The sequence below is a fragment of the Bombina bombina genome, chromosome 5 (genome assembly GCF_027579735.1).
Source record: "Bombina bombina isolate aBomBom1 chromosome 5, aBomBom1.pri, whole genome shotgun sequence".
Lineage (NCBI taxonomy): Eukaryota > Metazoa > Chordata > Amphibia > Anura > Bombinatoridae > Bombina > Bombina bombina.
In genome coordinates this window covers 286,168,945-286,241,033 of record NC_069503.1, presented here as the reverse complement: position 1 = coordinate 286,241,033, position 72,089 = coordinate 286,168,945, and positions in this window count along the sequence as shown.

The window sequence follows — 72,089 nt, the reverse complement described above, 5'->3', positions numbered from 1 at the left end:
TGATGTGCATCTCTGTAATGAGAAGGGGTGTGGTCTAATGACATCAACACCCTATATCAGGTGTGCATAATTATTAGGCAACTTCCTTTCCTTTGGCAAAATGGGTCAAAAGAAGGACTTGACAGGCTCAGAAAAGTAAAAAATAGTGAGATATCTTGCAGAGGGATGCAGCACTCTTAAAATTGCAAAGCTTCTGAAGCGTGATCATCGAACAATCAAGCTTTTCATTCAAAATAGTCAACAGGGTCGCAAGAAGCGTGTGGAAAAACCAAGGCGCAAAATAACTGCCCATGAACTGAGAAAAGTCAAGCGTGCAGCTGCCAAGATGCCACTTGCCACCAGTTTGGCCATATTTCAGAGCTGCAACATCACTGGAGTGCCCAAAAGCACAAGGTGTGCAATACTCAGAGACATGGCCAAGGTAAGAAAGGCTGAAAGACAACCACAACTGAACAAGACACACAAGCTGAAACGTCAAGACTGGGTTAAGAAATATCTCAAGACTGATTTTTCTAAGGTTTTATGGACTGATGAAATGAGAGTGAGTCTTGATGGGCCAGATGGATGGGCCCGTGGCTGGATTGGTAAAGGGCAGAGAGCTCCAGTCCGACTCAGACGCCAGCAAGGTGGAGATGGAGTACTGGTTTGGGCTGGTATCATCAAAGATGAGCTTGTGGGGCCTTTTCGGGTTGAGGATGGAGTCAAGCTCAACTCCCAGTCCTACTGCCAGTTTCTGGAAGACACCTTCTTCAAGCAGTGGTACAGGAAGAAGTCTGCATCCTTCAAGAAAAACATGATTTTCATGCAGGACAATGCTCCATCACATGCGTCCAAGTACTCCACAGCGTGGCTGGCAAGAAAGGGTATAAAAGAAGAAAATCTAATGACATGGCCTCCTTGTTCACCTGATCTGAACCCCATTGAGAACCTGTGGTCCATCATCAAATGTGAGATTTACAAGGAGGGAAAACAGTACACCTCTCTGAACAGTGTCTGGGAGGCTGTGGTTGCTGCTGCACGCAATGTTGATGGTGAACAGATCAAAACACTGACAGAATCCATGGATGGCAGGCTTTTGAGTGTCCTTGCAAAGAAAGGTGGCTATATTGGTCACTGATTTGTTTTTGTTTTGTTTTTGAATGTCAGAAATGTATATTTGTGAATGTTGAGATGTTATATTGGTTTCACTGGTAAAAATAAATAATTGAAATGGGTATATATTTGTTTTTTGTTAAGTTGTCTAATAATTATGCACAGTAATAGTCACCTGCACACACAGATATCCCCCTAAAATAGCTATAACTAAAAACAAACTAAAAACTACTTCCAAAACTATTCAGCTTTGATATTAATGAGTTTTTTGGGTTCATTGAGAACATGGTTGTTGTTCAATAATAAAATGAATCCTCAAAAATACAACTTGCCTAATAATTCTGCACTCCCTGTATAGTGCTGGGTGTTATTATACTGATGCAGATACCACTCCTATAACCAGCCCTCCTCTGGCTATACCCATGTGCCAGTGTCACTACTGTGTCATTATATAGCGCTGGGTGTTATTATACTGCTGCAAATACCACTGACCCTATAACCAGCCCTCCTCTGGCTATACCCATGAGCCAGTGTCACTACTGTGTCATTATATAGTGCTGGGTGTTATTATACTGATGCAGATACCACTCCTATAACCAGCCCTCCTCTGGCTATACCCATGTGCCAGTGTCACTAATGTGTCATTATATAGTGTTGTGTGTTATTATACTGATGCAGATACCACTGGACCTATAACCAGCCCTCCTCTGGCTATACCCATGTGCCAGTGTCACTACTGTGTCATTATATAGCGCTGGGTGTTATTATACTGATGCAGATACCACTGACCCTATAACCAGACCTTGTCTGGCTATACCCATGTGCCAGTGTCACTACTGTGTCATTATATAGTGCTGGGTGTTATTAAACTGATGCAAATACCACTCCTATAACCAGCCCTCCTCTGGCTATACCCATGTGCCAGTGTCACTAATGTGTCATTATATAGTGCTGGGTGTTATTTTACTGATGCAGATACCACTGATCCTATAACCAGCCCTCCTCTTGCAATACCCATGTGCCAGTGTCACTACTGTGTCATTATATAGTGCTGGGTGTTATTCTGATGCAGATACCACTGATCTTATAACCAGCCCTTGTCTGGTTATACGCATGTGCCAGTGTCACTACTGTGTCTTTGTATAGAGCTGGCTGTTATTATACAGATGCAGATACACATCCAGTAGTTCACTCATGATTTATTTATTCCATAACTTATCACCCAATATCGCTAGTAGTCTCTTGACAAGCCATTAACTTTATTCACACTACATATTTTTTTTTATTCCTATAATTTAATCATAAAGAAAAGACATACTAAGGTTGTGACACTGCAAGGGCTAGTCAAGGACACCAGTGTCCGTGTACGGACACCTTGCCTATCCCTGCTTGCAGACCTGTCACTTTTCTTCCCTTTAACATTCTATGATTTCTTACCTCTCATTAGACATAATTCTAACATGTCACTCTCAGGTCTCTCCTCAGAGCTAACTCCTATGTCGCTCACTCTCTTTCCAGCATTTTCTCACCCGTTTCTGTCTCCTCCTCAGACTTTACTCACATTTCTCTACCTCTCTTCTTAATAATCTCTATCTCCTTCCATCTCGTCAGACATATTTCTCATGGTTAACCCCTTCTCCTCCCTCCATCTTGTCAGACATATTTCTCATGGTTAACCCCTTCTCCTCCCTCCATCTTGTCAGACATATTTCTCATGGTTAACACCTTCTCCTCCCTCCATCTCGTCAGACATATTTCTCATGGTTAACACATTCTCCTCCCTCCATCTCGTCAGACATATTTCTCATGGTTAACACCTTCTCCTCCCTCCATCTCGTCAGACATATTTCTCATGGTTAACACATTCTCCTCCCTCCATCTCGTCAGACATATTTCTCATGGTTAACTCCTCCTCCCTCCATCTCATCAGACATATTTCTCATGGTTAACCCCTTCACCTAAACATTCTCACATTCTTTTACTTTTTCTCCTTTTCTTAGGGGCCCATTTATCAAGCTCCGAACGGACTCGCCAGAAACACCAGTTATGAAACAGCGGTCTAAAGACCGCTGCTCCATAACCCTGTCCGCCTGCTCTGATGAGGCGGACAGGAATCGCCGAAAATCAACCCAATCAAGTACGATCGGGTTGATTGACACCTCCATGCTGGCCGCGAGTCAGCAGGGGGCGGCGTTGCACCAGCAGCTCTTGTGAGCTGCTGGTGCAATGTTAAATGCAGAGAGCGTATTGCTCTCCGCATTCAGCGAGGTCTTGCGGACCTGATCCGCACTGTCGGATCAGGTCCGCAAGACCTTTGATAAATAGGCCCCTTTAACTTAACTCTTTTATCTCTACACAGTGTCATTTCACATCAGAATTCACAGCTTATAACAAATTTTTCAGTTAATAATCATGAAGAAAAAGTTTCTCTCTTTCATCCCTTGACCTCAAACACATGATTTTCCATGATGTTCAAGAACACAAATAACTGGCTTCTTTTGTCATGAATTATTTCACTAAAAATGTTATGGCTTAGCTACAGTGTAAGAAGGTATAGAATAATTTGAGGATATCAATTTATATCTCATTTGTTAGTGTTAGGGCTATTATTAGGTTTTTTAATTATAGGTAAAGGATTAATACTACTTAAACTGCTACAAGGTACAAGTATTTAACACATTATTCTTATTATTTATTTTACAGTAATGTTACAGCCATTGTACAATTCAAAATGATCTCAAATACTTATCTTTATCAATAACTATATCAAATTAAAAAATAGTTTTCTCTTGTGGCAAAAAAGCCCTTTGTATAAATCTTTGGATGCTAATATAAGGCTTTTTCAATATGAATTTTCTTCCTTTTCAAAGAAAACTGTTCTATGTGTCTAAGCTCATATATCATATATCAGTATCTTACAGGAGAACATGTTTTGCTTCTGTAAAAACACATTTGAAGTATTGGTCTTTTTTTCTGTTTGTCCTAAATGTAAGCCCTATGTCAAAATAAAAGGTTCCAATTGTACAGCCAGATCCACCCATAGGTTAAGTTTAAAGTTTCCAGCTTAACAGAACATGGTGCTCTGAACATCAATCTGTCTGGGCAATTCTGGTGAGAACACAACTCCAGCTCTTTTGATAGGTGGATGTGGACTTGAATACGGAGCACTGGGTCTTTGATGGCTTATATAAATTATGCAATCTGAAGTTAAATAATAAGTTTCACAGTTTATTTGTCCTACATCTTCATTTTTTTGTATTAAAAAAAGGTGGAGAGGACTAATTTTCATTCAGAACTGTTACTCAGAATCAGTGTCTTATGCACACGTTGTCTGATAAGTTCACTAAAGTTACACAATAGCAATACCTTCACTATACTGTACATAAACTTTAAAAATGCCCAATTTTTAAATGCCCTAGAATTAGTATGGGAGATTAGTACAGGTACATATTCTTAAACCCAGAATTCTAAAATCCAAACTTATTCCAGAATCCAAACTTATTCCAAAATCCAACCTTTTTAATTAATATTAAAAAAAAATACACATCAGAAATGACTATTTTCCCTGCCCGTAAGTCACAAAAGTATTAAACATAATATAAAACTACCTTTTGTTACATGTATAAGCTGTATTACAACATTTAAACATTGCCTAAATGGCATAAGATATTGTTGTGTACATTCTGTTCCATGCCCTCTCCCAACTGTCCAATTTTAAAGATGCAAATATTCCAAAATCCAAACTTCTCTGAAATCCAAACCTTTACTGGTTCCAATTAGTTTGGATAAAGGGTTTTCTACCTGTACTTCCAGTTCCAATGACACATTTCTGGTATGACATACACACTTTGCATTTTTTTTTTAAAGTTCTTTTCACCCAATTAGCTGATAGCTACCTTCTAATGCTCATTGGCTGATAGGCACTGCATAATAATACTTATGTTAATGTATTTCCCTTTCATATAGATTAAACAATCTTGAGCACAGTAATTATTTAAACAGTGTGTGAGCAAATCCCTTTGCTGTTTGTTATTTACTTTTTAAGTATAGCAATGTGAGATTTATTTAGCCTTGGCACATAATTTGTGGGGAAAATAGACATAAACATGCATAGTCTCCCATAAAGTGGTAACATATTAAACTGAATGTGCATTGACTCTAGTTTGTGGAGACTCACTGTTAGTAACTAATTTTTCACTTTTCTAAAATACTATTGCGATGTATAGGTTTCAAAATATAGCCAAACTTCAAAAAATGTCTAAACAGGTACAAGAAGAAACAGTTATTATATAGGAATTACCACAATCAGATCACACAAATATCAGTCTACAATAAAGGGACACTTATGTCAAAATAAATGTTTATGATTCAGAAAGAGCATGCAGTTTTAAGACACTTTCTAATTTACTTCCATTATATAATTTTGCACATTTTTTTATATTTACACTGTCTGGGGAACAAGATCCTACTGAGGATGTACAAAAGCTCACATGGTATACATGTACTAGTCTGTGATTGGCTGATGTCTGTCACATGATACAGGGGGCCATAAAATGGTAGAAAACATAAATTTATGAGAAAAATATCTACTGCTTATTTGAAATTCAGAGTGGGTGTTGGATCATTGCCTTTTTATTCTGCACTTGTTAAATATGCAATTCTACTGCATTGAGTGGTCTTTTCAAATAGTGTAGTAAATGTGGTAGCACAATTTACAATATACAGTGAAAACACTCGTGGTATGGTAACTATCATAGGGACCAATCACAATCTTTATCTACTGATTTGTCTACCAAATTCACCGTCAAGATCTCTGGGGATTTTTGTACATAAGTCATTGGATAAGCTTTTCTAAAGGATTGCAATCAATCCCACTGGACAAATGCACTCATGTTGCTTTTAAAAGTATCTTCTAAAATATGAAAACAATGAAGCTCAAAGAAATTAATGAATTAAGGTCATATATTTCCATGTGCTTTACAATCCCTGAAACAGTAAATTCCATTTTTAGGATAGTAGAAGTTCATACAATACATGAAAGTTATTGCAAGAAAAATTGGCATCACAGTTCTTGTATCCTCAATTAAAGAAGGGCAGTGTGACTAGGTTCTTCATACTGTTTCTATGGAGGATAAACACTAGTTTAATTTACTAAGATAAATTCTTTAACCATGTTTTTATTTTTCCAACAGTGCTACCAAGGGCTATCTGAAGGAAAAACTCTCTACCAGGAATGAACAGCTCAGTAGCTTGTTTTATGGCAAGTTACCACCTAGGAACATCTTCTTTTTGCCCAATTTTGCTTTTCTCATAGGAGAATTTTCCTGTAATATACCAGTCTGATCCTGCTGAAGGTTAGTCCAGCCCCAAAATACCAGGAATTCCTCCTCTGAACAATGAACATGGCAACCCTAGACAATTGTCTCGGCCATCATTGGGCCTCTTCAGTGAGGTACAGCCATATTCCTCTAAGCACTTTGGTCAAAGAGACAATATAAGGTTCCCCCATCACCCTTAGGGAGACTTACCCAGGCTCATATTGCAAATACATACAGAAAGAGAAGCATTTTTACGGGAACAAACAATATCTCTATAGCTTGTTCTATGGTGAGTTACCACCTAGGAGCAGGCTCTTTTAGTCAAATTGCTCTTTTCACAAAGGAGAACTTTGCTGTAGTATATCAGTCTGATCACAGCTAACAAGGTTTGTCTATTCTCGAAATACCTGCAAACCTTTGATGTGGCGTAGAAGTTAGGAAGCCATAATGTTTTTTTATTATTATTTTTTTTAGGACATACAGAAAGAGGAGGTCATTCAGGTATACAGAAATTAATCAATAAAACAAAAATAACAAGGAGACCCTGAACAGCTGAAAAATACATAAAGATAATATGACCATTTTCATCCCTATAGGCAACGAGTAAGACCAGTCTTGAGTCTGTTAAAGCAAAGTAAAATGGGAGTGTTTAAAGTTAGGGTTACTCATGAACCCATTGTAAAAATATTAAAAATTACTACTAAAGAAATCTTTGAACGGTATTAAATAATACGTGTAGTTGATAGAATGAAAAAAACAAGAAATATGAGAGCCAGTACCAGACTATTTACTATTGTTTTAAACTACAAGGAACCACCCCATGTAGATATGTCTTTATGAGAAGAGTGGTGTGGATTTGTTTTTTGGCAATATCAAATGGTAAAGGTAAACAAGCTTGACATTTTATATGTCATGTAGTGTCTGAAATGTAAACATGGTCATCCAGTGGTTAAAATGGTTAATTAAGCTATTATGGATATATATATATATATATATATATATATATATATATACACAGTATATATATATATATATATATATATATATATATATATATATATATATATATATATATATATATATATATATATCTTGCCTTTAAATAACTGAAAATGATTAAGAGGATTAATATATCTGGCATTAATTGTAATGCAAAAATGGATAAGTCTGTTAATTATAAAGTAAGCAGCCTTCTATACAATGTAATATAATGGTTTACTCTCAGTCATGGCCTTGGCCGCCGGCGCCGGCCATGAGACAAGCAGTATTAGTATGGCTGTATTTACTTTATACTATAGTGCTGATAGAGCTATGAAAAAAAAACTGGGGGAACCCTATGTACAATTAATTCCAGAGGGATTGATATAATAACAGGATAATATTTTCCTGAATGCTGCTGATCATAGTTCAAAATTGCCTACCTGAGAGTTCTTCAGTATATATTTTAACACTAACACTTAAAGAAAACAAAAGCAGAGCATAAGTAAAACTTATCAGCCTTTAGAGTCTCACAACAACTACCATGTAGGAATGTAGACCGATCATCAAGCATGGTAAATCTTGACAGCTTGAGTTATGATCATAGTGCAAGTTTTGATGTTTTTGTGAGTGCCATACTTGCATGCCATAATTCTTAAGTTGGATCAGCCAGCTGATTCCAATCCGCAACTGGCACAGTTGAATTTATGGGACTCTGACTTGCTATAGTCATTAAGAGCTCAGAGGAAATGTTTAGGAAAGGCAGGCCCTTCTGTGTGTTCTTAGTAGATATAGGAGGACATCGATTGTATATCAGATCGCTACTTACAATGAGAGACGTTTTACCTGAATCCAAGCTCTCTGAAGTCTTCTGCGACACATAAGTGAAGACAGTCTCTCCCTGATCTGTGACCGTAGTCCCAGGATCTTGTGAGGTAGTTTGGGAAGCATTGATTCTGAATTCAGATTGGATCGCTTGTGTAGTAACATACTGTAGGTAATTTTTAAATGCTAAAGTCTCCCTCGCTGACTGTGAGACACAGCTGAAATTGTATCTACACCATCAGTAATTGGGGGTATTGTGTCAATAGATACAATAATTATGTTAGGCATTGTACATTTAGTGGTATAGAGGCTTAGTAGATTATCCAAATGAGCTCTTTTAAGCAGAGATTGCATAAGTTTCTCAAGCTTCTCAAGATGCTGATCGAAGTGCTTTAACAAGCTCATTTCCCATGTGCTTACCATTTTAGACATGTTATTGTAAAATCTAACGGCCAGATTACGAGTTTTGCAGTAAGAGGGGTGCGGTGCTAACTTGCACGTTATTCTCACCGCTCACTTACCTACAGCGCTGGTATTACAGGTTTTTCTAAACCCGGCGTTATCAGGCAAAAAGTGCGCATAGAGCAAAATTGTGCTCCATACCGCAGTCCAATACCAGCGCTGCTTAAGTCAGCGGTGAGCTGGTTGTATGTGCTCGTGCACGATTTCCCCATAGACATCAATGGGGAGAGCCGGTTGAGAAAAAGTCTAACACCTGCAATAAAGCAGCGTAAAGCTCCGTAACGCAGCCCCATTGATTCCTATGGGGAAACAAATTTTATGTTTACACCTAACACCCTAACATGAACCCCGAGTCTAAACACCCCTAATCTTACACTTATTAACCCCTAATCTGCCGCCCCCGACATCGCCGACACCTACATTATAATTATTAACCCCTAATCTGCCGCTCCGGACATCGCTGACACCTACATTATACTTATTAACCCCTAAACTGCTGCCCCCAACATTGCCGACACCTACATTATATTTATTAACCCCTAATCTGCTGCCCACAACATTGCCAACACCTACATAATGTTATTAACCCCTAATCTGCCGCCCCCAATGTCGCCGCCACTATAATAAACATATCAACCCCTAAACCGCCGTACTCCCGGATCGCAAGCACTAGTTAAATATTATTAACCCCTAATCTGCCGACCCTAACATCGACGCCACTATACTAAATTTAACCCCTAAACCTAAGTCTAACCCTAACCCTAACACCCCCTAACAAATATAATTAAAATAAATATAAATAAAACCTACTATCATTACCTAAATTATTCCTATTTAAAACTAAATACTTACCTGTAAAATAAACCCTAAGCTAGCTACAATATAACAAATAGTTACATTGTAGCTATTTTAGGTTTTATTTTTATTTTACAGGCAAGTTTGCATTTATTTTAACTAGGTAGAATAGTTACTAAATAGTTATTAACTATTTAATAACTACCTAGCTAAAATAAATACAAATTGACCTGTAAAATAAAACCTAACCTAAGTTACACCAACACCTAACCTTACACTACAATTAAATACATTACCTAAATTAAATACAATTAACTAAATTAAATACAATTAGCTAAATTACAAAAAACAAACAAACACTAAATTACAGAAAATAAAAAACAAATTACAAGATCTTTAAACTAATTACACCTAATCTAGCCCTATAAAAATAACCCCCCCCCAAAAAAATAAAAAAAACCCTAGCCTAAACTAAACTACCAATAGCCATTAAATGGGCCTTTTGCGGGGCATTGCCCCAAAGAAATCAGATCTTTTACCTGAAAAAAAAATACAAATAACCCCCCCAACAGTAAAACCCACCACCCACACAACCAACCCCCCAAATAAAACCCTAGCTAAAAAAAACCTAACCTCCCCATTCTCCTGAAAAGGGAATTTGGATGGGCATTGCCCTTAAAAGGGCATTTAGCTCTATTGCGGCCCAAAGCCCTAACCTAAAAATAAACCCCCCCAATACACCCTTAAAAATCCTAACACTAACCCCTGAAGATCCACTTACAGTTTTGAAGATCCGACATGCATCCTCAACGAAGCCAGGAGAAGTCCTCAACGAAGCCGGGAGTAGTCTTTATCCAAGCCGGGAGAAGTGGTCCTCTAGACAGGCAGAAGTCTTCATCCAAACGGCATCTTCTATCTTCATCCATCCGGCACATAGCGGGTCCATCTTCAAGACATCCGGCGTGGAGCATCCTACTACCCGACGAATGAAGGTACCTTTAAGTGACATCATCCAAGATGGCGTCCCTTAGATTCTGATTGGCTGATAGAATTCTATCAGCCAATCAGAATTAAGGTGGAAAAAATCCTATTGGCTGATTGGATCAGCCAATAGGATTGAACTTCAATCCTATTGGCTGATCCAATCAGCCAATAGGATTGAGCTTGAATTCTATTGGCTGATTGGAACAGCCAATAGAATGCGAGCTCAATCCTATTGGCTGATTGGATCAGCCAATAGGATTGAAGTTCAATCCTATTGGCTGATTGCATCAGCCAATAGTATTTTTTCTACCTTAATTCCGATTGGCTGATAGAATTCTATCAGCCAATCGGAATCTAAGGGACCCCATCTTGGATGACATCACTTAAAGGTACCTTCATTCGTCGGGTAGTCGTCGTTGGAAGAGGATGCTCCGTGCCGGATGTCTTGAAGATGGACCCGCTCCGCGCCAAATGGATGAAGATTTCTGCCCGTCTGGAGGACCACTTCGCCCGGCTTGGATGAAGACTTCTCCCGGCTTCGTTGAGGATTTCTTCTGGCTTCATTGAGGACTTCTCCCGGCTTTGTTGAGGATGGATGTCGGATCTTCTAAACTGTAAGTGGATTTTCAGGCTCGTAATACCGGCGCTATGTAAGTCCCATAGAAAAAAGACTATACGCAATTTGCGTAAGTTGATTTGCGGTAAGGCCAAAATAGTGTGCGGTGCCCTTAAATCTGCAAGACTCGTAATACCAGTGGTAGTAAAAAAGCAGCGTTATGAGGCTTAACGCTGCTTTTTTACTCATAACGCGGGACTCATAATCTAGCCGCAAGATTTGTAAAGCAGGATTGGTAGGGTTAACAGTTTTGTCCAGTTAAAGCTGAGTACTTCGGAACCTCGTGGGGAAGCAATACCTATTGTGAGCCACCCATCTAGGCCTTTTTTTGTCCGATCCTGGGATCCAAAAAACACGACACAAATTTTTGCAGTTGACTCCCCACAATTTAAGGCAGCAAAATTACATATAGATTAAGTGATCTTGTTGTAGGATGCCTCTAATAATCAGCTGATTATCAGTGATTCAGCTAGAGCTCATGAAAATGCGACTGCTCAGGATCGCTGTACGGACATGCCCCAGTAAGCCATGGTTTTATGACTGCTGATTCTTACTTGAGGTTACAGGCTTGTATGAGTGAGCCTACACCACAAGGGCTCTAAATCAGCCTCCGATGCGTGTTAATGGAGCTCTTTATTACTATATGTTTTTTTATGAAAGTGGAAAGTGCGCTCCTCAAAGTGTCCTGAATAAAATAACTTAAAGGAGGGTATCCATTTTCAGAATTTCATACGTGGACACACACACATACATATCTCAATTACAAAAAAACAATGCCAAGTTCCCATTCAAACATTTAACAAAAAAAAGAAAGAAAGAAATAATAGTTTAAAACCTGTTTATAACCTCTGAGGATGGGAAGATAAATCAGGCCCTGATCTTGCGTGGTAACAGAGGGTAATTCTCTACAAACAGTTACTTGTGCAATATATAGTGAATAGTTTAATTTTATAATTAACTTTAACTTTTGCTTATGCTCTGGTTCTATTTAAAGGTAAGGTTAGTCTGTTTTGGGGTAACCTTAGGGGATGTTAGGTTAGGAGGTTTAGATGTTAGTGGGTTACTTTGCAATGGGGTTTGTGGGAATTTTGGGGTTAATTGTTTAGTGGGTTACTTTGCAATGGAGGTTGTGGAGGTTTAGGGCTTAATAGTGTAGTGGGTTACTTTGTGATGGGGTGTGTGGGGGTTTAGGGGTTAATGGTGTAGTGGGTTACTTTGCAATGGTGGTGTGGTGGTTTAGGGGTTAATAGTCTAGTACATTACTTTGCAATGAGCTAGGTGGTTGCTTAGGGTTTATTAGAGTAGGGGGCTTATGGTGCTTCAGGTAAGCGTGCGAGTATGGGTGTTAGTTTTTTTTACACTTTCTCTCTCCATTGAAGTAAATGGGAGAGTATGTTAATGCAGTCGGGATAGTCTAAATTCTGCACACATCGGTTTACTGTACAAGCAGTAAATATTTACTTTTAACTTGTAATGCACGTGCTACATGACTCGCACATAGAGCAGAAGTTGAATGGAGTTAGCGTGCTAGTGGGAGCAGTAATTACCGCTCCACTCGTAATCTAGCCCTTAATTAACTGTCATGTTTTACTTTTACATTAATGACTGTGTTGGTGAGCAGAAACCCCTCAATTCGATTAATTGATTTCTGGCGATGTCTTTCCGCCGCCTCGCCTCAGAGCAGGCGGACAGGTTATGGAGCAGCGGTCTTTACATAAGTGTTAAGACAGGGACCAACCCTTTAACATACCCAGCACCACCAAGTAAATGCAATAAAAACCGTTTTACGCCCCCTGTTTCCAGGACAATTACTGTATAGGTCGTGTCAGGTGCCAGGGGTGAAGAGCATGGGTAAAGTACAATAAACAAATGCGTTTCGGCCTTAACGCAGGCCAATTCTCAATGTTACAATTATTAATCCGAAGCCTCTGTAAAAAATTCCTTTTTAATACTCTAGTTATCCTTACTGGGGTTGTGCGGTTAGTCTACTACAATCATTGGTCCAACCGTTCTGTGAGTCATTGAAGTGGGTAGGAATTCAAATACACTGTTATCAATTTATCAATGTATTTATCAATTTATCAATGTGAAGGGGAGTGGCCTGTGTGTCTGACATTTCCAGCGAGCGTTATCCTGCTTATTGCATCATAGTTATACTTACAGACCACCCTTCCCATATTATCAGCTGAACTGCATTTCATTCACTGCGGTCTTACTGCTATGCTATTCACATCTAAAAAATATGTATCACAGCCACTGCATGTCCATATCCCATTCAGTATAAGGCCAGCCTGTCAATTCCTGGGACATCTACAGATAAACTGTGACTATTGTTATGCTGGTACCGGTATAGTCCCATCACATTGATATACATGTACGATCCCAATAGTTATATTCATTCATGCCATTTAGCATGAGAGAATTTAATCTAAAAATCCACTTAATTTCCTTTTGTAGTAAAACAGACTCACCTTCCCCTCCTCTTATTCCTGGTCTCAATTTTTCAAAACACGAACATTAAAAGGCTTTTGTATCTCCTCTGTGATATTGCAAAAAATGTCTTCCCACACTAGTAATCTTCTTGCCTTTATCCAGATCTTTTTGGGCATTTTGTATATTACTAAGGTGTTCTGTCATTCGTTTGCCTAGACTCCTAGTTGTCATCCCAATGTAAAATAAGTTGTAATTACATGATATGAAATATACTATATTTGCACTCTTGCAATTAACATGATTGTTTATGGTCCATTTTTATTAAATATATCAATCATAACCTGCTTTTTAAGCATGTGTTGGCATAACTTGCAACTCCCACATAGAATGGAGCCCTTATATAGTGGGGGTTTCTTAGCATTTCTATCAAAGTGACTCTTATTAAGTTAGTCATTCAAATTTTTAGCTCTCATGAATATGAACATAGGTCTTTTTTGTAATACTGAATTTAACTGTTCATCTGCCCTCAGGATATGCCTTTTTAATATATCTAGAATCAGTTCACTTCGAGGGGAATAAATCGAAATTAATCTGATTAGGTTTGCGTTTGTATGCTCTTTTGGTTTTAACAACTCCCTTCTGTTTTTTGTCATTGCTATATGGTATGCCCTAGCCAATGATTTTGGTCAGTAACCTCACTGCAGAAGTCTCTTCCTTAATTCTAATGCAGCTATTGCAAAGGACTCAAAGTTGTATAATACCTTTTAATTCTTAGGTAATCCCCAACTGGTAGAACCCTAATTGTTGATGGGTGGTGATGACATGTTACTATTTGTTACCATAGATTTTATGTAGATATCTGTTTCCATTCTTTTGTTAACCCTTTGGATTATTAAATTTAAAAACACCACATGTTTCTTATTAGCAGTATACAGTAGGTAAGATAAAGGCCTTGGGGGTTATCATTTAGTACCTTTATATATTTGTGCAACAGTTTCCCTGGTCCATTCCAGATGAAAAAAAAATGTAATCTATATATCTGGACCAATGAGATATATATTGAGTGAAATTCTTTAATGATTCATGGTACACCACCATCTCCACCCACCATCCAAGATAAATATTAGCATAAATAGGTATACATGATGTGCCTTTTGTGGTACCACAGGCTTGTAAATAGAACCTATCATAAAACACAAAGTAGTTATGATTTAATACACAATCTAATAGCCTGACAATTAATTCCTTAGTCTCATTCATCATATTGATGTCAATCTGTAAAAAGTGAGATACCACTGTACATACCAACTGCGTTTGGTTACTTGTGTATATAGAGGGGCCTATCTATCAAGCCCCGAATGGAGCTTGACGGCCCGTGTTTCTGGCAAGTCTTCAAAGTCTTCTGCTCCAAAATCTGTCCGCCTGCTCTGAGCAGGCGGACAGAAATCGCCGGAAATAAACCCGATCGATTACGATTGAGTTGATTGACACCCCCCTGCTGGCGGCCAATTAGCCGCAAGTCTGCAGGGGCGGCGTTGCACCAGCAGCTCTTGTGAGCTGCTGGTGCAATGCTGAATACGGAGAGCATATTGCTCTCTGTATTAAGCGAGGTCTGGCGGACCTGATCCGCACTGTCGGATCAGGTCCGCCAGACTTTGATAAATAGGGGCCACTGTCTCCACATCACAAGTAACTAAAATAGAATCTGGTGTGACATTCAGATTTTGTTTAATATATGCATGGAATCTCTAGTGTGGGAAGGGAGAGAATCCACTATATTATATATATATATATATATAAATATATATATATATATATACGTTGATTGGAGTAGCCGTGCTAGTCCAGAGATTTAGATATCAAAATAACAAGAGTATTGCATTGAGCAATGATACTTTTTTTATTGGACTAACTATACATTTATAAGTTGACAAGCTTTTAGAAGAGTTCCTTCCTTTATCAAGTCTAAAGCAATACTGACCAATTCAATGGAATTTACAGATTATGGGGCATATTTATCAAGGTCCGCCAGACCTCGCTGAATACGGCGAGCAATACGCTCGCAGTATTCCGCATTGCACCAGCAGCTCACAAGAGCTGCTGGTGCAACGCCGCCGCCAGCAGGGGGGTGTCAATCAACCCGATCGTACTCGATCGGGTTGATTTCCGGCGATGTCTGTCCGCCTACTCAGAGCAGGCGGACAGGTTATGGAGCAGCGGTCTTTGTGAGGCTCGCCAGAAACACGGGGCATCATACATATGCCCCAATATCTTAAAACACAGAATAGCTAAGAAGTGCAGGGAGAGGAGGAGGTGTCGTAAAAATGATGAGGGGGGCTTAGGTAACAGGCAGACAGTGTCCAGTGTAGGAGAACAGACAGGGGAAATATATAGCTTTAAATAGAGCATATACTGACATAAAGTTATATATCAACATTGAATCAATATCTATAAAGATGTGAAATAGTATATACAGGGGAATACAAAAGTTAAAAATAGACAAAAAGTGTGGACATAGGCTTACCTGTGTACCTATGTATAAAGAATGTGGAATATACAATGTAATTGACTAAATGAAAGTACATTACAAAAAATTTTGATAATGTGTTAAGAATCCAGAGTCCACATTTAGTCCAGAATTAAACAGGTTGAAGTGCATTATCATTTTCATTTCAAAGGTTTTTCTTTCCAAGGTGTTTTTGAAGTTGCCTCTGAGAATTTTGATTTTGAGGTTTTGGATGGAGTGGTCAGGTTGGGTTAAATGGTGACCAACAGGGGTGCAGTATTTTGTTTCACAGTGGTTTTTGATTGAGTGACTGGCTTGTTTCTCCAATATAGCATCCCATTTCACATGCAGTGCAATGTATCATGTATACCACATTTGCAGATATACATGAATATGCCCCATTACTGTTATAAGATTTATTATTGTGATTTGCTGTGCTGCTTTCACAAACATGTTGACACAGTTTGCAGAGAGCTTTATAGCAGCACTTGGTTCCATTCTGAGTGTTCTTTTTCTCAAGGGGTAGCTTCCTATGTACCAGTTTCTGCTTTAGGTTAGGTGCTTGTCTGTATGCCAGGATTGGGGGTTTTGGAAAGATTTTTTTGAGTGTGGGATCCTCTAAGAGTAGTGGCTGTAAGTCTTTTATGATTTTTCGTATCCCTTCCACAGCAGGGTTGTATTTGACTACTAGAGGGATACGTGATATGTTTTTCTTCTCCCTGTATTGTAGTAAGTGTTCACGTAGAGTATTGAGGGCAGAGTTAATTTTTTTATTTATAATCCTTGTTTTGTAACCTTTTTCTCTGAATGATTGGGACAGTATGATGAGGTGTTTGTCACGGTCCTTGGTATCTGAGCAAATTCTGTGGTATCTTGTAGCCTGACTGTAGATTATGGATTTTTTAATGTGATTGGGGTGGGAGCTGGAGCTGTGGAGGTAGCTGCATCTATCTGTTGGTTTCCTGTATACAGATGAGTGCAGTTTGCCATTTGTGATGGATATTGTTGTATCCAGGAAGCTGACACAGTCTCTAGAAAAGTTCATTTTAAGCTTGATTGATGCATGAAATAGATTAAATGATTTATGAAAATGTTCAAGGTTTTTTTCTCCTTCTGTCCATATGATGAAAATATCATCGATATAGTGAAAGTATTTGAAGGGTTTGTGAGGGTGAGTGGCTACGAATCTCTGTTCTAAGTCAGCCATGAAGAGGTTTGCGTACTGTGGTGCCATTTTGGTGCCCATGGCTGTTTCCATGGATTCTTAAAACATTATCAAAATCTTTTGTAATGTACTTTCATTTAGTCAATTACATTGTATATTCCACATTCTTTATACATAGGTACACAGGTAAGCCTATGTCCACACTTTTGTCTTTTTTTAACTTTTGTATTCCCCCTGTATATACAATTTCACATCTTTATAGATATTGATTCAATGTTGATATATAACTTTATGTCAGTATATGCTCTATGTATAGCTATATATTTCCCGTCTGTTCTCCTACACTGGACACTGTCTGCCTGGCTGTTGCCTAAGCCCCCTCATGATTTTTACTACACCTCCTCCTCTCCCTGCACTGTCTTCTTAGCTATTCTGTGTTTTAAGACATAATCTGTAAATTCCATTGAATTGGTCAGTATTGCTTTAGACTTGATAAAGGAAGGAACTCTTCCGAAAGCTTGTCAACTTATAAATGTATAGTTAGTCCAATAAAAAAAGTAGCATTGCTCAATGCAATACTCTTGTTATTTTGAGATATATATATATAGAATTGCAGAAAGAAAAAGCCGGCACTTCTCCCAGGATGAATGATAAAAACAATCTTTATTTCATATACATTAAAATAAGTAAGAATGCAAAGCTAGAAAGTATGCCTTACATGTTTCAGCTAGTGCAGCCTTAATCATAAGCATACTCCCAGGTAAAAATGGCTAAAATAAATAGTGCTTGCCCTTCACTTATTGGTTGAATCAAACATGTGACTAAAGTTACCAGGATGTATCTGTAGGTAGACATTTAAGGTGGAATTAATTCAATGTTAGATGACTGACCAATGACTATCATGTCAGATTAAATAACAGCAAAAAAATGGAAGTGCATTTAATAGGTAGTTGCACTTTCTTATCAGGTAGGGAAAACTTATTAAAGAAAAGAGAGGCTTTTTGGATCTTTAAGTTGGGGACTTTGCTGCCAAAAGGGATGAATAGAGATCTAGATTGGACCCTTTTTTTTAATTAAAAAAACCTCTTAGGATTTTCCAGATTCTGTTTATTAAAAAAACCTCTTAGGATTTTCCAGATTCAACCAATAAGTGAAGGGCAAGCACTATTTATTTTAGCCATTTTTACCTGGGAGTATGCTTATGATTAAGGCTGCACTAGCCGAAACATGTAAGGCATACTTTCTAGCTTTGCATTCTTTTTACTTATTTTAATGTATATGAAATAAAGATCGTTTTTATCATTCATCCTGGGAGAAGTGCCGGCTTTTTCTTTCTGCAATTCAAGCTATCTACTTTCCCTAACCGGCTTCTGGGCACCTCTCAGCTGTGTTGTGCTGTGGATCAGTTCACTCTATAGTGACGCTTTGGGAGACGGATCACTGGAACGCTATTGGAGGATTGCAACACGTGATACCCGGAAGTGCATTGGAGCCCGGGTCTGGAGCGCATACTGAAGACTAACGCCGGCTGTTTTGTGCACGATCCTGCTTGTCAGACTGTCCCTTCTACCTGGGGTGGTGAGTAACCGTCCTTTGGTATTGTTATGGTCTCTCTGTGATTTCAGGCTGCACTACATTTATGGCTCAGTTCATGGAACATTGTAACTTATAGCGTTTTAGTGACAGTGTATGCGCTCCATCTCTTTTATTCACTAACTTGCATCTCCTACATTATAACTGTGGATTGGAGCTGGTTGTGTAACATTTTTCTTTTTTTCTCTGCAAATATATATATATAAATATTTGCTTGCCTGTGCAGTCAGGGAATCAATACCTGATACAATCGGTCTCCCTGGAGGACATAATAGATTTTATGTATTTTGGACAGCAAATAAGAGGTAGCTACCTTTGGATTTTTCACTTCCAGGATGCATAATTAATCAATGTATTAAATTGCGCCAAAAACATTTCTGTTGGATTTCCCAACAGACGTTTCAGTTTCTTTGTATTTGTTAGCTGTTTGTAAGCCTCTTCAATATACATAACTGTGGGCCAAATCATTATGTTCCCTCCCTTGTCACTTTTTTTAATCTGTACATCCGTCCTCTTTGTCATTTCTGTTAAAGATTTCCATCTCTTGTTTAGAAAGATTTCCACCTATCGTGCTATAAGAATCTTTCATAGAGAGTATATCATTACAGACTAAATTTAAAAAAAGGTTAGTGTATGATGTGAAACATTATTTGGAGGAACAAAGGGAAACTTTGTAAATCTATCAACAAGAAGCAATAAAATGGTCTCTTTAAATAACTTATTTATGACTCATGCACTGTAGAGTATCCTTTTGTGCAAATAGGGTTTTCTGTTAAAAGTAATTTCTTCATGATTCTTTACAGATCTGAACTCTAACCACCTTGTGTTATATGTGTTTGCAATATAAATCTAATCAAGAAACCTTACACATGGTATGCCAATACATTAAATAGTACTTTTCATATCAATTTAGAAAATTTTTTGCGTATTTATTTCAGCAGTCTTGCCCTCTTAAGGGAAAAGTAACCAATTTGAGAAACAAATACCGAAAACAAGGTCTTATTGCTTTCAAAACATTTTCAAACTTACCACTCTGTTAGTTTAATGCAACTACAAGGCATTTACTGCCTATTTAAATACCCATTTGGCCTATTTCTCACAGCATATCTTGTGCATTTGCATCTCTTTTGTGCATGAACTAACACCACGCATATTACTAAGTGTAGGGCTGAGCATTTATGGTATAGTATAGGACTGCTTCCTTTTCTAGTGTTGTGGTCTATATTTGGTAAATGAAAAACAAAAATTACAGTGTTGACGAAGACACAGGATATAAGGATTAGTAAGAATCCGATAAAGAAGCACTTTTATATGAACTATTTCTATCAAATAAAGCTTGTGGAGTTGAAAAAAAGAAACTTTATGTAGCTATTGCTTATGCTTCCTTACATATATTTTCTGAAGTTTAAAGTTTATATTTTTTTTATATATAAATAATATTATTTATTTAATAAACCATATAAAGGTTAAAAAATGTTTTCAGTATACAACACTCATTAATTTTGAAAGCAAGTCATTGTTATCTTCTTACTTCCCAGCATTTTAATTTTGTTAACTGGGATTGGGAATAAGAGGGTGTAGCCTGTATGGCCAGGTACAGAATCAGAACACTTGGAAAGGTTGAGGATGGGGAAATGGTCTGGGTATTTATGGGAAGGGGGCAAGTTTCTGGCATATAGATTGGAAGTAATTAGAGAAAAGAGGAAAAATTGGACAGTTTAGATCAATCCGGCAAATTGTAACATGACATGACTATAGTCCCTTTTACTCCCATATATACACTATTGGATCCTCAGTCCTTTGTAATTAAGGCCACTGGCAGACAACTGGCACTGCCCAAGAGCAAACTTGCGGCTAGATTACGAGTTTTGCGTTAAGGTAAAAAAGCAGCGTTATCATGTCCTAACGCTGCTTTTTACGCCCACTGGTATTACGAGTCTTGCAGGTTTAGGGGCACTGCACACTTTTTTGGCCTGAACGCAAAGCAGCTTCCGTAAATTTCGTAAAGGCTTTTTTCAATGGGACTTGCATAGCGCCGTTATTACGAGTCTGCCTGGGAGGCCAAAAAGTGAGCGGTACACCCTCTACCGCTAAAATTCCTAAAACATTTTAAAGTCAGTAGTTATGAGTTTTACGTTACAAAGCTGTAGCATAAAACTCATAACTAAAGTGCTAAAAAGTACCCATAAACTACCTATTAACCCCTAAACCGAGGCCCTCCCGCATCGCAAACACTAAAATAAAATTATTAACCCCAAATCTGCCGCTCTGGACATCGCCGCCACTATAATAAACATATTAAACCCTGAACTGCCGCACTCCCGCCTCGCAAACACTAGTTAAATATTATTAACCCCTAATCTGCTGCCCCTAACATCGCCGACACCTACAATATACCTATTAACGCCTAATCTGCTGCCCCAAACATCGCCGCCACCTACATTTATTAATCCCTAATCTGCTGTCCCCAACGTCGCCGCCACTACTCTAAATTTATTAACCCTTTAAACCTAAGTCTAACCCTAACCCTAACACCCCCTAACATAAATATAATTTAAATAAATCTAAATAAAATTACTATCATTAACTAAATTATTCCTATTTAAAACTAAATACTTACCTTTAAAATAAACCCTAAGATAGCTACAATATAACTAATAGTTACATTGTAGCTAGCTTAGGGTTTATTTTTCTTTTACAGGCAAGTTTGAATTTATTTTAACTAGGTAGAATAGTTAATAAATAGTTATTAACTATTTACTAACTACCTAGCTAAGATAAATAAACATTTACCTGTAAAATAAAACCTAACCTAAGTTAAACTAACACATAACACTACACTACAATTAAATAACTTACCTAAATTAAATACAATTAAATAAATTAAATACAATTAGCTAAATTACAAAAACAAACACTAAATTACAGAAAATAAAAACAAATTACAAGATATTTAAACTAATTAACCTAATCTAAGAGCCCTATCAAAATAAAAAGCCCCCCCCCCAAAATAAAAAAAACCCTAGCCTAAACTAAACTATCAATCAGCTCATTTACCTGAAAAAGAAATACAAACAATCCCCCCAACAGTAAAACCCACCACCCACACAACCAACCACAAAATAAAACCCTAACTAAAAAAACCTAAGCTCTCCATTGCCCTGAAAAGGACATTTGGATAGGCATTGCCCTTAAAAGGGCATTTAGCTCTATTGCTACCCAAAGCCCTAACCTAAAAATAAAACCCACCCAATACACCCTTAAAAAATCCTAACACTAACCCCCAAATATTCACTTACCGGGAGAAGACTTCAAGCGGCAAGATGTCCTCAACAAAGCCGGCAGAAGTGGTCCTCCAGACAGGCAGAAGTGGTCCTCCAGATGGGCAGAAGTCTTCATCCAGACGGCATCTTCTATCTTCATCCTTCCGACGCTGAGCGGGTCCATCTTCAAGACATCCGGCGCAGAGCATCCTCTTTAATCACGTCTTCTTGCTGAATGAAGGTACCTTTAAATGACGTCATCCAAGATGGCGTCCCTTAGATTCCGATTGGCTGATCGAATTCTATCAGCTAATCGGAATTAAGGTTGAAAAAATCATATTGGCTGATCCAATCAGCCAATAGGATTGAGCTTGCATTCTATTGGCTGATTGGAACAGCCCATAGAATGCAAGATCAATCCTATTGGCTGATTGGATCAGCCAATAGGATTGAAGTTCAATCCTATTGGCTAATTGCATCAGCCAATAGGATTTTTTCAACCTAGAATTCTATCAGCCAATCCGAATCTAAGGGACGCCATCTTAGATGACGTCATTTAAAGGTACCTGCAGGACCACTTCTGCCCGTCTGGAGGACCACTTCTGCCGGCTTTGTTGAGGACATCTTGCCGCTTGGATGAAGACTTCTCCCGGTAAGTGAATCTTCGGGGGTTAGTGTTAGGATTTTTTAAGGGTGTATTGGATGGGTTTTATTTTTAGGTTAGGGCTTTGGGCAGCAATAGAGCTAAATGCCCTTTTAAGGGCAATGCCCATCCAAATGCTCTTTTCAGGGCAATGGGGAGCTTAGGTTTTTTTTAGTTAGGGTTTTATTTGGGGGTTTGTTGTGTGGGTGGTGGGTTTTACTGTTGGGGGGGTTGTTTTTATTTCTTTTTCAGGTAAAAGAGCTGATTTCTTTGGGGCAATGCCCCTCAAAAGGCCCTTTTAAGGGCTATTGATTGTTTAGTTTAGGCAAGATGTCCTCAACGAAGACGGCAGAAGTGGTCCTCCAGACATGCAGAAGTGGTCCTCCAGACGGGCAGAAGTCTTCATCCAGACGGCATCTTTTATCTTCATCCTTCCGACGCGGAGCGGGTCCATCTTCAAGACATCCGGCGTGGAGCATCCTCTTTAATCAACGTCTTCTTGCTGAATGAAGGTACCTTTAAATGAAGTCATCAAAGATGGCGTCCCTTAGATTCCGATTGGCTGTTAGAATTCTATCAGCTAATCAGAATTAAGGTTGAAAAAATCATATTGGCTGATCCAATCAGCCAATAGGATTGAGCTTGCATTCTATTGGCTGATTGGAACAGCCCATAGAATGCAAGCTCAATCCTATTGGCTGATTGGATCAGCCAATAGGATTGAAGTTCAATCCTATTGGCTAATTGCATCAGCCAATAGGATTTTTTCAACCTAGAATTCTATCAGCCAATCGGAATCTAAGGGACGCCATCTCGGATGACGTCATTTAAAGGTACCTTCATTCAGCAAGAAGACATCGATTGAAGAGGATGCTCCGCACCGTATGTCTTGAAGATGGACCCGCTCCGCGTCTGCAGGACCACTTCTGCCCGTCTGGAGGACCACTTCTGCCGGCTTCGTTGAGGACATCTTGCCGCTTGGATGAAGACTTCTCCCGGTAAGTGAATCTTCGGGGGTTAGTGTTAAGATTTTTTAAGGGTGTATTGGGTGGGTTTTATTTTTAGGTTAGGGCTTTGGGCAGCAATATAGCTAAATGCCCTTTTAAGGGCAATGCCCATCCAAATGCTCTTTTCAGGGCAATGGGGAGCTTAGTTTTTTTTAGTTAGGGTTTTATTTGGGGGGTTGTTGTGTGGGTGGTGGGTTTTACTGTTGGGTGGGTTGTTTGTATTTCTTTTTCAGGGAAAAGAGCTGATTTCTTTGGGGCAATGCCCCTCAAAATGCCCTTTTAAGGGCTATTGATAGTTTAGTTTAGGCTAGGGTTTTTTTTTATTTTGGGGGGGCTTTATTTATTTTGATAGGGCTCTTAGATTAGGTGTAATTAGTTCTTGTAATTTGTTTTTTTTTTTCTGTAATTTAGTGGGTTTTCTTTTTGTAATTTAGCTAATTGTATTTAATTTATTTAATTGTATTTAATTTAGGTAAATTATTTAATTGTAGAGTTAGGTTAGGTGTTAGTGTAATTTAGGTTAGGTTTTGTTTTACAGGTAAATTTGTATTTATTTTAGCTAGGTAGTTAGTAAATAGTTAATAACTATTTAGTAACCAGTCTACCTAGTTAAAATAAATACAAACTTGCCTGTAAAATAAAAATAAACCCTAAGCTAGCTACAATGTAACTATTAGTTATATTGTAGCTAGCTTAGGGTTTATTTTATAGGTATTTCGTTTTAAATAGGAATAATTTAGGTAATGATAGCAATTTTATTAAGAGTTATTTAAATAATATTTAAGTTAGGGGATGTTAGGGTTAGGGATAGACTTAGGTTTAGGGGTTAATAAATTTAGAATAGTGGCGGCGACGTTGGGGACGGCAGATTAGGGGTTAATAAATATAATGTAGGTGTCGGCGATGTTGGGGGCAGCAGATTAGGGGTTAATAAGTATAATGTAGGTGGCGGCAATGTCCGAAGCGGCAGAATAGGGGTTAATAAGTATAATGTAGGTGGCGGCGATGCTGGGGGCGGCAGATTAGGGGTTAATAAGTATAAGATTAGGGGTGTTTAGACTCGGGATTCATGTTAGGGTGTTAGGTGTAAACATAAAATGTGTTTCCCCATAGGAATCAATGGGGCTGCGTTACTGAGTTTAACGCTGCTTTTTTGCAGGTGTAAGACTTTTTCTCAGCCGGCTCTCCCCATTGATGTCTATGGGAAAATCGTGCACGAGCACGTACAACCAGCTCACCGCTGACTTAAGCAGCGCTGGTATTGGAGTGCGGTATGGAGCTCAACTTTCCTCTACGCTCACTTCTTGCCTGTTAACGCCGGGTTGATAAAAACCTGTAATACCAGCGCTGCAGGTAAGTGAGCAGTGAGAATAAACTGCAAGTTAGCTGCGCACCCCTCATAACGCAAAACTTGTAATCTAGCCGATAGTAACATAGTAACATAGTAGATGAGGTTAATAAAAGACAGAAATACATCGAGTTCAACCTATACAAATCTTTTCTTTTTTTGTTTTTCAACATTTTTTTATTGAGGTTTCCAAAAGATACAAGAAGTTATAAGACTTTAACATTCCAAAAGAACAATTGCTGTTAGACCCTCCACGGGAGTTGCACTTCCATTAACATATAAATTGTGAGCATTTAAAACTTTATAAAATACATGGAAAATCAAATGTTTTTCGTAGTGCTATGGTGAGACCAACTAGTGGAGTGTGCTACATGAGCAGATTTTAATAAAGATACAATGGAGAATGGTCCCAAATAATGCTAAGTCTGTGTAAATGGGACCTCATTTTCTATAATATGCAATGCGTTATGGGGACTATATAATATTATATAGTATTAAGTAGTAGGTATAAAGTTGGGGGAGATCAGCAGACAAGAGCTTCTTTAAGTTGGGCAGGGGGAGGGCGGGCGTTCTATTTGGTGATATAAATAATAAGTAAATAGGCGGATAGTATTGAGCTCCTAATGAGAGGGACGTAACTGTAGGCTAAGTGCAGATAACTATAGTAGGCAAGGTATGATCATAAGTAAAATATAAGATAAAACTGGGAAAAATTCAGTAAATCATTCTTAGGCCTTTTGTTTGACCCAAAGTGTGTGGGCCAAAATGAGATATATAATGCCCAATAGATGGAGATTAGGCAACATATTATAAGGAAGCTGGCTACTTATTTGGGTATTCAGGAGAGTTTCTAGGGGACTATGGTAGGCTGATACCCTTTAAGACAAATACGTGAAAAGTAGCTCCAAAACCCCCACTGTGTGTTGTCAAGTAAACCTTAAAAAGGAGGTTATTCTAGGCCATTGCGAATTAGCTTACTATACAATATATATATTAAGGATAGTTATACGACCCCATTAGCTGTTTTAAAGCTGTTTTCAGCTGAGTAAATTTGACTATAACAAGATCTAACTTAGTGAGCAAGATGTTATACCATTCTATGGATTAGTAGGAGATAGTTAATCGTACGTACATTAGCCAGAACCAGTATGTTCATATAATTATAGTAGGTAAGGTATTATATTAACATGAGGACGAAATGAGATAGGATTGAGAGAAATTAGGCAGGTCAATCTTAGGTCTTTTGTTTAACCTAGAGTATGTGGGCCATAATGATGTATAATGTCTAATAGATAGGTATGAGACGGCGTAGCATGGGGTAGCTGCTTACTAGTTTGAGTGTCGAACAGAGTTTCTAAGGCACTAATGAAAGCTGGCACCCAGTAGGACAGATATGAGAAACCCTACTGCATATTGGCAACTGAACATTTAAAAGGAGGCTATAATGGGCTATTATACGTTAGCTCCCTATATGACCTATATGGTTAAGACAGTCATAATACCTTATTAGTCATTTTTAACAGGTCAAATTTGACTGTAGCAAGATCTAACTTAGTGAGCAAGGGGTTATTTCACTGTATAGATTGACTAGAAATAACTGATTGTACACACAGTATTACATGACCAATGTAGTCCTTACAGTTAACAAAATAGAACCTCTTATTTTAAACTATAAGCAAATGAAATAGTACAACACAGTATGAGGAAACCAACCACTTATTAGAGTGTCCAAAAGAGTCTCTAGGGGACTACTGCTAACTAACACCTTGTAAGACACAAACAAGAAAAGTGGCTACAACAACCCCACTATGTATTATCAGCTAAGCATTGTAGAAGAGATTATAATGGGCTACCGTGAGGTAGCTCCTTATGTGACATATATAGTAGGGACATTTATAAAACCTTATTAGCTGTTTTAAACAAATCAAAGTTGACTTTAACAGAATCTGACTTAGTGAGCAAGAGGCTATTCCACTGTGTGGATTAGTAAGAAATAGTTAGTTGTGCTTGCGTTATATATGACTTGTTCATAGTCAGAAATATGAAAGAACAAATGAAGAGGATTGTTAGCTGAGCCTAAAAGTGGACCTGCATTTCTTTCTGTCCCACTAACATAAACAGATATATAATTATAATGTATATCTTAAATTTCATGTAACATGTGTGTGGAGATTTACTAAACTATTAACAATAAGGATTGTGAAAACATTCAAAAAACTAGTTATAACAGTCACAAGGGATTTTAGAATTTATTAATATCAGCTGAGTCCGTTGTCCTGCGGTATATCCCTCTTCTAAGAGGGCATTGTTAAGGGCTAAGGAAAAGTCTGGTAGTTACTGGTGTATGTGTCAGGGTTTTTTCCCTGTTGTGTTTGCCATGTGCTGCAGGCAGCCATTTTACTCACCTCTCTTCCTGACTATGGTGCATTGTGGGGGATGCTGCTCATTTCCTGCACTTCCTTTTATGGCCAGACTGGTGTGCATCATCCATGTGAGACAGGATGCAGTCTCAGAATTGTGATGTCATCACTTTTTATTTAAAGGGCCTCTGTTCAGTATGCTTTGCCTTTGCGTTGTCTCAGACCTGTTTGTGAGAGTTCCTGTGTATTACCTGCTGCCTGACGTCCTTCCTGGTTCCTGATCCCTGGCTTGTTCCTGACTCTGCTGTTTTCCTTGTTCCTGATTCCGGCTCGTCTGACTATTCACTTTGGCTTCTGACTACCAGCTCTGGTTTTGACTCCTGGCTTGTTATTTGACTTGTGGACTTTTTATTATTTTTTGCTATTAATAAAGGTGTGATTTATTTTGCACTTCTCGTCTCAGTCGGATTCCTGGCACCCTGACATTACGCAAAGGCCATGAATCCTGCTGCTGCTAATTATCCACCTTTACCTGCCATCATTTCCAGGATGGATGTACAGGATCACCGCTTGGATCAATTTGCACTAGCCCTGCAAACCCTTCTGACTCGCACTGCACATTTGGACCAAAGTGTCCTGCAAGTTATGGCTGCTCCTGTTTCTGCTGCTGCACCTATGCCTACCAGGAGCATGTCCGGTTCTGCACCTCTACCTCAGCGATATGGAGGTGTTCCTATTCAGTGCAGAGGGTTTTTGAACCAGGGGGGCATTTACTTTGAGATGTTACCTCAGGCGTTTCCCTCTGACAGAGTTAAGGTGGGATTTCTCATCTCGTTACTCTCTGACACAGCTCTTGCCTGGGCTAATCCCTTGTGGGAGACTAATAAACCTGTGATTTCAAATTATTCTGAATTTGTGGCCTCCTTTCAAAGGGTATTTGATGTTCCGGCTCGCAAGGTACAAGATCTGTTGCTCAGTATGCTATTGAGTTCCATACGTTTGCCGCAGAGGTAGGTTGGAACAATCAAGCCCTTGTTGCCGCCTTCTTTCATGGGCTCTCTGATGCGATTAAAGACGAAGTTGCTGCCAGAGATTTACCAGAGGATCTCGAGGCATTGGTGTCTTTTTTGATCCTATTTGACATCAGACTCAGAGAGAGGCCCTCTTTTAATGAACGCTTGCGGAAGCCTCCTGTCCCATTGTCTCCTACGTGTTCGTTCCCACCCATGCCTCCCTCTCCTCCCATACCTCCTGGTCCCGAGTCACCAGGTACTGCTGAGCCGATGCAGTTGGGATTCACGTGTCTCTCCGCTGTGGAGAGGGCCTTTAGGAGGAGGGAGGGGCTATGCCTCTATTGTGGGTTACAGGGCCACCTTTTGAAGTCTTGTCCTACATGGCCGGGAAACGCTCACACCTAAGGTCCTGTCGGGGGCAGACCATGGGTGGTTTATCCTCGTCCCCGGAACCGCTTAAGGAGAAACCTTTGGTCAAGGTTGTCCTTTCCTGGGTGGACTCCTCCATAGTCACTCAGGCTCTTGTTGACTCCGGTGCTGCGGGCTATTTCATTGACAGTGCTTTTATATCAAAGCACTCCATTCCTGTTTTGCCTGTTTTGCCTTGGTCCGTTCTGCTTGCTATTGAGGCCATTGATGGCAGGCCCCTTCAGCCCGCACTCGTTACTCACAAAACTGCTCCGTTGTCCATTGCTGTTGGGGCTATCCATTTTGAAACCCTCCAGTTCCAGGTGATACACTCTCCACATTTTCCAGTTGTTCTGGGTTATCCCTGGCTCCAAAAGCACAATCCCAGTCTCGACTTGTGCAGGTCCGAAATTTTGTCGTGGTCCCACAATGTATTTCCACTTGTCTTCAGAAACCAGTTAAAGTCTTGTGCACTTCTTCAGTATCTCAATTGCCAGAGGAGTACCAAGAGTTCCTAGACGTGTTTGACAAGGTGCGTGCCAGTACGTTGCCTCCTCACCGGTCTTACGACTGTGCCATAGACCTGCAACCCGGAGCCATTCCTCCTCGGGGCCGGGCCGAATTGTGCTATGGAGGAGTATGTTGCTGATGCGCAAATCCTGCTCTCCTGCAGGGGCTGGCTTCTTCTTTGTGAAGAAAAAGGGTGGCGAGTTAAGACCGTGTATCGATTATAGGGGTCTTAATCGTCTTACCATTAAGAATGATTACCCTATTCCGCTCATTATGGAACTCTTTGACTGCCTCAAGGGAGCTACGGTCTTTACTAAACTTGATTTGTGAGGAGCGTACATTCTTGTTAGGATTAAGGAGGGCCACAAATGGAAAACAGCATTTAACACCAGGAGCGGGCATTATGAGTATCTTGTAATGCCCTTTGGCCTATGTAATGCTCCTGCTGTTTTTCAGGAATTTATTAATGATGTCCTACGAGATATGTTGCAACAGTGTGTTGTGGTGTACTTAGACAACATCCTCATACACTCACCCACACTTGAGGCTCATCGTTCTGATGTTACACAGGTTCTTTAGAGACTACGTGAGAACGGCCTGTTTTGTAAACTCGAGAAATGTGAGTTCCATCAGACTCAAGTAACCTTCCTAGGTTATGTTATCTCTGTTGCAGGGTTCTCCATGGACCCTGACAAGTTATCTGCAGTTCTGCAGTGGCCTCGCCCAGTTGGTCTTTGGTCTATTCAACGTTTTTTGGGTTTAGCCAATTACTATAGAAAGTTTATCAAAAAGTTTTCTTCCTTGGTCAAACCTATCACACACATGACCCGTAAAGAGAATGATCAACTGCATTGGTCACCTACTGCCATTAAGGCCTTTGATAGTCTTAAGACTGCCTTTGCTGCTGCTCCAGTTTTGGCTCATCCTAACCCTGTCAAGCCTTTCGTTCTTGAGGTCGATGCGTCTGAGACTGGAGTAGGTGCCCTCTTGTCTCAACGTCCTACGCCTGACTGTTCCTTGCATCCGTGTGGTTTCTTCTCTAAGAAATTGTCTCCAGCGGAGTGCAATTATGAAATTGGTGACAGGGAATTACTTGCCATAATTTTGGCACTCAAAGAATGGAGGCATCTTCTCGAGGGTACTAGCGTGCCAGTGCTCATTCTTACTTACCACAAGAATTTAACTTATCTATCTGAAGCAAAACATTTGTCGCCCCGACAGGCCAGATGGGCTCTAATTTTGTCTCGGTTTAATTATGTGGTCTCCTACCTGCCTGGTGTAAGAATGTTAGGGCTGATGCCCTCTCTCGACAATTTTCACCTCTGTCCAAGGAGGAGTCTGTACCTACTCCTGTTATACCTCCTGACCATATTTTGGCTACCATAGGTATTAATTTGACTTCTCCCTTGGGGGAGGAGATCCTGGCTGCACAAAACAATGCACCTCCTGAGAAACCTAGTGGTAAGTGTTTTCTTCCTGAGAATCTTTGAACTAAACTTTTGCACACTTACCACTATCCTAAAGCCGCAGGTCACCCAGGCAAGAACCAAATGATTTGGTCTGTCACTCGACAATTCTGGTGGCCAGGTCTTCATTCTGATGTTGCTGCGTATGTTGCCTCCTGCTCAGTTTGTGCATAGAATAAGACTCCTCGACGTCTTCCTGTGGATCTTCTTCAACCTATTGCTAATGGTGAGCGTCCTTGGACACATCTTTCCATGGACTTCATTGTCGAGCTCCCTGTTTCCAATGGCAATACTGTTATCCTTATGCTGGTTGACCGTTTTTCTAAAATATCACATTGCATTCCCTTGATGAAACTGCCTACCGCTCAGGAGCTTGCTTAAATTTTTGCCCGGGAGGTCTTCCGTTTACATGGGTTACCCAAGGAGATAGTGTCGGACCGGGGTAGGTAGTTTTTCTCCAGATTTTGGCGTTCCTTTTGTGCTTAAATGGGGATCCAGCTTTCCTTCTCCTCGACATATCACCCTCAATAAAATGGGGCTGCGGAACGGTCTAATCACGCTCTGGAACAGTTCCTCCGTTGCTATGTCTCAGATCACCACAATAATTGGTCTGAACTGTTACCTTGGGCAGAGTTTGCTCGTAATAGTGCTATTAATGCTTCCTCCAAGTTATCCCCGTTCATGGCGAATTATGGGTTTCCACCATCCTTGTTGCCCGATTCATTCATGTCTCAGGGTATTCCGGCTATGGAGGAGCATCTCCGGCAACTCCGTTCCACGTGGGTGTAGATTCAGGATTGCCTTCATCTGTCTATGCAGTGCCAAAAGTTCCAGGCTGATCGTAGGCGTCTGCCCGCACCTTCCTACCAGGTTGGTGAGAGCGTTTGGCTGTCCTCTCGCAACTTGAACCTTCGTGTGCCTTCCAATAAATTGGCTCCCAGTTATGTTGGTCCTTTTCGAATATTCCGACAGGTTAATCCTGTGGCCTACGCTCTTGACCTTCCTCCTGCTATGCGCATCTCCAATGTTTTTCATGTCTCCCTCTTGAAACCATTGTTTTGTAATCAGTTTACCACTGTGTTGCCTCATCCCCGTCCTATCTTTGTTGACAACCATGAGGAGTATGAGGTCAGCAGCATTATTGACTCTCGTATGTCCAGGGGCTGTGTACAGTATATGGTTCACTGGAGGGGCTATGGTCTGGAGGAGCGTTCTTGGGTTCCCTCCTCTGATGTTCATGCTCCCGCCCTCCTCCGTGCCTTCCATGCCCGTTTCCCCAATAAGCCTTTTGTCCTCCCGCGGGGGAGGGGTCATAGAGGGGAGGGTACTGTCAGGGTTTTTTCCCTGTTGTGTTTGCCATGTGCTGCAGGCAGCCATTTTACTCACCTCTCTTCCTGACTATGGTGCATTGTGGGGGATGCTGCTCATTTCCTGCACTTCCTTTTATGGCCAGACTGGTGTGCATCATCCATGTGAGACAGGATGCAGTCTTAGAATTGTGATGTCATCAATTTTTATTTAAAGGGCCTCTGTTCAGTATGCTTTGCCTTTGCGTTGTCTCAGACCTGTTTGTGAGAGTTCCTGTGTATTACCTGGCTGCCTGACATCCTTCCTGGTTCCTGATCCCTGGCTTGTTCCTGACTCTGCTGTTTTCCTTGTTCCTGATTCCGGCTCATCTGACTATACGCTCTGGCTCCTGACTCGGCTTGTCTGACTACCAGCTCTGGTTCTGACTCCTGGCTTGTTATTTGACTTGTGGACTTTTTATTATTTTTTGCTATTAATAAAGGTCTGATTATTTTTGCACTTCTCGTCTCTGATTCCTGGCACCCTTACAGTATGTCACTGGATCTACTATAAGATCTTTCCATGGCATGCTTACAAGGTCCCATATTAACCAACTCCACACTTATCAAGGTTGTATTGTGGTAGCGCAAGTTCCACTATGCCCCTGGCGCTCTGTAAGTCCTCTGCGAGGTACTGATTGTTGGCTTCCTCTAGGGAATAACTCACCTGGGCCAGAGAGACTTTTAAGAGGGTTTCTGAGGATGTCTCCAATATAACATCTTGGGCAAGAGGCAATACAGGAATCTGTAGACCCTTAAAAGATCTCGGTGTTGGGAGCGTGGGAAACATGTCTAAGTCAGCCTCTATCTGCTCACAGGAAATCCACTTACCCTGCTCCAGCAGATTAGCCACATCCTCAAAAGCAAGGATCATGGGGGAGCTGGAGACATTCACCGTTACGCTCTGTATTGCTGTGAAGTGCCTTTCAGTATGCGGTTGTATCGCGGGATGTTGTACGTCTCATGACCGCTCCACAGGTGTCTCTACTCATTTGGTATGGAAGCTGAAGCCACCCTCCTCCACGGTCGGTAAGTGGACACTGTCAGCAAGCTGTCTAAATCTTAAGTTCATCAGCCGTCCTAGATCCTCAAGAAGTGTCACTGCCATGGTCAGATCCTCCTCCATAGTCTCCTGTGTCCAGACTGTTAGAGCACGGTTAGGCAAAAGGGACATCGTAGAGGCAGATGGAGTTCTCTCTTGTAAGTAGTAAAGCTATATAGCTGAGTAAAGCCGCAGGTCCAAGCGCACCTGGGATGTTAGGGTGGGGAAAATGTGGATATTCGCGTGTTAGGCCTCTATTCAACGTACATCAGTGAATAGTTTCAAAAAGCCATAGATATTGTTGTTCTGGGTGGATTATGAATAGTTCCCAAGATAATTATTGGATTAAGTTGACCTCTTTCAGAGTTTTAGAATTTCCAAACCGTCATGGCTGCCGCTTCTACAAATCTTAATATACCTACAAAAAGCTCTACTTGATCTTAAATTTATCCCATTAAAAAGGGGATCCATTTAACACAAACAATCATATCCCTGAATTCTGTTTCTAGCCAGAAATGTATCTAAATAATTTTTAAATGTATCTAAGGTATTAGCATTTACTACCTCCCCAGGTAATGAGTTATTTATTGCTCTTATAGTGAATACATGTTTACGTTGCAGGAGATTAAATCTACTTTCCTCCAGCCTTACATTGTGGCCTCTTGTCACAAAATTTTTCTTGGAATAAACAGAGCTTCTGCCATATCTGTATATGGGCCTTTAATATATTTATACAAAGTAAGCATGTCACCTCTCAAGCCCCTTTTTTTCTAGAGACATCAGACCCGGTTTGGCTAACCTCTCTAGCAGTGCCACTTTTTCTGATGCCATGTTATAATTATAAAGGATCATGCTTAGGTGACCTTTAGAAACACAGCTCAGAGAACCTAATAAAATGTACATTTCCAGTATACATGAAGAGATTTTACCGAACAGCCAGTTGAAATACTGCACTGTCCAGTTCATAATTTTATATATATACTGTATGTGTATTTGTGTTTGTATGTATGTATATGTATGTATGTTTGTATATATTGTTCTGTTGGATAAAAGCAATCCTCAGAGTTGGGGAACATTGTCAGAGCAGAAGGAAGCACATTTTCTTCCAGGATAACCTTGTACATGACTTGATTCATGCGTCCTTCACAAAGATAAATCTCCCAGTTTCCAGGTCGGCAGATTGTACAATGTTAAATGTGGGCAGTGTGGTACTGCCCACTATGGCTAGGCTGGACAGACGAGGTTAATGACAGTGAACTTCGTCCGTCCACCAAATGATAAATGGAGTCTATTGCCTTAAACTTAAATAAAAAATAATGTAAATAAAAAAAACAAAAACAATTATATCTTTAAAATGACATTTCATTAAACACATATTTACATTTATTATTTAATAGGAATATTACAAAAACAATATCATATCCGTAGGGCTACGTAAATGAAGTATTTAAAGGAAAAATATAATATTAAACAATCCTATTGATTAAATTATTGTGCATACAGCGTTGTATTGATGGCAACTATGATCAAATGGGTATAAAATAACAGTGAACAGCCAAATCAATAGAAACTAGAAACTCTTGCTCTTGAATTCTGGCCAAATCTGCTGTTAACTTGTACATATGTTCTTAGTGCATATAACCTTTTTTATAGATTGATTGTTAAACCACAGTCCCATACACAGACTTGACAATTTTACAGTTATCCTTCTTTGAATACAAGAAGAAAATGGAAAGCCCTCATGGTAAGTGCTCTGTTTTTAAGAGATAAATTAAACTCAAACAATCTTTTAAAGAAATGTAAAAACTGACATTTTCATCATTAAATAGAAATGCTACTGTCTCTCTTAAGAAAATAACACATTTTGGGCTAGATTACAAGTAGAGCGCTAAATATCGCTTTTGTGAACTTGATATAAGCGCTCCACTGAGTAATAATAGTGCACGCTAATGTGCGCTGGAATTACAAGTTGACAGCAATGCGAATGCGATCTTGCGTTCGCATTGCTGGTAAGCATTGCGCTCATGAGAACACGCGTCCATAGGCTCCAATGGGAGCCTTGTTTTCATACCATGACACACGGCATGAGAGCTATGCAGCGAAGGGGGTAAGTCACGCAGTGATGGCAGCCAATGTTAAATATATATGTATATTCTTTTTTTGAGCATAGACATATATATTTACAGGGAACACACAGTTCCCATACACTGCAATGTAACGGCACTTTTAAGTGTCATTTTTTTTCTAACACCCAACTTCTCGCCAACATTACCCCCAAAATACTGCCTAGTGCATTTATTTTTTAAGAAATAAAAATGCTGCTATCTTTATTTTTTAATAAAATACACTACACTGTATTTTGGGGCACATTTAAAAAATTAACCAGAGATCCGTTCTCTGGTTAATTTTATAAGCGCTAATTACCACCATGAGCTTGCGGTAGCAATAACCAACCACTTGTGAATTTGTCCGTTTGCGGGCATGCCATAATTTAGTGCTTTACTTGTAATCTAGCCTTTTATGTATTAAACTAGCAGTGCTCAATTTCACATTTTTTATTTAAATTTTATAAAAATTGATTTGAATTAGGAGATTAAAATTGAGTTTAAACTATAGCATTTTTATTGTGGGGATTAAAAGCATATTTTTAAATTTATATAAAAGCTAATAGTAAATGTTTGAACACATTATATTGCATTAAAATTAATTAAAATGAGAGCGATTTCATGAACAATACGGTATACCATAGACACATATTTATATGGCATAGGTGCATTATGTATGTATATAAAAATACTCAAAAGAAGAAAGGACTGTGTTTATACTTAAAGGGACACTGAACCCAAATTTTTTCTTTTGTGATTCAGATAGAGCATGCAATTTTAAGCAACTTTCTAATTTATTCCTATTATCAATTTTTCTTCGTTCTCTTGCTATCTTTATTTGAAAAAGAAGGCATCTAAGCTTTTTTTTGGTTGAACACTCTGGACAGCACTTGTTTATTGGTGGATAAATTTATCCACCAATGAGCAAGGACAACCCAGGTTGTTCACCAAAAATGGGCCGACATCTAAACTTACATTCTTGCATTTCAAATAAAGATTCCAAGAGAATGAGGAAAAATTGATAATAGGAATAAATTAGAAAGTTGCTTAAAATGTCATGCTCTATCTGAATCACAAAAGAAAAAAATTGGGTTCAGTGTCCATTTAAAGGGACATTCCTGCCAAAATTGGAATCCACATGGAAGCATTTCAGCTTTGAATAGAAGCATTTTTGTAATATACATGAATTAGCTAAAATGCTTCTAATAAAAACTATAGCTGTTTCAAAAGTGTATTTAAGTATGCACCGTGCACCAGTATTTTAACCCTTTGAGTGCTAAGCACTTTCCCACCTGGGTGCTAAGGTGATTTAAGGTTTTTTTACTTATTATTATTTTTTTTTCAGTTCTCAAGACTTACACCGTTGGAAAGTTTAGGCAATTACCTTTCCAACGGTGGGTCTTGGGGGTCTGTAGCTGCTTAGATGCCTGAGATACAGGCATCTAAGCAGCATGCCCCCTTTCCCTATACTTTGTATTGTACATTTTTAATAAAGTTGCGTGGTGACGTCATCACGTCATTGCGCGTGACGTCACCGAGCAAAACGTGAAGCCCCGGCGATGCCTGTCGGGTAGGAGCGGGTGGGAGCTCCCAGATCTCCCTCAAGGTGGGAGAGTTCTAGCGGCGGCTCTGAGCCATCATTAGCACCAGAGTGGGAATCCCTGTGACGGCTCAGGCTTAGTTTTTAAGATGCTGGTGCACTGAGACTATCTAGTTATGCTTCACATGCACGTGCATAGAAAAATGTTAACACTAAAGCAGTCATAACTTTTACTAGAAGCATTTTTAGCAATACATGAATATTGCAAATATGTTTCTATCTAAAGATGTAATTCATCTATGTGCATTTGTATTTTGACCGGAATGTCCCTTTAACACACTAAGACCCATATTACAAGTAGAGCACTAAATATAGTTCGGGGAGCGCTATCACTAACGCTGGACCACCCTAGAATTAGCGAGCAAATTGATATTATAAGTCCTTGGTAAAACAGATTTTATCAGAGAAGGTTTAGGGTTAGATTACGAGTGAAGCACTATCGTTAGAGCGAGGAGCGTAAACGTGATCGCGAGATTGCAGTGTTCTTTACTCTCAAATCCATATTACAAGTGACACGCTGGGAATTTGTTTGCGTGACTCATTTTAATTTGCACTTCCAATATTCTCTATGCGTTGAGCAATAATGTGCTCTTGTTTTACAAATTGAAAGTTAATGCGATCACTTGAACACTATCACATTTACCGCTCAAACTTTTTACTTTTAAAGAGTTTGTCTGCAGGAAAGAGATGCACTAAACTATACTATTAACGCCTAAACCACCACACACCCCACTGCAAAGTAACCCACTAACATCTAAATCCCCTAACCTACCACCCCCTAAGTTCCTCTAAATCAGACAAACCTTACCTTTGTAAAATAAAAAAAATGTACCTGAAAAAAAAACCCAAACAACTAACATTACTTAAAAAATAAGATAAACTACCATTACATTACTTTCTCTTTTAAGAGCAATGCCAAGCCAAATGCTCTTTTCAGGGCACTTTTTAGAGTCGTTTTGTTACATTTACTTTTTTGGGGGGGGGTTACTGGTAGAGGTTTTTTGTCGGGGGGATGGTTTAAAGAAAAAGTGCTAAGACACTTTAGGGCAATGCCTTACAAAAGGCCCTTTAATGGGCTATATTTGTAGTTTAGTGTTAAAATAGTTTTTTTATTTTGGGTTGTTTTTTTTAATTTTAGAATAGGCATAACTCTTTTTTTATTTTTGTTTGTTATTTTTTGAAATGGTAGGTTTTTATTTTCTTTAATGGTAGGTTTTTATTTTTTGTAATTGTAGGTTTTTATATTTTTTAAGTAATGGTAGGTAATTTCTTTAGTAATGTAGCTTTTTTGTTTATTTTTAAGTAATGGTAGTTTTTTTTTTTTTTTAAAGGTAAGTTCATTTTTTTCTACTTTTTCAGTTTTTTTTTAGTTTTTTTTAAAGTAAATTAGGCTTTTTGTTTTGTAAAGGTAAGGATAGTCTATTTTGGGGTAACTTAGGGGATGTTGAGTTTAGATTTTTTTGGGTTACTTTGTGATGGGGTGTGTGGCAGTTTAGGGGTTAATAGTGTAGAAGGATAGTTTGCGATGTGGGGGGTTGTGGTTTAGGGGTTAAAAGTGTATTGGGGACTTTGTATGAATATGGCTGTTAAGCATTTTTTCCCTTTTCTCTCTCCATTGAAGTCAAAGGGCTCCATGTATGAAGCAGCGTAAACTGCTCCGGAGCCCTTGAGGGGCAGGCTTCCCGCAGTATAAGAAGCATCGGTCATTAGACTGCTGCGCCTTACACTGGAGGCGAAGAGAAATCAATGACAGCTCGCTTGCTAACTCTCAGCGATTGACCGGCCCATCTCTCACAGGATTGGTCTCATGAGTGCCAGGGCGGGCATTACACACTCAACAGAGTGTGTAATGCTGCATACAGGCAAGCGGATGAACAGATCCGCTGCCCATATGCAGCGAAGAGGTGCGGACAGCTTCTCATTAATACATAGAGCCCAATGGCAGAGTACGTTAACGCATTTACGGTATTCTAAGGTCTGCTCTTTGTGCGAGATGGGTCAAGTGATAAACATTTACTTTCAACTTGTAATGCGAGCGCTACCTGACTCGCTCAAAGAGCAGAAGTCGAGAGGTGTTAGCATTCTAGTGGGAGCGGTAATTGCCACTCCACTCATAATCTAGGCATTATTGTGGTTGAAATCTCTTTCGCGCACCCATTACTTTTGATCGATATTGCAACTGCACTAAATATCACTCATATTACAAGCTGAAAGTTATGAGTTGCACTTAATGGAAAGCCACAATAGCTCTAGATGAATTTGCGCAACTTGAAGTAAAGTGTTAGGGTTAAAATAAAAGTTTCACAAAACACATGTAAAACGTATTTCAATAAAGTGTTACACTCATACATAAACAGTTTTAATAAAGAATATCAGTTTAATATTGATTTTTTTTTAAAAGAGTTAAAAAGAAAAATGGTATATGACAGTTTGACTGGGAAGAGCTCAAAGGTGTGTGTATATATATATATAAATATATGAATAAATATTTATATGTGTGTATGTATACATGTCTATATACTTGTGTATACTGTATGTGTATTTGTTTATATGTGAATATGTATGTGCACATATACATGCAGATATACACATACAGGGGCCTATCTATCAAGCTCCGAATGGAGCTTGATGCCCCCATAAACAGCAGTTATGAAGCAGCGGTCACAAAGACCGCTGCTTCATAACCCTGTCCGCGTGTTCTGAGCAGGCGGACAGGAATCGCAACAATTCAACCCGATCGAGTACGATCGGGTTGATTGACACCCCCTGCTGGCGGCCCATTGGCCGCGAGTCTGCAGGGGGCGGCGTTACACCAGCAGTTCTTGTGAGCTGCTGGTGCAATGTTAAATGCGGAGAGCGTATAGCTCTCCGCATTTAGCGAGGTCTTGCGGACCTGATCCGCACTGTCGGATCAGGTCCGCAAGACCTTTGATAAATTGGGGCCACAGTATATACACATACAGTATATACACTTAAATATACACTTCCCAGTTGTGATAAATTTTATAATGTATTGGCAGACAGCAAGGAGCTAGAACAAGAATACCGACTTTATTCAGCAGCATCCAAACTAAGCATAACTATTGAACTTAAAATATAACACAAAGCATACATCATTATTACATCTTCCCCTTTAAATATGAAACACTCAATATGAGACAAAGTCTTCCCAAATTTTTGGTTTAATAGCTCGACCATAATGAGAGAAAGTAACTGCTGGCTCACTAGTGATCAGTTTTTTTACTTTCTCAAATGTCTTTTCCATATTTGCATCCCAAGACCAAATAGCATCCCTTTGTAGCAATGCACATAGTGGGGCTGTCAGTTGAGTGAGGCCCTGAGAAAACTTGGATAGATAATTGAAAATGCCTAATGATGTCTCTAGTTCCTTCCTGGAGGATGGGACCTTCATGCTAATAACTGCTGTTGTCTTCTTTGGATCAGGCTTTAAGCCCTCTTTGGTTAGAAGGTGTCCAAAATATGTAATTTCTTCTACCCCAATTTGCATTTTGTTTGGCTTGAGTTTAAGATTTTTCTCCCGATACCGCTTGAGTAAGGCAATAAGGTTTTTGTCATGTTCTGTACGATCCTTTCCATAAACCAGCAAATAATCAATTATTACTTCAACACCATGTAGACCAGCAATCAATTCATGTGATTTCTTTTGAAATATCTCCTGAGCAGAAGCTATGCCAAAAGGTACCCTTGTGAAGCGCCATTGTCCAAAGGGGGAGTTGAAAGTGGTCAGGTGACTGCTGGGTTTATCAAGACACAATTGCCAGTAACCAGATTGTGCATCTAGTACACTAAACACTGTTGCTCCTACTAGCTTGTGAGCTATATCATCTATGGTGGGGAGTTTGTAGTGTTCTCGCATTATTACTTTGTTCAAATCACGTGGCTCAATGCAAATATGAATTGTGCCTGTGTTTTTCTTCTCTACCACAACCATAGAACTGACCCATTCTGATGGTTCTGTGACCTTTTTTACTACACCCAACTTCTCCATCCTTGTTAGTTCTTGTTTGACTTTAGCCTCAAGAGATAGAGTTATTTTCCTTGGGGCATGAATGACAGGCTGTGCACCCTCTTTTATACGTATGCGGCTAATCCCCGGGAGGCACCCTAGGCCCTTGAATAGATCACTGTACTCACGCTTAATGTTGTCCTTTGACAGTTCGCTGCACCCACCATCCACAGCCATAATAATCTTTACAAGTCCAATCTCTTTACTTGTTTTGAGACCTAATACTGCTGGGGCTTTTGTTTCTATCACAAAAAAATTTAAGACCTTTTCAGATCCCTTGTAAAAACATTTTGCATAACAGCGACCAATCACTTTCAGCTTTTCACCGCCATATCCCAACAGTTTTGGTAGGTCTTGAGTCTCTAAGGGGAATTCATTTCTGAGGAGTTCCACGTATGTGTGGCTTGGCACACAGTTTACTTGTGCCCCTGTATCTATTTTGAATGTGACTGGAGTTTTGTGAGCCCCTATCTGTAGGGTTACATTTGCTTCATCTGCAGACTTGCGTGATTTCTGTACTGCTGCAAGATATATTGGGGTGCAATCTGAGTCTGACCCTGCATTGTCATCATTGTCCTCTATGGTGTGTACAGCCTGTGTTTGTGTCCTTGCAATATGGTAAAACAGTTTACACACCCTGGCAAAATGTCCTCTTTTCTTGCATTTATTACATATCTGCCACATTGCAGGACAGGAAGCATTTTTGTTGTGCATGTTTCCACAGTATCCACAGGTTGCTTATGTGTTACTTGTCCTAGTGTCCCACTTGCCTTTTACCCCCTTGTGTCCTCTTTCTTGCCAGTATCTGCTGCTTTGATTTTCTATAGCACTGATCTGGTGCTGTGTTCCTTCCAGTACCTGAATGTCCTTTCTTGACATTTCATATGCTCTAGCAATCCTGATGGCTTTCTCAAGATTTAAATCTTCTTCCTGCAGCAGCTTTTCCTGAACTTCTTTAAACTTACTGCCCATTAGAATAAGGTCTTTTATCATATCACCTGCATCATAAAAAGCACAGTCTTTGGCAAGCAAGCGCAGCTGAGTAACCCATTCAACCACAGAGTCACCTTCACACCGATTCCTCTCATAAAACAGTTTCCTTTGCACTGTTTTTCCTTGGATTTGCAGTATGCTTCAAACTTTGCAAACAATACCTCTGTTTTTATTTTTTCCATCTGCAGTGATATCCCCGCTTGCCTGCCAGGCTTTGCATACATCACGTCCCTTTTGTCCCACACATATCAGAAAGTGTGCTGCCTTCTGTTGATCAGTCCATGTGTCTGCATCTGGGCCTGCAAACACAAGTTCAATCAGCTCTCTCCATTTTGACCAATTGTAAGAAATGTTCCCTGACTCTAAATCCAGAGAAGGAATGTTCTTTGTGTTGCTGTTTGCTGCCATGCCACTTTTCACCCCACTTCTGGTACCATGTGATGATTTTATAATGTATTAGCCGACAGCAAGGAGCTAGAAGAAGAATACAGACGTTATTCAGCAGAATCCATCTTAACAACAACTGTCCGCCCCCTCCGATCACATGACTAAAATGTTAACTAGTAAACTAAGCATAACTATTGCACTTAAAATATAACCTAAAGCATACACATTATTACACCAGTCACATACCTTGAAATTTGCAATATAATTTTAAAATAATTTTAATATGTTAAAATATATTCTATAAATATAGATAATCTCTTTATTTGCATAATCAAAACTGTTATATCAATACACTTTTTACCTCTGTGATTACCTTGTATCGAAGCCTCTGCAGACTGCCCCTTATCTTAGAGCTTTTGACAGAATTGCATTTTAGCCAATCATTTCCTTCTAAGTTAATAACGTAGGTATTTAACATACTCCTTATGCATCTTCAGCTTTAGGGCAGTTGGGCTAGCGAACCTTTGGGTTAACACTTGAGCAAAAAGAAAATGCTTTTTTAGTGCGCCCATAGAAGTCTATGGGGAAAGAGAGTGCTATCCTCCAGATAGTAGCGTGCTTGAGTCTTTATCACTCCACTTGTAATCTAGGCCTGGAAAAAGCGGCATACTTAAATATTGCAAGTAAAAGTTTTATTCATTATTTTTCTGTACAACCGTGCAAAATAATCATATAATAAAGTGCATTTCAACTAAAACATCCACATAAAAAGGTGTTACACAATAATATTATGCACTGGTTTTTGCAGACATAAATATGCTACTACCAGCTGGTCAGCAGTCAAAACTTGTAATCAGTTAAAGTCCACAGTCCACAACTAAAGTTCAGTTCAGTGCCTAAATCCAGATCGCCCTTCACCTCTCCACAGGCACAGCATGTCTTAAATTTGTTTTCTTCTATTTTATGGTTATGCCGTACCAGTATGTGGAAAGATCTGTATGTGGAAAGATCTGTATGTGGAAAGATCTGTATGTGGAAAGATCTGTATGTGGAAAGATCTGTATGTGGAAAGATCTGTATGTGGAAAGATCTGTTGGTCTTTGGAGAGGATGACACTGCTGTGAGAGGCATCTAAGATGTGAAGAAGCCTTAGTGTCCTGGTGTGGGGGAGATTGATGATGGAGGTGTTTTTAAGTGCATGGCTGAATATTACTGTGAGATCCGTGATTTTGCACTGAACTGAAATGTATAACTGATGACACGGTATGATCGCTAATAGTTACTAACACACAACAATTACTACCTCCACAGCTAGTTTACCCTTTCTTTCTAATTATCTCCTGGGACATGTCTGCTTCACTAATATCATATGCCTTTGTGGATTAAGCCTATGTGCCACTGAGTTGCTAAATGACTGTGAAGCCAATATAACTGCATATACACATTTGGTTGCTCGCCTTTAGTACACATTTAACTGTTGACCAGCTGGTAATAGGATATTTATATCTACAAATACCAGTGTCTTATATTATGGCACATAAACCCTTTTTAATGTTGATGTTTTAGTTTCAATGCACTTTATCATATGCATATTATGCAGTGATAATGAATTAAGTGTGCAGCTTTTCCATATATATACACATTCCTTTCTTCTTTTGAGAATTTTTACAAATAATTTATCATGGATGTCAGCACCTTTATATATTACTCTAATATGTTATATTAGACCTTGAGCATCATTTTTGTATTGTTGTATGTATTTATAAATTTAAATTATTTAATAACAGTATTTTAAATCATCTTAAATTTACAATCTTCCTCTCCGTCTGCTGATAGCCTGGAAACTGGATGGTGTTATAAAGGGACTTAAAAATGCAAAAAAGAAAAAGGAAATGCTGTCATGTGTTAGAGTATTTTATTATTGCACTACTGCTTGGATATAATACGGGCTTAATTTCTAATCCCTCTCTAGCTCTACTCCAATTTCTGACTTTTCTATGAACGCTGACGGCATCACTATTTCCCTATCACCCTCAAGTCTGCTGCCTCTGAGTTACTGTACACTTGGGGCCTGATCCGATATGCAGCGTCGCCCGCAAAAGCCGGCGACGCTGAATTTTGCGCGGGTTTGGTATCCTGTATACAGCGTAACCTAGAAGTTACACTCATATATTTCTGCCTTCGCCCGTAGTTTTTTGGGCCATAGGCAGGTATATCAAACCTGTGCAGTTTGGTATCCAATATACAGCGCAAGGACTTACGTGGCGAAAATGGAGAAATCTTACTCCATTTTCACCTCGCCACAAAATGCAGCCGTAGTAAGCCTTACGATGTCTATTGGAGCCCCGTAACTCCCTAAACTACCTGCTAAATAAAACCTAACACCTAACGCATGCGCAATGTCTATCTACCTGTCATCCGCGATCCCGGACCCCGCCGCCACCTACATTAAAAGTATAACCCCCTAATGTGATCCCCCTACACCGTCGCCAGCTACATTACATACCCCCTAATGTAATCTCCTACACCGCCGCCACCTACATTACCTACCCCCTAATGTGAGCCCCCTACACCGCCGCTACCTACATTAACTACCCCCTAATGTGAGCTCCTACCCCGCCGCCAGCTATATTAAAATTATTAACCCCTAATTTAATCCCGCTACACCGCTGCCAGCTATATTAATTACATTAACCCCTAATTTAATCCCCCTACCCCGCCGCCAGCTATATTAAATAGATTAACCCCTAATCTAATCCCCCTACACCGCCGCCAGCTATATTAACTCTATTAACCCTAATTATATTAGGGTTAATATAGTTAATATAGTTATTATATTATATATGTTAACTATATTAACCCTAATTATATTAGGGTTAATATAGTTAATATCGTTATTATATTATATATATATTAAGTATAATAACCCTATCTAACTCTAACATCCCTAACTAAATTCTTATTAAAATAAATCTAATTAATATTTATATTATTAATTAAAATATTCATATTTAAAACTAAATACTTACCTATAAAATAAACCCTAAGATCGCTACAAAGTAATTAATAATTACATTGTAGCTATTTTAGGGTTTATATTTATTTTACAGGTAACTTGGTATTTATTTTAACTAGGTACAATAGCTATTAAATAGTTAATAACTATTTAATAGCTACCTATTTAAAATAATTACCAATTTACCTGTAAAATAAATCCTAACCTAATTTACAAATACACCTACACTATCAATAAATTAAATAAACTACAAATATCTAAACTAAAATACAATTAAATAAACTAAACTAAATTACAAAAAAACAAACACTAAATTACAAAAAATAAAAAAAGATTACAAGATTTTTAAGCTAATTACACCTATTCTAAGCCCCCTAATAAAATAATAAAGCCCCCAAAATAAAAAAATGTCTCTACCCTATTCTAAAATACAAATATTAACAGCTCTATTACCTTACCAGCCCTTAAAAGGGCCTTTTGTGGGGCATGCCCCAAAGAAATCAGCTCTTTTGTCTGTAAAAACCCCCCACAATACCACCCCCCAACATTACAACCCACCACCCACATACCCCTACTCTAACCCAAACCCCCCTTAAATAAACCTAACACTACCCCCTGAAGATCTCTCTACCTTGTCTTCACCCAGCCGGGCAGAACTCTTCATGCGATCCAGGCGATGTCTTCAATCAAGCGGCAGAGAAGAAGTCTTCCATCCGGCGATGTCTTCATCCAAGCGGCAAAGAAGAAGTCTTCCATACGGCGAGGTCTTCAATCAAGCGGCAGAGAAGAGGTCCTCCATCGGGGCAAAGTTTTCTTCCAAGCGGCATCTTCAATCTTCTTTCTTCGCTCCTCCGACGCGGAACATCCATCCGGCACGATGACTTCCCAATGAATGAGGTTTCTTTAAATGACGTCATCCAAGATGAGGTTTATTTTATAGGTAAGTATTTAGATTTAAAAAGGAATATTTTAATTAATAATATTAATTTTAATTAGATTTATTTTAATAAGAATTTAGTTAGGGATGTTAGAGTTAGATAGGGTTATTATACTTAATATATATATATAATATAATAACGATATTAACTATATTAACCCTAATATAATTAGGGTTAATATAGTTAATATAGCTGGCGGCGGTGTACGGGGATTAGATTAGGGGTTAATCTATTTAATATAGCTGGCGGCGGTATAGGGGGATTAGATTAGGGGTTAATGTATTTAATATAGCTGGCGGCGGTATAGGGGGATTAAATTAGGGTTTAATAATTTTAATATAGCTGGCGGTGGTGTAAGGGGCTCACATTAGGGGGTAGTTAATGTAGATTGCGGCGGGGTAGGAGCTCACATTAGGGGGTAATATAGATAATGTAGGTGGCGGCGGGGTACGGGAGTGGCGGTTTAGGGGTAAATAACTTTATTAGGTGGCGGCGGGGTCTGGGAGCGGCGGTTTAGGGGTTAATAAAGTTTTTTATTGTTAGGATAGTGAGGGGGATAGCGGATAGAGGGTTAGACGTTTCGGGCTATGTTTGGGAGGCGTGTTAGACAGTATGGGAGATTTAAAAATTTTGTCAGGTTTTGTAGGCGCCGGCAGTTTCTAAAGTGCCGTAAGTCAATGGCGACTCCAGAAATTTGTACTTACGCAGATTTCTGGACATCGCTGGTTTATCAGACTTACGGCACTTTAGCATCTGATGGCACCGTATATAGGATAGCTCGAGTTGCGAGCTGAAACTATGGGCGGCGGGGGTTCCCTCACTTGCGCCGCAAACTACGATCTTTATCGGATTGCGTCCCAAACCCGGGCAAAATTCGTCGTTGACGGCTTTTGCGGGCGACGCTGCATATCGGATCGGGCCCATGACTCCAAAGCAAATAATCTCCTTCCTTGTAATTTCCCGACTTGACTACTGCAGTAACCTATTTACTGGCCTTCCTCTATCCCACTTCTTCCCCCTTCAATCCATACTAAATGCCTCTGCCAGGCTAATCCACCATTCCCGTCGCTCTGTATCTGCAAGTCCCTTCACTGGCCCCCCATTCACAACAGAATTAAATGCAAAATTCTCGCCCTGACCTACAAAGCTCTGACAAACGCTGCCCCCCACTACCTCTCCTCACTAATATACTTTAGCCCGCCCACTAAGATCCCCTCTTCCCATGATAGATAGACTGCAGGACTTCTCTTGTGCAGCACCTACCCTCTAAAGATGAAAAAATCCATGCAAACAGTTAAGATATGCTGTTCAAAATAGGCAGTGCTGTTTAAATAGAAAAGTCAAAAAATCATGAAAAATGCTGGAGAAAATGTGTTTTTAATGTCTTTTAAAACTGCTGTCAAATTATCTCACGTCTGGGTGAATTTTCTCGCTGTGAGGACAGTAACATTTTTTGATTGAAATGGACTTAAATTTTAAAAATAACTGCATATACATATTTGGTTGCTCCTCTTTAGTACACATTTAACTGTTGACCAGCTGGTAATAGGATATTTATATCTACAAATACCAGTGTCTTATATTATGGCACATAAACCATTTTTTATGTCAATGTGATATTTATCATATGAATATTATGCAGTGTTAATGAATAAAACATTTACTTGCAATGTTTAAGTGTGCAGATTTTTCCATACTTTTTCCGTATATAAACACATTCCTTTCTTCTTTTGAGAATTTTTACAAATGATTTATTATAGATTTCAGCAAGAGTTAGAATGGACAAGTGAAGGGGAGCTAGGTTTCAATTAATTAAAAAATAATTGAAAAATAATAGCAAAGTGCTTTTAATAGTGTTGCAGCGTGGTTGGTGAACAAATATCAAAAACATAAAATTTATATGTGATAACTAGTTTGTGTGATGATAAGATGATAAGATTGTGGAAATCAATGTAAATAATAAAAAGAAAACTGAGGTATTGTACAAAATGTGACAATTTATATTGTAAAAATGTAGCGAATACAAGTTGTAACAAATACAAGAAGGATAGGATCAAATACAATATGGTTTATATTTAAATTTAAATACAATATGGTATATATTTAAAATAGGCAGATTAAAAAGACATTAAATACATATTTGCACAATATATATGTTATATGTGTATCGCACTGCAGTGGATAAAAATAAAGATCTAGTAAAATTGTATAAAACAACCTAAGATAGGGTAATTTTTGATAAAAGCGGTTGATTGTCAAAAAGTGCCTTGTAACACCTTTTAAAAGTACCTTAGAAAGTAGTGGTTCTCAAAACTACTTAGTTGTTTAGTGGGATCCGTTGGAAGACAATCATATGGATAAGCTATTAGTAATAGCTAAAAAAGAACTTAGAAGTTTTGTGGATGGCGGTTGTCTCAATACTATTTATCAGTATGGACTCCGGTCTGATAGCAGGTATCTGGTTCCAAATGGAGAAAAGTTTTCTTTGTTTAGGGTCCTGTAGAATTTCCTGGAAATTATGTTCGCAAGTGAAGGAGAAATTTCTTGGAAATTGCGGTGTCCCAATACTCTCTGTCAGTATGGACTTTTGGATCCTTAGCTGAACGAGTGTGTAGCAGCAGTTGGATTTTTTGGATCCGTTTGGCGGCAAAAAAGAGTTCAAAGTTTAGAGGACCGGCTTTTTTTCAAACTGACCGGCTTTTTCAAAAGAAACGGCTTTTTCAAAATAACCGGCTTTTTCAAAATGCCCGGCTATCTATCTTTAGATACCGACTGAGTTGAGGTTAGGTATTAGTCGGTCCTTCTGTACTATAATGCAGTGTTCAGAGTGTAGGCAGCTCTACGCGTTTCGGCCGTAGCCTTTATCAAGATGCCTGTGAACACTCTGTATGACATTTATAAAGGGCAGGATAGATTGCTATTGGATAACAGTGGTGGGCAATCTATGTTACTATTGGGTGTTTGTAATTGCTTTTAGCCAATAGAAAAGTTCATAGAAAAAAACACAAAAAAGTAAAGAGGAACATCCGTTATTAAATTTACAGTTTGTGTAAACAAAATGGGTAAGAAGCTTGTGTTAGAAAAGGATTTTTGTAACTATTGTGTTAGAATTGTGTTTTTAAATATAATATAAAGGTATAGTGTCAAATAAAAAATGGGTATAGGAGGAACAATTGATTTCTTTGTGACTAAATGACTGATATAATAAAATATATCTTTTGTGATTAAATAAAGGATCTGCTAATATGGATCTAGATGCTCATTTATTAAGGAGATATTGCTTTAGATAAAAGGCAATATTATGGAAAATATTTTAATCTTAAAAGATAAGGTACTAGATTATTATTCGTTATCTTATATTAATCTTTATTTAGGAATGGTTATTCTTTGTGTTATGATCAGTGTTCATAATGTTGATTTTTTTAAAAAATAGAGATTTTTTCGGTAAGTGAAAAAGGGGCAAAATAAACTATTTTATTAAACTATGATATAGAGATCAAATTTAAATTCAAAAAGTTATTGAGTTTAGACTGAGCTGATCTTACTCAGTAGTTTATTTATAGGTTTTTAAATTAAGAAAGGGGGGCAAAGTAAACTATTATGTTTAATTAACTAATGTGAATATCGTTGTGTATAAATTTGTTTGTTATTTGTTTTAATTAAAAAAGTGGGAAGAGATATTTAGAGAACTTTGTTATAGAATATTTATATTTATATTTTGATAGAAAATCTTCTTTTGATTTACTTTTAATTTTAATTTTTAATTTTGCTTTTAATTTGACTTTTAATTTGATTTTAAATTAGAAAGTTTAGGTCAAATTCCATATTTAATCCATATGGATGGAGAGTTTTAAATGCATAGATATATTCTGCTTCCTTTCTAAGTAGAAAATGTTCCATATTACCTCCTCTAGGGCTAAGAAATACTTTTTTAATTTCCCAATATTTGAATTTGTTAATGTTTCCGTTGTGACATTCCGTGAAGTGTTTGTATAATTCAGTATTGGTAGCTTTGTGTTCTATATGGTGTAGGTGTTCTCTAATTCTATCTCTTAACATGCGTCTCGTTTGGCCAAAATATTGTAGGCCGCATGAACACTGTATGCAATAGATTACATTTTGATCTGAACAGCGTATGATTTCTTTTATATTTATGTATTGTTCATTATTATTTGATTTTATTGTTTTGATTTTTGAACTATGTTTACATGATTTGCATGAAATGCATGGAAAAAATCCTTCTATTTTTTCTTTTTTGAAGTTTGTATCTACTAAGTTGTTGATTGTTTTATTTTTAAATTCACTGGGTGACAGAATGTTTTTTAAATTTTTTGCTCTTTTAAAAATAATGTCTGGCTGATTTTTTATTCTAGGTCCTAATATCTGATCTTGTTTAATGTAGTGCCAATGTTTATTGAGGATCTTTTTTATTTCATGATGTTGGGAACTATATTGTGTGATGAATGGTATAAAAAATGGGTCTTCAGTTTTTTGTTTTTGTTTTTGTTTTGTCAGATGTTGTGTAGTTAATATTAACTCTCTGTTTTTTTCTTCAGCTTCTTTTTTGGCTTTTTTAATAATATGGGACTTATAACCTTTTTCTTTAAATCTCTGTGTGAGAATTTCGGATTGTTTAGAAAATTGATTGATATCTGAACAGTTTTTACGGATTCTTAGATATTGACCCTTGGGTATATTTGTTTTCCATCTCGTTAGATGGCAACTATCATTGTGAATATAATTGTTTGCGTCTGTTTGTTTGAAATAAGTTCTTGTTTTTATTTCTGTGTTAATGATTTCAATTTCTATGTCCAAAAAATGGATTAGGTTACTGCTGTATTCGTGTGTAAATTTAAGATTCATTGGGTTAGTGTTCATGTCCTCTATGAATAATTCTAGAAGTTCGTGTTCCCCCTTCCAAATGATGAAGAGATCATCTATGTATCTGTAGTAGTGCACAAGGTTCGCCCCCCATTGTCCTTCATATATAAAGCTTTTTTCAAAGAGGCCCATAAAGAGGTTGGCATAACTGGGGGCAGCATTATATATTATTCTTATATGTTATATCAGAACTGGAGCATAATTTTTGTATTGTTTAAGTAACAGTATTTTAAATCATCTTAATTTACAATCTTCGTCTCCATCTGCTGATAGTCTGGAAATTAGATGGTGTTACCGGTGGTGCTCTATCTCTAACTAATCCCTTCCCGTTTATTTATAGAAACATTTATTTATTTTAAAGGGAGATAAATGTGCAAAAGAAAAAAAGGAAAGGCTGCTATGTGTTAGAGCATTTTATTATTGCACTACTGCTTGCATATAATATGAGCTTAATTTCTTATCCCCCCCCTCTTACTCCGAGCTCCAAAGCAAATGACCTCAAAGCAAATAACCCCCTTCCTTGTAATTTCCCGACTTGACTACTGCAGTAACCTATTCACTGGCCTTCCTCTCTCTCACTTCTTCCCCCTTCAATCCATCCTAAATGCCTGTGCCAGGCTAATCGACATTCCCCGTCGCTCTGAATCTGTGAGTCCCTTCACTGGCTCCCCATTCACAACAGAATTCAAAATTCTCACCCTGACCTACAAAGCCCTGACCAACGCTGCCCCCCCCACTACCTGTCCTCACTTATATACTCTAGCCCGCCCACTAAGATCCCCTCTTCCCATGCTAGACTGCAGGATTTCTCTTGTGCGGCACCTAATCTCTAAAGATGAAAAAAATCAATGCAAACAGTTAAGATATGCTGTTCAAAATAGGCAGTGCTGTTTAAATAGAAAAGTAAAAAAAATCATGACAAGTGCTGGTGAAAATGTGTGTTTTTAATCGCTTATAAAACTGCTGTCAAATGATCTCACTTCTGGGTGAGTTTTCTCGCTGTGAGGATGGTAAAAAAACATTGACTGAAAAGGGCTTGAAATTGAAAATCAGGGAAACCTATTCTAAAAGGTTTAAATAGGCCCCTATACTGGTAAATTAAAAAACAAACAAACATAAACAGCTGAAAAAATTACAGGGAGTGCAGAATTATTAGGCAAGTTGTATTTTTGAGGATTAATTTTATTATTGAACAACAACCATGTTCTCAATGAACCCAAAAAACTCATTAATATCAAAGCTGAATAGTTTTGGAAGTAGTTTTTAGTTTGTTTTTAGTTATAGCTATTTTAGGGGGATATCTGTGTGTGCAGGTGACTATTACTGTGCATAATTATTAGGCAACTTAACAAAACACAAATATATACCCATTTCAATTATTTATTTTTACCAGTGAAACCAATATAACATCTCAACATTCACAAATATACATTTTTGACATTCAAAAACAAATCAGTGACCAATATAGCCACCTTTCTTTGCAAGGACACTCAAAAGCCTGCCATCCATGGATTCTGTCAGTGTTTTGATCTGTTCACCATCAACATTGCGTGCAGCAGCAACCACAGCCTCCCAGACACTGTTCAGAGAGGTGTACTGTTTTCCCTCCTTGTAAATCTCACATTTGATGATGGACCACAGGTTCTCAATGGGGTTCAGATCAGGTGAACAAGGAGGCCATGTCATTAGATTTTCTTCTTTTATACCCTTTCTTGCCAGCCACGCTGTGGAGTACTTGGACGCGTGTGATGGAGCATTGTCCTGCATGAAAATCATGTTTTTCTTGAAGGATGCAGACTTCTTCCTGTACCACTGCTTGAAGAAGGTGTCTTCCAGAAACTGGCAGTAGGACTGGGAGTTGAGCTTGACTCCATCCTCAACCCGAAAAGGCCCCACAAGCTCATCTTTGATGATACCAGCCCAAACCAGTACTCCACCTCCACCTTGCTGGCGTCTGAGTCGGACTGGAGCTCTCTGCCCTTTACCAATCCAGCCACGGGCCCATCCATCTGGCCCATCAAGACTCACTCTCATTTCATCAGTCCATAAAACCTTAGAAAAATCAGTCTTGAGATATTTCTTGGCCCAGTCTTGAAGTTTCAGCTTGTGTGTCTTGTTCAGTGGTGGTCGTCTTTCAGCCTTTGTTACCTTGGCCATGTCTCTGAGTATTGCACACCTTGTGCTTTTGGGCACTCCAGTGATGTTGCAGCTCTGAAATATGGCCAAACTGGTGGCAAGTGGCATCTTGGCAGCTGCACGCTTGACTTTTCTCAGTTCATGGGCAGTTATTTTGCGCCTTGGTTTTTCCACACGCTTCTTGCGACCCTGTTGACTATTTTGAATGAAACGCTTGATTGTTCGATGATCCCGCTTCAGAAGCTTTGCAATTTTAAGAGTGCTGCATTCCTCTGCAAGATATCTCACTATTTTTGACTTTTCTGAGCCTGTCAAGTCCTTCTTTTGACCCATTTTGCCAAAGGAAAGGAAGTTGCCTAATAATTATGCACACCTGATATATGGTGTTGATGTCATTAGACCACACCCCTTCTCATTACAGAGATGCACATCACCTAATATGCTTAATTGGTAGTAGGCTTTCGAGCCTATACAGCTTGGAGTAAGACAACAAGCATAAAGAGGATGATGTGGTCAAAATACTCATTTGCCTAATAATTCTGCACTCCCTGTAGATAAGTTTATATTTAAAGTGCAAAATTAAGCATTTAAGATGAAGAAAAAAAGTAACAGTAGATAAATGAGTTTTGGAAGTGAATAAAGAGTAAATCATACCAACAGATAAATCTCACAACTAACTCCTTACTTGATCCACTACAATCTGGTTTCCGCCCTAAACACTCAACAGAAACCGCTCTTGCTAAAGTAACAAATGACCTGTTATCAGCTAAAGCAAAAGGCCATTACTCCTTACTAATTCTTCTTGACCTGTCTGCAGCTTTTGACACAGTTGACCATCCTCTCCTCCTAAAAATACTACATTCATTTGGCATCCGAGACACAGCCCTCTCCTGGTTTGCATCATATCTTTCAAACCGCTCATTTTCAGTTTCCTTTAACAACATATCTTGTGATCCTATGCCTCTCTCAGTTGGAGTACCACAAGGCTCTGTCTTGGGTCCCTTGCTTTTCTCTCTTTATACATCCTGCCTTGGAAAACTTATAGCCTCCTTTGGATTCCAGTATCACCTATATGCTGATGATACCCAAATCTATCTTTCCTCTCCTGATATCTTTCCCTCTTTACTCAACCAGATTTCTGACTGCCTTGGATGTCTTCACACTACCTCCAAATCCATCTGTCCAAAACTGAGCTGCTTCTTATCCCCCCCTCTTCAAGACATCTGACACCTGACATTTCTCTGATGGTTGGAGACTCTATTCTCAACACCTCACCCCAGGTCCGCTGCCTTGGGGTTACACTAGACTCAGAATTCACATTCAACCCACATATACAAACGCTTACCAAATACTGCCATTCACACCTACGCAACATTTCCAGAATTCGTCCCTTCCTTACTCAAAAAAACTATAAAAATACTTATTCATTCTCTCATCCTGTCACGCATTGATTATTGCAATCTACTCTTAAATGGCCTTCCAAAACACCGCCTCTCCTCCGTCCAATCTATTATGAATGCTTCTGCTAGACTCATCCACCTAAGTCGATGATCTACATCAGCTGCTCTGCTCTGCCAGTCTCTACACTGGCTCCCCATACACTCCAGAATACAATTTAAAGTATTAGCCCTAACCTACAAAGCACTCAACAGTCTAACTCCCAACTATATTTCCTCTCTCATTGTGAAATACTCCCCATCCCGTCCTCTTCGATCAACCTCTGACCTACGTCTCTACACTCCTGTTATCTCTACTTCCCACTCCCGCCTCCAAGACTTTTCACATGCTGCTCCTGTCCTCTGGAACTCTCTACCCCGCTCCATCAGTCTGTCTCCAACCTTATATAGCTTCAGACGATCCTTGAAAACCCACTTATTCAGAAAGGCTTACCATCTCTCCTCCCTCCCGCATCCGAACTAAGCTAATACATGTACATGAACTGCCTGACTCACTGCTGCAAATATAACCGATGTAACAAGCTACCCTAAACCTATAGACTGTGAGCTCTCTGGAGCAGGGCCCTCTTCCTCCTGTGCTAGATTTGTTTAGTCTTGTTATGTTTTGTATTTTATCACAAATCCTTGTCATTGTATACCCCTATCATTGTACCCAGCGCTACTGAATTTGGCGGCGCTATACAAATAAATGATAATAATAATAAATCGAATAGAAAACATAACTGATAATTGTAGGTTAAAATAAGAAGTACATTTTACTATTAAACTGTATAAGCATTTATTCAAATCTCATTTAGTGTATAAGGAGTATAATGGGAAGTGATAATTTGCGCTTTAGATAAAGTTGATCATTATGTGCCCAATGCACTTTTTTCTTTTTTTTAATCTATTGCAAACTATTACTTCCAATGGTAACAGTAGTCACCAGCCTTACCCTATACCTAAACCCTTCGTAGGAAACACAATGTACCCCCATTTCAAATAACCGAACACCACTAAAACCATATGGTAAAATTTCTACTCCACATTTAACGCCCTAAATGCTAGACCCCTTTGGTAAATATCACCCCCTTCTATTGACCCTCTAACCACCAGACACCAATTCATGAAAATTCCCTAACAACCAGACAGTCACCCATCTGTAAAAATCCCCTTGCTATTAACCCACTAATTGCCAGATGACCAGCAGTAAGAATTGCTGCACATTAAGCTACTAACCACCAGACCAACCATCTGTATAAATCCCCCTAGCTATTAAATCTTTAGCAGGTAATCACCCCCACTGCAAGATCCCCCTTGCATAAACTGACCCCTACCATAAGGCAACATATTTAACCCCTTAAGGACAGCCGACATACCCTGTAAATTGGTTGTCATTTTACTTTGGGGTTAAATAGCATGGCACTTACTAGCAGTGTGCATGTTGTAATAGTGCATTACACCACTTTCTGCATGACTTGTGCTATTACTTGGCCAAAAAAACCCTTAAGGACATGTGACATACAGGGTACACCCATGTCGTAAGGGGCTAAACTAGCCCTCACCCTAAGACCCTCACCACTAAGAACTCCTCCACTGCCAGACCCCTTGCCTAAACTGCTAAACTGATCCTTAACCTAAGACCCCAACCTCAACTGATCACTAACCTAACACCTCCAAACCACCTGTTATCAAAAGAATGACAGAAAAAAGTTACTATCAAAAAAGGTTACTTTAAAAAAGTTGCTATTACAATAAAACCAACTACATATAAATAAAGGCTCTCCTTTAAGGGGGTGTTAAGGGGGGGCCAGTTCAGGTTAGAGCATGTACTTTTACGACTATCGACTTTGCACTACTGTGTGTTTAACCCTTGCAGAGCACTGCTCGGGCGCGATCAAATATACGGTGTAGGTTTCGGCGCAAGCGTGGGAACCTGTGCCGCTCGTAATTTCACCTCGCACATTGGGGTATTACATGTACTGGGCCGTTAGATGCTAAACTGGCGTAAGTAGGACAAACTGGCGATCTTCCGAAATGTGCGCAAATACACATTTTAGTCGTCGCAAGTAACTTATGCCAGTATTTTGTCCATGGAAAGTCTCAATAAAGATTAGTTTTATGCAAATTAGGCTAACACTCGTAAAAATGAACCTTGACTTCATCTAAAAATGCGACACGTAATTACGCTATTCAAAATTCATATATAAACCCATGCGCAGCTGCCATTTTCTTCAGTGTGTTTGGATGGTTTGTTGAGCTACAGCACACTACAGTGGAGTGGAGGATTAGTCAGAGTAGAGAGAGAGGCGCAAACAGAGGAGTTAGTTAGGTCGCATTGTTGGTTGATTAAGCTTGTACACTTACACATATTTTTACATATTGCACACATATTGCATACATACATATACAAAGACACCACACTTTTTTTTCTAACACCTCACACATTTTATTTCAATTTTACAGTGTGATAGGCTGAGTGTTTGGTTGTGATTGTGTGTGATTGAACTGGGAGTGAGTGTGAGTGTGTGTAGTGTGAGGATGGCAGGGAGAGGTAGGGCGGAGTGGAGGAGGGGAGAGGAGTGGCAGGGAGAGGAGTATTGTAGAGGACAGGAGGAGCAGTGGGGTCCCCGTCAGGGAGTAAGTGGAGTGGGGAGAGGGAGAGCTAGAAGGGATGATGGGAGGGGAGATGCCCGAGAGCCCCAGAGACCAGGCACATCTAGAAGAGGGACAGAGGGTGCACATGGGGACAGAAGGGGGGGAGGAGGGAGAGGATAGGGAGGAACCCACACCAGGGACATCACAGGGAGCAAGCCAGGTGTCCACGGAGGATGGGAGGCTGAGATGTCCAAAGTTCTCATTCGATGAAAATGTTGCCCTAGTCCAGGCCATCATGGACAATTACAGTGCCCTCTTTGGGCAGGAGAAGGGCAAAGGCAGTGCCAAAAGGGGAAAAACAGCATGGTTGGCGGTAGAGGATGCTTTTAACAGTGTGGCCCCGCAGAGGAGTATCACAGCAGTCCGTGGACTTCCAGGGGCTTGTGACTCAGGGGCTGCAACCACAGCACATCATGCTGGTGAGTAGCATCCCACACACCAGTATTATATGTATTTGAGATATAACATCCTTTAATATCACACATTCATCTACACAATGAGGAGCATGGTATTTGGCCTACGAAGAAAAACATCTACAATTATATTTGACATTAATGCTACTTCATACACAATGCAATTCATGATATGAGGTGTAATAGTGCAATACTAACATGTCTCAGAGTAACACAGGCCACAAGCCACATGTAGAGTTTTCAGTAAATGGACACTATAGCCATCACAGTACTATTAGCTCAAGAAAGCAGGTTCTGTGCCTACATCAGGCTAAAGTAAATTGTGTGACCATAGTGTCAATTAAATAATTTTTTTTTCCATAATTGACATGTACACATAACTATTGTATGAAACACATACCTGTATACTGTGTATATTAAAATCCCTCATATCACAAATCACAATGTGCACATGCATGTTATAGAGTTTAACATGAGAATCAGTATAGGCCCTAGCATGTATCAATGTACACATGGACATATATATGACTGTACTAATCCCTCTCATCATTTGACTCCTCCACAGAACCTCCTGTCACGAGGATACAAACAGGCATGCCGCCACCACCACCACCACCAGTCACAGGCATGCAGCCACCACCACCAATCACAGGCATGCAGCCACCACTACCAGTCTTCAGGCAAACACATGAACAGTATGCTCCCAGGCATGAGCAGGGTTGGATGGCTTCAGTTGAGGACCCGGGAGTAATGCCACCACCATTGCCATATGACCCCTGGCAAGATTCCTGGCCAGAGGAATATTCTTCTTTTGGATTTGTCGGGGAGGCAAGACAGCCACAAAGGGTCCATGTATTTACCCCGTCAACACAATCTCAGGGCAGTCATGGCTTTTACACACAGACTATGTTACAAGAAGTGCCAACTGGACAGGCTGAGTGGTAACACACTGGTCATCAGTGGAACTATCAATCCACCTTGAGAGCTCCACCACCCTCATCACTTGGGAGAGCTCCACCATCCTCATCACTTGGGAGAGCTCCACCATCCTCATCACTTGGGAGAGCTCCACCATCTGCAGATGAAAATATAGCTGAAAGTACTCAAGCACCAGCAGATGGAGCTGAACCTGTCCCTACAGAACCAGCAGATGCAGCTGAACCTGTCCCAACAGAATCAGCAGATGCAGCTGAATCTGTCCCCACAGAACCAGCAGATGCAGCTGAATCTGCACCTCAGGCAACTAGAAGCCCTGCTGCTCAAGAGCCTGTGGATGCATTGTATTCTCCCCTGGGTGAGGAATACATTGCACTCCAGAGGAGGCTCATAACAAGCTCCGAGAGCAGACAAAGATGCCAAGAGAGATTCTTCAGGAGCCAAGAGAGGAGACAACAACGTAGCATAACGCTACAGAGGGACATGGCAGCATCGTTAAGTGCAAGTGTTCATAACCAATCACAGATGATGCGAATTCTGTCTGATATGCAGATGCAGATGGACAATAGATGGTGAGAACAAAATCAACTCTTGGGTGTGTTGGTTGAGCACTTTACACACCAGCAGGACACTGCCTCCAGCCTATCATCTGTGGCCAGCACACCAGCAGAAACAGCAGAATCTTCTCAAACCAGGAGAACAAGGCAATCCACTACAGTCACCTCAGCTCCCTCATCCAAGAAGCCAAAAAAAAATATATATTCTTATAGTTGACCATAAATCTTGTCCTCTGTTATTTATCATATAATTGTCATCCACATCCATGTGAGGTGTGTTTTAGTACACTAATATTGTTAAGACATATAATAAGACCTGTGTGGAAATGGCAAAAAAAAAGGTAATATTATCCTGCTTATGACATATTCTTGTACTATAACTCACATCCACAATAGATTTTTCTGAAGGGTACATATAGTAATATTCACTTCTAAGATGTAAATCAAAGTATCTCACATCCAATATAAATTGACACATTGGTATATATAGTAGTGATGTTACTGATAGGGTGGGCATTATTAGGTGTTTTAAGTCTGCAGGTGAGAGGTTGTGGTGTCTGTGATTGGTTTGACACAATTGCAAAGAGGCAGCCTTCAAGAAGGTCTTAGAAATTATCATATGAGCCATTCTAGGTTTTGCTTTCAACTAAGAATACCAAGAGAACAAAGCAAGTGTTAGAATTAAATCTGAAAGTAGTTTGAAATAACATGCCCTATTTAAAAAAGAAGGTTTTTTTTGGACTTGACTGTCCCTTTATATATTTTGGCATCAGTGCCAAGCTGTGTTAGCATTAGAATAAATTACACTCCAGTGGGTTCTAAAGAGATGAAGGTAATACAATTTAAAGTAAATAAGCAAGTATATGTGCACAATGTGATAAAGTACCTACAAGCTCAATACATTTGATTATGTTGTGGCTTGAAACTATTTCAAATCCACAAATAAACCTTAAAAAACAATATCATAGGTATACTGTCCCTTTAACCTTGAGATGCTGCTTAAATGTATGTGTTTGTTAAGGCTTCCAGGGAGTTGCATTGCTTTTTTAGTCAGTGCAAGGGTTGCTGCGCCTGCAATATGTGGCAAGATGAGAATGGAGTAGATTTTCTGAATTCTGCGCGCGTAAGTCCTTACGCTGTATATTGGATACCAAATTGCGCGTCTGTTCGCAATGTTAGTCTATGGCTAAAAAAAATACGGCCGAAGGGTGAAATATACGAGTGCAACGTGTATGCTACGCTGTATATGTAATACAAAAATTGTGTTAAATCTGGCATCGCCGGCTTTTGCGGGCGACACTGCATATGTGATTGAGGCCCTGGTCTTTAGAGTAAACTTCTGCTGATTCAGGGCCAGATTACAAGTAGCGTGTTATTTAACACTCCCGCTCGAGCGTTAACAGCGCTAGAAGTAAGTTTTCTGCGCATGTCGGGTTACGATCGTATTATGAGTTGAAACTAAGCCGCCTTTCATAAAAAAAAGCCGATCTTAGAATATTGCGCATGTGAGAACATATTCCCCCATAGGAGTCAATGGAGCAAGAAAGTGGAAAAAAACATACTAAGAAATACTTAGAACATATTCTCCAATGTGCAAAACATTGGAATGTGAAATATTTACGGTAAAAACATAGTTAAAAACTTTATTATATATGAATATTACATAAATATGCTTTTTTATGTTTTCATTTACATATAATTCTGCTTTCGCCCGTCGTTTTTTGGCCCATAGACTGACATAGAAAACACGCGCAGTTTGGTATCCAATATAAGACGTAAGGACTTACGCGCGCAGATTTCAGAAAATCTACTCCATTCTCATCTCGCCACAAATTTCAGCCGCAGGAACCCTTGCACTGACTTAGAAACCAACAAAACTCTCTGAAGGCCTAACAAGTGCATGCTTAACAACATACATATCAGCAGCTTGATCACAAATAGTTAACCTCTTCAAAGCATTTATTATTCCTGCCCCTGCAAGTTTGTCAAACCAATCACAAAGGGGTCATCATGGGGCACAAGGGGTGCATCATGGGGCACAAGGGGTGCATCATGGGGCACAAGGGGTGCATCATGGGGCACAAGGGGTGCATCATGGGGCACAAGGGGTGCTGGAAGCCCTACAATCCCCTGTTGTTCTGTCTACACATGCTGATTCTATAGTTGCTGCTGAGGTCCATGGTGATGGTGCTGCCCCTGCTGCAGCTGGTCATCGAATTACATACTGCGGAGTTCCACTGCATGTAAGTGAAACTACTACATCCCACCCACATTCCCTTAACCACCCTAATTACAGAAAATATATCATTAGTTCAATTCATGTTTTGGTCACTATGATTTATTGACTATCATTTCGAGGAATGAAAATGGATGTTTATACCTTATGTTCACACCTTCTGTAAAAACATTATTATTTAGATATATATACCCATGTGCAGGGATAGGCAAGGTGTCCTTCACTAAAAGTCTTTACCTTAGAAAATGTCCGCCACAGCCTTGGCTCGTGCCTATCCCTGCACATGGGTCAATTTATATTGGATGTGAGAAACCTTGATTTACATCTTAAAAGTGAATATCACTATATGTACCCTTCATACACAACTATGTGATGTGGTTTAGAGAACATGAATATGTCATAAACATGATGATATTACCTTTTCTGGGCCATTTCCACACAGGCCTTATTATATTTTTAAAAAATATTAGTGTACTAAAACACCCCTCACATGGATGTGGATGACAATTATATGGTAAATAACAGAGGACAAGATTTAGGATGAAATATAACAATATTTTTTATTTTTTAGGCTTCTTAGATGAGGGGGCTAAGGGGCCTGGAGTGGGTCTCCTGCCTCTCCTGGGTTGTGTGGATTCAGAGGATTCTGCAGGAGTGCTGGCCACAGATGAGAGGCTGGAGGCAATGTCCTGCTGGTGTGTGAAATGCTCCACTAACACACCCAACAGTTGGTTTTGTTCCCACCATCTGTTGTCACGCTGAATCTGCATGTCCGAAATAACTCTCAGCATCTGAGATTGGTTCTGGACGATACCACTTAAAGATGCTGCCATGTCCCGTTGCAGCTCAATGGAACGCTGTAGTAAAGTCTGTTGGCTCTTGTAAAACCTGCGTTGGTCTCTCTGCATTCTCTCGCAGGTTGATGTGAGCCTCTCGCAGGTTGATGTTTGCCTCCTCTGGAGGGCAATGTATTCGTCGCCCATGGCGGAAGTCAGAGGATCTATAGGCTCTTCCCCAGCAGGGATTCTATGCGCAGGTTCACCTCTAGCTGCTGTTTCAACTTGAACATCCTCAGCTGCTGGTGCTGCCGGAGGGATCACAGCTGGTGCTGTCGGAGGGATCACAGCTGGTGCTGCTGGAAGGATCACAGCTGGTGCTGCCAGAGGGATCACAGCTGGTGCTGCCGGAGGGATGATGACAGGCGGTGCTGCCTGAGGAATGCTGACAGCTCTATGCTCCCCCTCAGATGCTGGAGCTCTTCCAAGGGAAGCAGATGGTGGAGATCTCCGGATGGACTGGTAGTCACATTGCTGACTGGTGTGCACCCACTCAGCCTGGCGGTATAATCCCTGACTGGCCTGATATTGGTGGGGGGGGGGTAAAGACATCTATCCTTCGGGGCTGACTTGGCTCCCCCTCCAAGCCATAGGAATAGTCCTCCAGCCAGGGATCCTGCCAGGTATCGTCTTGCAATGCTGGTGGCATGACATCTGGATTGTCAACAGAGGCACTCCAACCCAGCTATTGCCTGGGAGCATACTCTTGCTGGACTCTCTGGACCGGTGGTTGAGGTGGAGATATTCTTTGTGGCGGTGGTGGAGGTGGATGCATGGGCATTTGCACCCTGGTGACTGGAGGTTCTGTGGAGGAGTCAAATGATGAGAGGGATTAGTACAGTCAGATATATATCCATGTGGGCATACAATGTACATGCTAGGGCCTATACACATTCTCATGTCAAACTCTATAACATGCATGTGCACATTGAGATTTGTGATATGAGGGTTTTTAATATGCAAAGTATACATGTATGTGTTTCATCCAATAGTTCTGTGTACATGTCAGTGATGGAGAGACATGTTAGTATTTCACTATTCCACCTCATATCATGAATTTCAATGTGTTAAGTAGCATTAAATGGACATTAAACCCATTTTTATTATTTCATGATTCAGCTAGAGCATGCAATTTTAAACAACTTTCTAATTTACTTCCATTAGCTAATTTTCTTCATTCTCTTGATATTCTTAGCTGAAAAGCATATCTACATAGGCTCAGAAGCTGCTGATTGGTGGCTGCACATCAATGCCTCGTGTGATTGCCTCACCCATGTGCAATGATAGGCCTAGATTTGGAGTTTGGCGGTAAAAGGGCTGTTAACGCTCCGCGGGCTTTTTTCTGGCCGCACCATAAATTTAACTCTGATATCGAGAGTTCAAACAAATGCTGCGTTAGGCTCCAAAAAAGGAGCGTAGGGCATTTTTTCCGCAAATGCAACTCTCGATACCAGAGTTGCTTACGGACGCGGCCAGCCTCAAAAACGTGCTCGTGCACGATTCTCCCATAGGAAACAATGGGGCTGTTTGAGCTAAAAAAAAACCTAACACCTGCAAAAAAGCAGCGTTCAGCTCCTAACGCAGCCCCATTGTTTCCTATGGGGAAACACTTCCTACGTCTGCACCTAACACTCTAACATGTACCCCGAGTCTAAACACCCCTAACCTTACACTTATTAACCCCTATTCTGCCGCCCCCGCTATCGCTGACCCCTGCATATTTTTTTTAACCCCTAATCTGCCGCTCCGTAAACCGCCGCAACCTACGTTATCCCTATGTACCCCTAATCTGCTGCCCTAACATCGCCGACCCCTATATTATATTTATTAACCCCTAATCTGCCCCCCTCAACGTCGCCGACACCTGCCTACACTTATTAACCCCTAATCTGCCGAGCGGACCGCACCGCTACTATAATAAAGTTATTAACCCCTAACCCGCCTCACTAACCCTATCATAAATAGTATTAACCCCTAATCTGCCCTCCCTAACATCGCCGACACCTACCTTCAATTATTAACCCCTAATCTGCCGAGCGGACCTCACCGCTATTCTAATAAATGTATTAACCCCTAAAGCTAAGTCTAACCCTAACACTAACACCCCCCTAACTTAAATATAATTTACATCTAACGAAATAAATTAACTCTTATTAAATAAATGATTCCTATTTAAAGCTAAATACTTACCTGTAAAATAAATCCTAATATAGCTACAATATAAATTATAATTATATTATAGCTATTTTAGGATTAATATTTATTTTACAGGCAACTTTGTAATTATTTTAACCAGGTACAATAGCTATTAAATAGTTAAGAACTATTTAATAGTTACCTAGTTAAAATAATAACAAATTTACCTGTAAAATAAATCCTAACCTAAGATATAATTAAACCTAACACTACCCTATCAATAAAATAATTAAATAAACTACCTACAATTACCTACAATTAACCTAACACTACACTATCAATACATTAATTAAACACAATTCCTACAAATAAATACAATTAAATAAACTAGCTAAAGTACAAAAAATAAAAAAGAACTAAGTTACAAAAAATAAAAAAATATTTACAAACATAAGAAAAATATTACAACAATTTTAAACTAATTACACCTACTCTAAGCCCCCTAATAAAACAACAAAGCCCCCCAAAATAAAAAATTCCCTACCCTATTCTAAATTAAAAAAGTTACAAGCTCTTTTACCTTACCAGCCCTGAACAGGGCCCTTTGCGGGGCATGCCCCAAGAATTTCAGCTCTTTTGCCTGTAAAAGAATAAATACAATACCCCCCCCCCCCCAACATTACAACCCACCACCCACATACCCCTAATCTAACCCAAACCCCCCTTAAATAAACCTAACACTAAGCCCCTGAAGATCTTCCTACCTTGTCTTCACCATCCAGGTTCACCGATCCGTCCTGAAGAGCTCCTCCGATGTCCTGATCCAAGCCCAAGCGGGGGGCTGAAGAGGTCCATGATCCGGTCAAAGTCTTCATCCAAGCGGGGCAGAAGAGGATCTTCCATCCGATTGAAGTCATCATCCAGGCGGCATCTTCTATGGTCTTCCATCCGGAGCGAAGCGGCAGGATCCTGAAGACCTCCAGCGCGGAACATCCATCCGGACCGACGACTGAACGACGAATGACTGTTCCTTTAAGGGACGTCATCCAAGATGGCGTCCCTCGAATTCCGATTGGATTGGATAATATTCTATCAGCCAATCGGAATTAAAGTATGAATTTTCTGATTGGCTGATGGAATCAGCCAATCAGAATCTAGTTCAATCCGATTGGCTGATCCAATCAGCCAATCAGATTGAGCTCGCATTCTATTGGCTGATCGGAACAATCGGATTGAACTTGATTCTGATTGGCTGATTCCATCAGCCAATCAGAAAATTCATACCTTAATTCCGATTGGCTGATAGAATCCTATCAGCCAATTGGAATTCGAGGGACGCCATCTTGGATGACGTCCCTTAAAGGAACAGTCATTCGTCATTCAGTCGTCGGTCTGGATGGATGTTCCGCGCTGGAGGTCTTCAGGATCCTGCCGCTTCGCTCCGGATGGAAGACCATAGAAGATGCCGCCTGGATGATGACTTCAATCGGATGGAAGATCCTCTTCTGCCCCGCTTGGATGAAGACTTTGACCGGATCATGGACCTCTTCAGCCCCCCGCTTGGGCTTGGATCAGGACATCGGAGGAGCTCTTCAGGACGGATCGGTGAACCTGGATGGTGAAGACAAGGTAGGAAGATCTTCAGGGGCTTAGTGTTAGGTTTATTTAAGGGGGGTTTGGGTTAGATTAGGGGTATGTGGGTGGTGGGTTGTAATGTTGGGGGGGGTATTGTATTTATTCTTTTACAGGCAAAAGAGCTGAAATTCTTGGGGCATGCCCCGCAAAGGGCCCTGTTCAGGGCTGGTAAGGTAAAAGAGCTTGTAACTTTTTTAATTTAGAATAGGGTAGGGAATTTTTTATTTTGGGGGGCTTTGTTGTTTTATTAGGGGGCTTAGAGTAGGTGTAATTAGTTTAAAATTGTTGTAATATTTTTCTTATGTTTGTAAATATTTTTTTATTTTTTGTAACTTAGTTCTTTTTTATTTTTTGTACTTTAGCTAGTTTATTTAATTGTATTTATTTGTAGGAATTGTGTTTAATTAATGTATTGATAGTGTAGTGTTAGGTTAATTGTAGGTAATTGTAGGTAGTTTATTTAATTATTTTATTGATAGGGTAGTGTTAGGTTTAATTATATCTTAGGTTAGGATTTATTTTACAGGTAAATTTGTTATTATTTTAACTAGGTAACTATTAAATAGTTCTTAACTATTTAATAGCTATTGTACCTGGTTAAAATAATTACAAAGTTGCCTGTAAAATAAATATTAATCCTAAAATAGCTATAATATAATTATAATTTATATTGTAGCTATATTAGGATTTATTTTACAGGTAAGTATTTAGCTTTAAATAGGAATCATTTATTTAATAAGAGTTAATTTATTTCGTTAGATGTAAATTATATTTAAGTTAGGGGGGTGTTAGTGTTAGGGTTAGACTTAGCTTTAGGGGTTAATACATTTATTAGAATAGCGGTGAGCTCCGGTTGGCAGATTAGGGGTTAATAAGTGTAGGCAGGTGTCGGCGACGTTGAGGGGGGCAGATTAGGGGTTAATAAATATAATATAGGGGTCGGCGGTGTTAGGGGCAGCAGATTAGGGGTACATAGGGATAACGTAGGTGGCGGCGCTTTGCGGTCGGAAGATTAGGGGTTAATTATTTTAAGTAGCTGGCGGCGACGTTGTGGGGGGCAGGTTAGGGGTTAATAAATGTAATATAGGGGTCGGCGGGGTTAGGGGCAGCAGATTAGGGGTACATAAGTATAACGTAGGTGGCGGTCGGCAGATTAGGGGTTAAAAATTTTAATCGAGTGGCGGCGATGTGGGGGGACCTCGGTTTAGGGGTACATAGGTAGTTTATGGGTGTTAGTGTACTTTAGGGTACAGTAGTTAAGAGCTTTATGAACCGGCGTTAGCCAGAAAGCTCTTAACTCCTGCTATTTTCAGGCGGCTGGAGTTTTGTCGTTAGAGCTCTAACGCTCACTTCAGAAACGACTCTAAATACCGGCGTTAGAAAGATCCCATTGAAAAGATAGGATACGCAAATGGCGTAGGGGGATCTGCGGTATGGAAAAGTCGCGGCTGAAAAGTGAGCGTTAGACCCTTTAATCACTGACTCCAAATACCAGCGGGCGGCCAAAACCAGCGTTAGGAGCCTCTAACGCTGGTTTTGACGGCTACCGCCGAACTCCAAATCTAGGCCATAGTTAATAAACAAATAATAACAAAATAGTGAAGCAAATTAGATAATAGAAGTAAATTGGGATGTTGTTTAAAACTGTATTCTCTATCTGAATAATGAAATAAAAAGATTTGGTTTAATGTCCCTTTAATGTGAAATCTAATTGTAGATGTTTTTGTTAGTAGGCCAAATACCATGCTCCTCATTGTGTACATGAATGTGTGACATTATAGGATGTTATATCTCAAATACATATAATACTGGTGTGTGGGATGTTACTCACCAGCATGCTGCGCTGATGTTGCAATCCCTGAGTCACGAGCCCCTGGAAGTCCACGGACTGCTGTGACGCTCAGGGACCTACGAATGAACTCCTGCCACTCGTTATATTCTGCCTCCTGGTGAGACCCACCTCCTGTTGCCCTCTGGGACATTGCTTTGCGGCCAATCTTCTCCTTGACTCTCCTCTTACAATCATTTCACCTTTTCTTTAGGCCATCCATAGTCCTCCTCTGCTGGGACACACCATTAACTGCCTCCTCCACCTTCAGCCAGGCATCTTTACGCCTACGGGCAACTCCTTTGCCCTTCTCTTGGCCAAAGAGGGCGGTAAGGTTCTCCAGGACGGCCTGGACTAGAGCAAGGTTTTCAGCAAAGGAGAAGTTGGGGCACCTCATACGCTCCTCGTCCTGGGCCACCTGGCTCCCTCCCTGGGATGTCCCTGGTGTGGGTTCCTCCCTATCCTCTCCCTCCTCCCCCCTTCTATCCCCATGTGCACCCTCTATCCCTCTTCTACTGAGTGCGCCTGGCCTTGGGGCAACCCCACTCCCATCCTCCCTTCTAAGTCTCCCTCTCCCCACTCCACTGACTCCCTGACGGGGACCCTGCTGCTCTTCCTGACCATAATCGTCTCCCTGCAACTCCCCTTCCCTCCTCCCCCCCCGCCCTAGCTCTCCCTGACATCCTCACACTACACACACTCACACTCACTCCCACTTCAATTACACACAATCACAACCAAACACTCAGCCTTTCACACTGTAAAAGATAAATAAAATGTGTAAGGTGTTATAAAAAAAGTGTTGTGTATTTTGTATATGTGTGTATGCAAAATGTGTGCAATATGTAAAAAAGTGACAGTAATGTACAAGCTTAACAAATTCACCAAATCCGACCAAACTAAATATATGCAATGCGCCTCTCTCTCTACTCTAACCACTTTCTCTTACTCACTGTAGTGTGCTGTAGCTCCAAGAACCAACCGAACACACTAAAGAAAATGGCGGATGCGCAGGGGTTTAAGTATGATTTTTGAATGGCGTAATTACGTGGTGCATCTTTTAGAACTGGCCATTATTTTCTATGATTCGTAGCCTAGTTTGCATAAAACTACACTTTATTGAGACTTTACGTGAACAAAATACTGGCGTAAGTACTTGTGACGACTAAAATGTGTATTTGCGCACATTTTAGCTGATCGACGTTTTTTCCTACTTACGCCAGTTTAGCATCTGACGGCGCAGTATATTGGATAGGTCGAGTTGCGAGGTGAAATTACGGACGGCGCGGGTTCCCTCGCTTGCGCAGAAAACTACGCCGTATATCGGATCGCGCCCCAAGGGTCTTGTTGAACAAGACCCTTGGAGTGCTCTTTTGTTTGGATATATTTATATATATATATATATATATATATATATATATATATATTTATCTTTAGACATGAATATGTATGCATCTCATTGTTAAAACCCTTTGCCTGCCTTTTTTCCTAACACCTTAGACCTCATATCTTTGAGCCCATATAACTTTTGTGTGCAATATTTTATCAGATAGTGTTATTATGAGTGTAACTGTACTTTGTAATGTATTTTTGATGTGTTTTGTGACACTTTTTGTTTCACAAAACAGTTAAAGGGACAGTATACACCAATTTTCATATAATTGCATGTAATAAACACTACTATAAAGAATAATATGCACAGATACTGATATAAAAATATATAAAACCGTTTCAAAACTTACTTAGAAGCTCCCAGTTTAGCTTGTTTAAAAACATTGCTAGAACACCCACTTTAAGAGACACAACCCCCTCCCCCTTCCTCTGCATATGAAAAGACTCTTTACACAAACAGGAGCAAGCTGGAATAGGTATATATCAGTATTCTCCTAAAACTTTGGGGCTTGGTTAGGAGTTATTTTTAATGTTTTTTAAAAATAAGCAAAACTATACATTTTTCTAAAAAAAAAAAAACCTGTATGGGCTATATAAATGGATCATCTACAAGACATTTATGCAAAGAAAAATTGAGTGTATAATGTCCCTTTAACTAGAGCTCTGAGGTCAGGCTAACTCGCGTTAATCCCCTTTTTGCTTGCACGCAACTGTTAGCACACCACTTGTAATATAGCCCTCAATCAGCAGCACTAGTTGCAAATCTGAGTCAAGGGTCTAACAAATTAGAGCATATTATGGCCTTTTAATTGGTTTGCTTTTAACATATTTTAAACAGAACAGTTTCTAGATACCAAATAATCATAATGGCATGCAAATTAATTTAAAGTACGAACAGTAAATTATAACCAGATATCTGTGCTTAGAGGCACATTAAATTGTAACAGGTCAGAGAAATGTAATTGCTGGTAATAAGAAGAATATATATATTTTAAATGCGACCTATCTGAGAATAATTCATTTGGGAGACAGGGTAAATTTTGCTGTTACCTTTTTGGATATTGAAAATTCTCATTAATAGTATTCAGTGATTTTCCTTAAATGCAGAGTAGAACATAAATGATATGGTTTCTGCATTATTACTACCAGCTCATGAATAAGCTTCACAGTTCCGTCCCTGGGAGGTTTATTTGACATATTTCCAAAAATGAGTTATGAGACACTTTCTTTACGACTCATAATTAAGCACATGTACATATTTTCTATTCACAAATCATTAAAATATAGTGTCTTATTCACAAAGGTCTGAAAGGTATTTAGGCTTTCCTTCTGCAAAAGATATTTGCAGGTGCAAAGTAGATGATCTGAACCAGAAAAAATTAGCTCATTTCTTAAATAAAAAATTGAAGGCATCATCACTTCATTATTTTCACAGCATACTGCCACGTTATCTGTTAATATAATCATGGTTGACGCAGGTATAGTATATTAAAATATTTTAATCAACTGTTTAATATATTAACCCCTGTACTGCATCACAATGAGTTGTAGCCCTCACTGGCAGACAAGTTAAACAATATTAAAGGAATAGTCTAGTCAAAATTAAACTTTCATGATTCAGTGAGCAGGGCAATTTTAAACAACTTTCTAATTTACTACTATAATCAATTTTTCTTTGCTCTCTTGTTATCTTTATTTGAAAAAGCAAGAATGTAAGCTTAGGATCCAGCCCATTTTTGGTTCAGCACCTGGGTAGCGCTTGCTGATTGGTGTCTAAATGTAGCCACCAATCAGCAAGTGCTACCCAGCTGCTGAACCAAAAATGGGCCAGCGCCTAAGCTTACATTCCAGCCTTTTCAAATAAAGATAACAAGAGAGCAAAGAAAAAAATGATAATAGAAGTAAATTAGAAAGTTTCTTAAAATTGCCCTGCTCTATCTGAATCATGAAAGTTTAATATTGACTAAACTATTCCTTTAAGCTCCAAATAATGTAAATGATCAGGATAATATTCTGATTTTAAAGTTACCAAACAACATTTTTTTCCTGCAGTTTTAAGTTTAAGCATAATGATATTTTTCCATTTAACAATGAGATAAATCAGATGGTTAATAGTTGCACTTGCTCTAATAGAGCCTTTCTTAATTATTATTATTATTATTATTATTATTATTATTTTAGAAATAACACATTAAAACAGGTACAGAATAAAAATGATAAAAAACTATTGGTAGCTGCCATGAGAAAGACATAAACAGAGGGGAAATAAACACGCATGTATCTATACAAAAGAATAGAATCACTGTAGAACTATGGGTAACTAGTGAAGACAGGTAACAAATAATAACCTTGTTAAACAGTAATTGAATCTACTATTATATATATTCCTATGTTACTACTACTGGATGGTTTAAACCTTGGCTAAGTGAGCTGTGGGGTAAGCGCTGACCTGTTCAAACATTATTTAAAGGAGTTCACCTTGGTGTAATGGGAAGAAAAGTAAAACAATGTTAAAGGATTGTTGGTAGTGAGAAAAGTGAATCCTCTCCTCCCTCCCCAGGCCTTGTCTATAATAAAAATTAAATTAAATATAAATTTAAGTTAAAGGGAGAGTAAACATCTTGTAATTATAAGACATTTCTGTTGTGTTGCTGTGGAACTACATACCAACTAGGGGGTCAATTTATCAAGCTCCGTACAGAGCTGGATTCCCTGTGTTTCCGGCAAGCCTTCAGCCTTCTGTCGGCATTTATCAATGTGCACGCTACAT